The sequence below is a fragment of the Nicotiana tomentosiformis genome, chromosome 3 (genome assembly GCF_000390325.3).
Source record: "Nicotiana tomentosiformis chromosome 3, ASM39032v3, whole genome shotgun sequence".
Lineage (NCBI taxonomy): Eukaryota > Viridiplantae > Streptophyta > Magnoliopsida > Solanales > Solanaceae > Nicotiana > Nicotiana tomentosiformis.
In genome coordinates, this window is record NC_090814.1 from 33,972,335 (window position 1) to 34,044,423 (window position 72,089).

The window sequence follows — 72,089 nt, forward strand, 5'->3', positions numbered from 1 at the left end:
AATTGATATTATATTGAGGGATGGATCTTCCCTCGGTATGGATCTTGTCCGAATTATTTATATTTTTGGGATAGATTTTTTCTGGCATGGATCTTGCCTAATTTTTTATATTTTAGGGATGGATCTTCTCTGGGCATGGATTTTGCCCGAATTATTTACATTTTTGGGATGGATTTTCCCTGGGCTGGATTGGCCTTATACAATACTGTGTGACTGACTGTCAGTTGATATTATATTTGGGATAGATCTTCCCTGGGCTGGATTGGCCATATACAGTACTGCGTGATTGAGTATTTTGAGAGTGGGAGTATACGAGGTTTCCACTGAGGTGCATTACATACAGCATGTACGTTGGCATGTAGATATTGAGATGTCATACTCCTCATATCATTTAGAATTGATGTATTTTACTTGTACTAAGTTTAACTGTTGAGCTTGAAAGCATGTCTATATTTCTTTACTATTATTTCTATACTGGAATGTACCTGTTGAACTTGACACTACTTTTAGCCTAAAGGTTAGTCTTGTTACTTATTGAGTACATTGGGTCGGTTGTACTCATACTACACTCTGTACTTCGTGTGCAGACCCAGGTACCTCCGGATACGGCGGCTGTAAGATTTCGGGGATTTATCTGTTGGAGACTATCGAGGTAGCTGCTTTGGCTCCTGCAGACCTTGACTCTCTTTACTTTCAATTATTTGTATTGTTCTACATTTCCATACAGTGTTTGTATCAGTCGGACTATGTTATCATTTAGATGCTCATGTACTCAGTGACACCGAATTTTGGGAGTGTATTTGTATCAGTATTTGTGAGATTTTTCTATTAAATCCAAATATTATGTTTTCAAAGTTAGAAGATTATTGTGATTTATTAAGATTATCGGCTTGTATAGTATTGAGATAGGCACCATCACGACATGTGAATTTTGGGTCGTGACAATATATTACCTTATACAGAATGATTCTTAGAAATATGTGGAAAATAATTTAAAAGTATTCAATACGATGGGATTGAAGATTGTAAAATTAAGTAAAAATATCCACCGCGGTCATGTAGATAAAATGAAAAAAGAACGATTAAATAAGAGTTCAGTAATGAAACAATAAAAGAAGAAGAAGAGTATTGCAGAGAAAAGTAGGGAGGGAGAATTCTTATTAAATTTTGGGATGAATTACAATGGAATAGAACCCTCTATTTATAGGGAAAAAGTGACTTAGTCACCAAGTAACAAACCCTAAAATCTCTCTAAAATATAGGCATTCACCTTAAATACAATTCTATTTATAACACTCTCCTTTGAATGTCTATTCAACAAATAATGTACCTCATTAAAACCTTAACTAAAATAAAACCTAGTGGGAAAAAATTCTAGTGAAAGAAAAATAGTACACATATCTAACAATACGCCTTTTTGTTGCCTCGTTTAAAACCTTACAAGAAAAACTCAGTGGGACAAAACCTTGTAAGGGAAAAAGAGTACAACGTATATTAACTCCCCCTGATGAGAGCATCAATTCACATCCTTGAGCCTTCGCATTCCAATCTTGTGCACCATCTTCAAAAGATCGTTGGTAGAGATTTGATAAACAAATCAGCCATATTAACTTGAATGAATATACTACACCTTGAAATCATCATTATTGATTGATATATAATGTCTTCATCTAATGTCGTGGAATGGCTTTTCAATATCTCCATAAAGGTATTCTCGCTATCACATTATTATGCTTATAGTTATAGCAAGATACATATGTGCACAAATTGCTCTTAGGATATGGTACATCAAGACCAAGAATTGTATATGATTTATGTGATTTAAATCCTTCAGGGATTGTCATATAAGTTAAGTCATATAAGCCATATAAATGGACTTTAGATTTACATCAAGTTTTCGTGTCATACTAGACATAAGATAGATAAAGGTGATTGCTCATACTATTGACCTTATACTTTCAAGTGTTTGAACTGCATATCAAAAACTACATGTCTTCCATATGAAATCAATTCTACTTGAAATGTTTCTCCAACTTAAGATCCTCATATATATATATATATATATATTAAGCATTATCATAGATATAGTCGACGAACATTTTATATCGGTTCCAACCTCCATTTTTCATAAAAACATAATGATCTCTTCATTCACATTTTCAAGTACCTGAACCTCTCCCGAGATTTTATGAAGTATTATGTCATATGATCTGCTAGATCACTTGACTCCTTAATATGATCATTTTGATCATTTGCTCATCTTCTTTATCAAGAAATTTATTTGAAATTGATTTGTCTATTCGCTTTAAACGTACCATAGACTTTGTCCTTCTAGGACTTATTCTAATAGGAGCATTTGTAGTGAGAATATAGTTACTTTCTTTGGGTCATCAAATGTATCTTGCATGATTTGCAATATATTGAAGATGGATTATTTTTTATGAACTTCAAGTTCACATTGCTTTATTCGAGGATCTAGATGTAGAAATGATAATTCATTCCACGTAACATTTTCTCAAATGTTTATCATCTCTCCCCCTTATGTTAGAAAAACTAACTTGCTTCCTCAACTTTGGGAACTCATCTTTGTGCGTTATGGTGTTAATCAAAATATACACTGCACATCAATAATAATAAGATGGAATTATTTGGTTCCTGACCATGAACCGGTTGTGAGGGGAGAATGTAATATACTTTCGTGTGTAACGTATATCAAACTGATATAGATAACTTTATTCTCATAAACAATAATTTAGCTATTAAATGGAGGCACTCAATAAATTATTTTGCTAAACCAACTGTGATGTAAACCAACTTATCAAGATGAACTGTCTTGAATAGAAAATCTAAAAATTATGCTCTAAATTAAATTATTGAACAAGTTACCTCACAAATACTAGGTTACGGGTTAATAATAAACGCACATGTAATCATCTCATAGATGCATCTTTATAAGGTTTACATGGCAGGTGAATACGCCCATATTCACCTTTGATAAATTTCATAATTCAAGGGATTCAAAACCAATTTTAGTTGGTATAATAATCGCGAGAACAAGCAGCGTAAGAGAATTTGTAAAGAGCTTTCTAGTTCTTTAATATTTACCCATGTAAATTCTCTTTTATTTTTGCACATCATTCTTAAATTAATGGCTAAACCAATTATGCCAATTGGAGAAATTATCAATATTGATAAACTTTAGGTTTACACCATGACGTGTGCAATTATGAATAAACTCCAAGTTTATTATGATATGGGTTTTTATATCAATAAACTTCTACTTTATTGTGGTATTCTTTTGTTTGTGTAGTACAAACTGAAGAATAAAGCGGGTAACTTTTCACATACATATCACCCGCTATAAGTTGTAGTAATATAAGATATTAAATCTTTTCTTTATATATAGTCTCAATATAACCAATCTCTTTTGCGAATACTTTAGAAACTCAATAAGTTTCTTTGTGACTTACTACCACACCATACCTTATTGATAATTAATTTTATTTCTCCAAAGTAGTATAATTGGCTCTTCTAGAGCTTTCAATTAATTTTGTACTACCACATATTCATCAGCATCCATATAGTGAATATCTCTTTCAAGAAAAAAGTTATACAATTATGGTCATGGTCAAAATCATTATAGGCAAGATATGTTGCTTTTATTACTTTTGCCCTGTAATAATCACATTGCCATAATATTTTGGTATAATCATAATAGGTACGTGATCAATGACCATTCATGCCATAATAATGAAATTATTTTCTTGTTTTATCTCAAACCTCCTTTTAGAGGTGAGTGTGGTATATTCACTACCACTAGTACGTTCAAATTCTTCCAAGAATGAATATGTATTCATAAATCACATGTTGTCACATTCACATTATGAATGGACCATAATCATCTATGTGTTTTACAAAATCTCATGTCAAATTGATGACAAATATTATTTTCACATAGTGAAAGATTATTTTGAGAATTCTTATTGTTCTCATTACCACAATGATGACGATTATAATTTCATCTTTTACCACGTCCACATCCATTGATACCTTCACGGTAATAATTTTTTCTTTTTTCAGATTTATCACATACTGCTACCACATTCTCTTAAAGGAATGAGAATGAAGCAAAGTTAATGGGACGAGTTTCCACTTCTTTGCCCACAATCATATATGAATTTGATCATGGCAAGACATATAAATTTTACCACTTCGGGTGGTTATAATTTCTTACAAACTCCATTAGAGTTATAATCAAAATTTATTATCTTTACTTGTATTTAAAATCAAATTATAGAATTTCAAGAAGTCAAAAGAGAAAAATAAAGTAAAATACTTACTTTAAATCCAGAATTTAATCATGAAGGAAGTTCATGGAATAATTGGAAATCCTTATACTCAATCCCAAAGCTTCTACTCAATTGGTTAGAGTCTCGTGCTGATAACGTGTAATGAAATAATAAAAGAAGAAGAAGAGTATTGCAGAGAAAAGTAGGGAGAGAGAATTCTTATTAAATTTTGGGATGAATTACAATGGAATAGAACCCTCTATTTATATGGGAAAAGTGACTTAGTCACCAAGTAACAAACCCTAAAATCTCTATAAAATATAGACATTCACCTTAAATACAATTCTATTTAAAACAACTTCTTTGTATTTTGCATCCTAATGTTCAATATTTTTTTTTATTTACAATCTATTCGCATAATAAATGATGACTGATGCTTTGGAATTTTTACCTAATATATAGCCATTGATGCTTTTTGAATGGTAATTAAAAGAACCCAATAAGATTTCACTTTCGAACAATAACAACAACAACAATATACCCAGTATTATCCCACACTGTGGGGTCTGGAGAGGGTAGTGTGTACGCAGACCTTACCCCTACCTTGTGAGGATAGAGAGGTTGTTTCTAATAGATCCTCGGCTCAGGAAAGCATAAGCACCACATTAATAAAAATATAGACAAGAAGGGACAGTACCAAAAGGCCATATAAAAGAAGAATAAAAACAACAAGACAGTAAGGTGATCAACAATGAAAGAAAACAACGGTTAGGTATAAAAACCTACTACCAATAGAAAGCGAGGTTGTGTGCCAATATTACTTTTATGAACACTCTAGACTACCTACTCTACTACCCTAATACTCGACCTCCATACCTTCCTATCAAGGGTCATGTCCTCGGTCAGCTGAAGTTGTGCCATGTCTTGCCTAATCACCTCTCCCCACATCTTCTTTGGCCTACCTCTACCTCTCTGTAGGCCCTCCAATGCCAACCTCTCACACCTCCTCACCGGGGCGTTTGTGCTCCTCCTTCTTCTCCTCAGATGACCAAACCACCTAAGCCGTGCTTCCCACATCTTGTCCTCAATAGGGGCCACACCCACCTTGTTATGAATAACCTCATTTCTGATCCTATCTAACCTGGTGTGCCCACACATCCATCTCAACATCCTTATCTCTGCTACCTTCATCTTCTGGACATGAACGATCTTGACTAGCCAACACTCAGCCCCATACAACATCGTTGGTCTGACCATCACTCTATAGAACTTACCCTTAAGTTTCGGTGGCACCTTCTTATCATGCAAAACACCTGAAACGAGTCTCCATTTCATCCATCCCGCCCCAATACGATATGTGACATCTTCATCAATCTCCCCATCCCCCTGAATAATAGACCCAAGGTACTTAAAACTCCCTCTCCTCGGGATGACCTGCGAGTCCAGCCTCATCTCACCTTCCCCTCCTTGAGTCTCGCCACTGAACTTACACTCCGAGTATTCTGTTTTGGTCCTGCTCAACCTGAAACCTTTAGATTCCAGGGTCTACCTCCATACCTCTAATTGCGAGTTCACACAGTCTTGTGTCTCATCAATCAATACAATATCATCTACAAATAGCATTCACCACGACACCTCCCCTTGGATGTGGCGCATCAGTACGTCCATCACCAGAGCAAACAATAAAGGGCTGAGTACCGATCCCTGATGCAACCCCATCATAATCGAAAAATGGTCTGAGTCCCCACCCACCATCCTCACTCGGGTCTTTACTCCATCATACATGTCCTTAATCAACCTAACGTAGGCAACATGTACACCTCTAGCCTCCAAACATCTCTACAAAACCTCCCTCGGAACTTTATCGTACTCCTTCTCTAAGTCGATGAACACTATATGCAAGTCTTTCTTTCTCTCCCTATACTGCTCCATCAATCTCCTAACAAGGTGGATGGCTTCCGTAGTCGAACGCCCCGGCATAAACCCAAACTGGTTCTCGAAAATAGACACACTCCTCCTCACCCTTAGCTCTACCACTCTCTCCCAGACTTTCATAGTATGGCTAAGCAGCTTGATACCCCGATAGTTATTGCAATTTTTGATATCACCGTTGTTCCTGTATACAGGAACTATGGTGCTCCACCTCCACTCTTCAGGCATCTTTTTCGTTCTAAAAATAGCATTAAATAACCTAGTGAGCCACTCCAAGCCTGCCTTTCCCGCACTCTTCCAAAACTCCACCGGGATTTCATCCGGCCCGATCGCTTTGCCCCTGCTCATCTTACGCATAGCCTCCTCAACTTCATCAACTCTAATCCGCCTACAATACCCAAAGTCACAGCGACTCCCAGAGAGTTCCAAATCACCTAGTACAATGCTCTTGTCCCCCTCCTCATTCAAGAGACTATGGAAGTAGGTCTTCCATCTCCGACGTATAAGCCCCTCGTCCAACAAAACTCTACATTCTTAGTCCTTGATGCACTTCACTTGGTCCAAGTCACGTGCCTTCCTTTCTCGTGCCTTGGCTAACCTGAACAACCTCTTATCCCCACCTCGGCCCTCGAGTTCCTCATACAAATGACTAAAAGCTGCAGTCTTGGCCGCCATAATTGCTAGCTTTGCCTCTTTCTTAGCCAACTTATAATGCTCCCTATTCGCCCTCTTCTCCTCCTCGTATACACTTTCCACTAGCTTCAGATACACTGCTTTCTTGATTTTCACTTTTCCTTGTACCTCTCCATTCCACACCTGTCTCCCTTGTGACCACCAGAGTGACCCTTTGAGACCCCTAATACCTCTCTTGCGGCTTCCCTAATGCACTGCGCAGTCGTGGTCCACATAGCGCTTGCGTCCCCACTACTCCTCCAAGCCCCCATAGTCACCAACTTGACCCCCAACTCCTGCGCTTTAGCTTCCGTCAAGGCTCCCCACTTGATCCTATGTTGGCCATACATCGCCCTCTTCCTCCTCTTCCTCGTGATCTCAAGTTCCATGACCAGGAGCCTATGAAGGGTCGAGAGGTTCTCACTCGGGATGACCTTGTAATCCGTGCAAAGACCTCTATCGGACTTCCTGCAGAGTAAATAATCAATCTTAGTCTCGGCCACCGAGCTCCGGAAGGTGAGCAAGTGCTCCATCTTCTTCGAAAAACTCGAGTTTGTTATTACCAAATCAAATGCTCTAGCAAAGTCCAGCAGAGACGTTCCTCCTCCGTTTCTATCTCCAAAACCAAAGCCACCATGCACATCATCATACCCCCCAGACGTCGCTCCAATGTGGCAGTTGAAATCTCCTCCTATGAAAAACTTCTCGGTATGCGGGATACCACGCACCATCTCATCCAAATCCTCCCAGAAACTCCTCTTGACTTCCTCATCCAAGCCTGCTTGGGGTGCGTACGCACAGATTATGTTCAAAGTAAAACCTCCTACAACTAGCTTAATAGTCATCAGTCTTTTATTCATCCTCCTAACCTCCACCACTAGTTCACGGAGGTCCTTATCAACCAAGATACCTACCCCGTTCCTGCCCCCACCCTCCCAGAATACCAAAGTTTGAAACTACCCACATCTCGTGCCTTATCTCCTACCCACCTAGTCTCCTGTACGCAAGCTATATTAATCTTCCTTTTCTCGAGAATCTTCGCTAACTCTACAGATTTTCCAGTCAAAGTTCCTATGTTCCAAGACCCCACTCTTACCCTAGTAGTTCCCTTAGCGCTCTTACCCGCCTTACTCCCTGTGCCCCATCCCCGCGCTGACACCTCCGAGGACAAGACCTTACCCTACCATCGTTCACCAAAACCACTATAATCTAGGAGTCACTACGCAAGCTCTATCCCGAAAACAAGCGACAAAAATAAAATAAATTATTGAAATATAATCTACTACTAAAGGTCATAAAACAGGTAAAGAAATAGAATAAAGGAACTAACGGGAACTATAATCTACAACTAAAGGTTAGAGAAACAGGTGAAGAGATAAAACAAAGGAACTAGAGGAACTATAATCTACAACTAAAGGACAGAAAAATAGGTGAAGAAATACAATACAAGAGCTAAAGGGGGCTATAATCCATAACTAAAGGTCACAAAAAAAATGTGCAAAACTAAAATAGAACTACTAGGGGATATTTGAAATAAAGATTCAAAATATAAACAAGTAGGCAAAGCTATCACTAATGCGATAACTTTGACAATGCTAGGGCAGATACTAACTAAAGATTTAAGAACAAAATAGGCAGGCAAGGAGATACAATTACGCCAAAATATTAAACTATTAAAATATCAAGATAAGAGAGGAATAATGGAACCTGGATTACAACCCTTGAAATTAACGAAAATCTGGCCGGCGGTGACGGATTGCGACGAGCTGGAGCAATACTCTATGTATTTCTTGTTCAAATAGGAAGAAGAAACTTCGAATATTTTTGTGCTTTCTCTGGAATTAGACCAACCAAGAAATCGACGAGAATTGATCGGAATCTGAATCGGAATCGGCTAAGAAACTGAAGCGAAGTTGTAATACCCAGCAAGAATGTAAAGCCTCTCTTCTAAAGAATATATCCAGCAATCTTCAGAACGGCGAAAATAATCAACAAATGAATGTGATGTATTTGAAGCATCTCTTTTACAGAATATAACAAGTAATCGGCGGGAAGTAATCAACTAATAACTTTGAAGCTTTTCTCTTTACAGAATATCAAGAAATCAACAATCTTTATCTCTATACCAATGTATCAATGTACTGTATGTATTCTTGCCGGCGAATCTTTCTCGCAATATCGCCGGGGAGTTGACCAGTGATTTTGATCGGAGACCGCCAGAGATTTTTGGTTCGAGGTGAATAGAAGTGAATAAATAGATAAGAGAGAGAGAGAGAGAGGGAAATGTGGCTCTCGGCAGTGAAGAAACAGGATTGATCGGAGACGGCGACGCTTTCTGTGTAAAAAAACGGATTGATCGGAGAGAGAGAATTCACCTTTTAGCATTAATTAATAATAAAATTGACCATATTAACCTTTACACTTTCACCCCAAAAATGGGGGGGGGGGGGGGGGTGGGGGAGTTCAGAGGAATTGAAACATAATGGTAACTGGCGTGGTTTTAAAAGGTGATTAAACTATTTTTAGACACATAAAAATATGGATAAGCTAAGTTAGATGGATTTCTTTCTGTTCCTTGTCTTTCTTCTTTACAATTCAATGGATTTTTTTTAAAGATTTATTTCCATCATGTCCGTCGTACACTAAGCTATATTATTAAGATTATGCATAAAATTGAATAGATTTAGGAGTGAAATAATAAAAATTAAAATAATTGCTTGTAAATATATGCGAATACCTTAGCGGTACAAAAGTGCAAATAACTCAATAACTCGATATAGCGACAAAATTAAGTTTACTTACGTGATTTTCTTAGTCAAACTATGTCGGCGAAACAGATTTGTTCAGATTAATAATGTTTTTTTTAAGTTTATTTTGAAGACAATGATGGTTCATATGTAGGTCTTTGACACTGTAACGTATGGTCCAAATGTATTTACTCTTTTAAAAGTTTCAAAGAAATTTGTATGCTTGATCGCATGCATATAACAAATAAAGGTGTATTATCACTTTTAGCTCGCGCCAGAAATTATTTATATTCGATAGCCGAAAAAATATATAAATTTTTTATAATTTTTGTATATAATATACATAATGCATATATATATATACAAAAAATATACGTTTTTTCGGCTATTATTTCGAGAGCGACTATACAATGGCATTTTTCCATAAATCTATATTCTATATATCTATATAAAGCACGGACTTCACAAGGTTACATGGCATTTCCTAAGTCCAAGAAATTGATTTATCTTTCCTCTCATATTTTTGCTATTTTTCTTTCGCATCCTCTTTTTCTTTCTGACCAGTTAATATGTAAAAGGCCAAACATCATATTAATAAACGAACAGTCGTGTCTATTAGCAACCAAAAGTCTCTATGCTTAATTATCATTACTACTAAATCGAACAGTCATGTCTATTAACAACCGAAAGGCACTATGATTAATTCTCTAATACTACCACCATCTTAAAAGAAATTTTCATTCTGTCACGTACAAAACTCCAACATCGACGAAATCCGATTACATTCTCTTTCCCATTTTCCTTTTCCTTCCGGAAATGGTCATCCCAAGTAATTATAAATCACCGAAGAAATGCAGAGGTTTTCACCGATCCAACTATTTGCAAACAAAAAATTATGTAACTTCGAAAATTCGGTTTGTAGATCGTAGCCCAATTCTCCCGTTGGAAGATATCATATAAGTTGGTTCAAATCAGCAAACGAGATTCAAGCAAATCGCAGGATAAAGAAATATTAGAAAATTAGTTTGGTAGTCCTACTGGTATTTCCAAGTCCTTCCCGAATTTTCGAGAAGTGAGAACAATTAATGGTAGTGTTAGAGGTATTTGATCGCGGGGATATCAATAATTAATATGTGAAGAGCGTTTTCTTTGTTTTGTTATTTTATTTATATAATGTCATCTTTTAACCTGTGTAGAAATGTGCAAGGGAAACTATTTTCGAAAATTCGGCTACTCCAAGCAAGACAAAATTCATTTAATTTTTATTTTAAAAAAATTATAACAAAGACTTTAATTACCTCATAGATTCTTTAAATAATTTTACATAGCTTCCATGACTGCTAAAACGTGAACGAAAATTATGTAAATTTCAAAGAATGTTGTTTGGACCAGGATTTATTTATCTTTTCTCTGTTTTTGGATTTTTTTCTATTTATCTTAATTAAAAAAATCTCACCTACACAAATCACATGTCACATCACTACTCTTAAAAAATATCCTAACTACCACGCTTTTCATATCAATGTACCCCCAAATGTTTAATATGTTATTTTATGACACCTTGATGTCCCCATGTATTCTTCTAAAAGTTTTTTTTTTGTTTTGGCATATATTTGATTGTGTTCGTATTATAGTATTTGATGTGATTGGCAGTCTTGCACCTGTGACTATTGGAATGATCGATTTGTTAGGCGTTTTGACTGACATATTTCGCAAGAGCGAGAAATATGAAGGCATGCACGTTCAAAGTAGGGTGCTAAAATATATTTTTATGCTTTTGTACAAACGACTTTTACGGTTCCATCTAAAATTTAAATTTGATAATTGCTCTCCAAATTATATTTGCTCTTAGATGGAAACTTTACCAGATTGCGTTGCTCTTGGGGAGCAAAAACACAGGTTAGATTAAAAAGTTTACAATTTATGGACTAATTTTATTATTTTTAAGAAATTGTATAAAATATATCTGAATTTTTGGTAATGAATCCCTGGAGCTTAGATGATGCTCAGATTAGTTTGGAAGTCCTAAAACATTGCGCAACAGTTCTAATATTCTTGTATGTTCATAGCTTAATATTATCTTAGACAAAATTTTAGGAATTGGCAAGGCACTTGTAGCATTAATTACTATGAGATGTAAAAATTTATTTCATTGGCGGTAATTATTCAGTTGCAAAGTATTTAATGAAACGTCAAAGAGTGCGAGAATTACTTTTTTTTTTTGTGGAAAGGCATAAGGGACGCGTCAAATAAAGTTTGAAAGCAACAAATCGATTTGGGAGGGATGTATTACCATTTACCAACACCTATATATATGAGCACAAGATTTTTCATGTTGAAGAAATTAATTGAGACAAATCTATGTGATGTCAATCTTCATCGACATGATGACTGCCACTTTTATATTTCCTTTTTTCTGGTCCAACTATCAGATAATAATTATTATTTTTAGGATTTAAACGAAATCAGTTTTGGATTTGATACTATGGAGAATTTGAGAGCTAATTGGAGAAAATATTTATAAACATATGCATATACATGAAAAAAAAATCCATTCTATTTCAACTAAATTTACAGTCAGATCATATTGTAAATTCATTTTTTCATTTCAATTGCGCGAAGCGCGTGCAAGTTAGCTAGTAATAAATAATATAAAAGCACTTACATTGAACGTGTTCACCACTTTACGTTATCTAGAGTTCTTTCGGTTTATTTTATAAAATTAAAAAAAAAGAGTACTTTTCAGTTTCATGCCTTGTCATAAAAAGTAAAAACAAAACTAGATTTATATTGGTGAATGATTCAAACTATTTAAGTTAGTAATTAATTGGTCTTACCCTTTGGATTGAACTTCTTGCTTTGAGCTGTTGAATTATTTGGCTTAACAAAAGTGAGTTATAACTTTGAGGGATAATGTCAAACTTCGTGAATCTGCTCACTTCCATCGCCCGTGAGCGTCAAGGGCAAGAAAATTATATATATATATATATATATATATATATATATATATATATATATATATATATATATATATATATATTGTATAGGGGTGAAATATGATATGACACGTAGTTATTTAAAGGAAAGACACGTGGAACCCAAGACGGGGATGACCGAACACAGTCATTCCGCTTGTCACCGGAAGGGATAACGTTCATAAAGGTGTATTAAATGCTCTGCGCCCGGCAGCATTAAGAGCGGCGGCCCGTCACAGAGAATTTGACATTTATGTTCACCGTTACAGCTTCATCAATGACCCTCATAATTGACATTAAAGGAGGGTACGATCCTATGACCTCCTTCCCTAGACATAACTATAAATAGTGAGCTCAGTTATCATTGTAAAGGACACAGATTTTCTGGCTAAACTTACATTACATTCTATACAAAGCTTAATACAATCTTACTTTCTTGCTTTTTGATCTCATCATTGCTGTGCCCGGAAACCTTATTTCCGGAACTGTCATCTATTGTTTCACCTAAATTTTAAGGCTAAGTATTGTACATTTCTTCAATTATTGCATTATTTCAGGATCAAATTAGTTCACTTGTCTAGAACTGTCGTATAAATTCAACTGTACCATTTTACGGGTAAAATATTTAGCATCCACCGTGGGGCCTAGACAGTTGTGCAATTAAATTGATCCTTACCTTTTTTACTAACGTGATTTGATTATTTTGTCTTAGAAAAAATCACAAAAAATGACAGATAACACTATTAATAACACGCATAACCCTGAAATTCGAGGGGATCAGCCTCATTTCGAGGATTCAATCAGTGACACCCGCATTGAGGGGAATGACACCATGCCGGTGCATGACAGACAGTACCCTCGACAGGTTCAAGAGATAATTCCCGATGATGCTGATGAGGAGCATGTCGTGGATCGGTGAGGGTCCTGCAAGAGCAACATGCGATCATTCTAGGCCATCTCACGAAGAAGGATAAGGTGATGACAGAGTTGAAGCAGGCACTATCGGGGGCTTTGAATAATGCAAACAGACGAGATCCAATTCCTCCCGGTGTTCCCGCAAACTAAACAATGCAGAGAGTCGACAACAACACTCCCAGGGGTGAAGTTGGCTCCGACGGGGCAGGGGAAGCGAATCCGGTCTCAACAACGAGAATGACACATTCAAGAATGAACTTTTACTATTTATGAGGGAAGTAAAAGCCCGCATGGACCAAATCCCGGGCGCGCCACCAGTATTGAAAGGCCTGGACTCGAAGAAGTATACTCAATTACTGTACAAGCCGAGTGCGATACTAGAACTAATCCCGAAACGGTTCAAAATGCCTGAAGTGCCAAAGTATGACGGGACTTCAGACCCACAAGAGCATATTACCACCTACACAATGACGGTAAAATAAAATGATTTAGCTCCTCACGAAATTGAATCTGTGTTGCTAAAGAAATTTGGAGAAACTCTCATGGGGGGAGCTCTAACGTGGTATTCATTATTACCCGAGCATTCCATATATTCCTTTGAGATGCTCGCGGATTCTTTCATCAAGGCTTATGCCGGGGCCAGAAAAGTACAAGCCTGGAAGACCGACATATTTAGGATTGCACAGGGAGAATCCGAATTGTTACGAGAGTTCGTTACCCGATTCCAAAAAGAAAGAATGCTGCTCCCGGTTGTCCCAGATGAATGGGTAGCTGAAGCATTCACCAAAAGATTGAATCCGATAAACTCAGTTGCTTCCCGGAAGCTGCGGGAGAGCCTGCTTGAGTTTCAGAAAACAACTTGGGCAGATGTCCACAACCGGTACAAGTGAAAGACAAGGATTGAAGATGACCAGGTTGGTTCTTCATAATCGCTCAAAGGACGGGAGAAGAGCAGAGAAAAATCAAAGGATGACTACGATGCGGACATACGGACTTCGAGGGGTCGGTTTTTGCCTTACGAGCGGACCAAAGGCTGTGGCAGAAACTTCCAGGCAGCAAATCAGTTCACTGTTGACAGATGGACCGATTGTGGTCGAAACAATAGATCACTTCAAAATAAAGAGACGTCGGGGTCTCGGGATCCTTCTTACCCCAAGTTATCGGAATATAACTTCAACGTTAGTATAGTGGAGTTGGTATCAGCCATGAGAAATATTAAAGAGGCACGATTCCCGAGACCTATGAGATCCGATTCCAGGCAGAGGGCTCCCAACCTTTAGTGTGAATACCATGGGACGAACGGCTACCGAATAGGGGACTGCCGACACCTCCGAGAAGAGATGGAAACACTATTGAAGAATGGTCACCTCAGAGAATTCTTGAGTGACCGAGCTAAGAATAATTATGGTCGTAAGAGAGACAACGCGGAACCTTCGAAAGCAGGAGAAGAACCTCCACGCCAAATGATCAATATGATATTCGTAGGGAATGAGATTAATGGGGTCACCTTTTCGGCAGCGAAGAAGACGAAAGTATCAATAACTCATAGTAAAAGACTCCAGGCAGACGATATCACTTTCACGGAGGAGGACGCAGACGGATTGTTGTTACCACACAACGATGCACTAGTAATTTCTTTAAATGTGTTGGATTTTAATATTTAGCGTGTTCTAGTGGATCCAGGAAGTTCGGCTAATATCATACAATGGAGAGTATTGGAGCAATCTAAACTCACCAAAAGCATTATTCCGGCAACAAAGCTCCTCGCTGGATTCAACCTTGCAAGCGTGACGACTCGGATAGAGATTTTGCTGCTCACGAACACTGAAGGAGTAATGAAAACAACTCTCTTCGAAGTAGTAGATGGTGACATGGGATACAATATCATCCTGGGAAGGCTATGGTTACACGAGATGAAAGTTGTACCCTCAACATAACACCAATTGCTGAAGTTTCCAACGCCCGAAGGAATCAAGCAGATAAGAGGTGATCAACCGGCAGCAAGGGAGATGAATGTAATTTCGGTTTCCAGTAGAAAAGGTAAGGAGCACACGACATAGCAATTACAGGAACCGGCACCTACTCCCGAGCTAGAAGAAGTTAGCCCGGGAGCAGAGTCGTTGTTGTTACCCAATTTTGCCCTCATATTTTTCAAATAGTATATATAATTTCAAAATATCGTTTGAATCATTACTTAATTTACAAAGAGTTATACAAGTATTTTCTATAATGTTTCATAATTTGTAGAGCTTTAAAATCAATTTTTCTTGCATTTAAGTTACCTGAATATGTATTAATTACCCCTTAAATTATTTTGTGATGATTTAACCATCCAAATCTATTATTTGCATCCACATATATCCTTCACAATATTTTCATATAATTATATTGGCTATTCACATAATTTTGCAATAATAGCCTATATGCTATGCATAATTATATTTTTTACATTATTCGTGCCAAATAGAATTTTTATATTTTTATGATGTTAATTTATTGTTTTTGAAGCATCTCACTACTTAAATAATATTTTATTATCTATTAATTAATTTTTATAATTTTATTTTAATGAATTTCGTGTATTTTAGAAGCCCAAATCAAACCACCTCTTCATCTAACCTGGTCGCGACCCGTCTCACGACCCGCCCCGCTTCCTCTTTAATCCTAGCCGTTGATCTTAAATGATCAACAGCCCACAACAACCTTTGCTATTTCCTTATAACCCTCGCCCCAAACCCTAGAGACAAATCGCTCATTCCGCCGCCCCTTGAATCTCTCGAACCTTCCCCTCTTCTCTGAAACCCTAATAGCTGCCATCTTTAACTCTCTCCGATTCCTACCCCAAAATGGAATCAATCGATGATTCCCTTACCTTATATGTTCTGTCATCTGGTTACTTGCACAATTTTGGCAATACCTAGTCCTTTTCTATTTTTGGCAAATACCAGGCCTTGGGTTATGAACAACCGTCCTCAATCTTCGAGACTTAGCCGGTATTTCATCTATATACACTTACCACCGGGTTGTATGGGTCTGTTTTACCAAATTCCTTGGCTAATCTTTGATTTCCATCGAACTACGGTTTTAAATTTTAATTTTTTTTCTTTACTGGTTCTATTATCGACTGCATGTGATTTCCTTCCCTTATTTTGTGTGTGATTAATTGTTTTTCATGTTTACTCGCTTGATTCCACCACTATATAAATCTCTCCCCTAATCCCCTTTAAGGAACCAGAATCACTGTTATTCTCTCATACTCTCATTCACTCGATACTATTCTGAAACTATTGCTCTTGGCCGGCTGAAAGCCAAGGCCATCGAAATCTTCTCTATTAACCTTCCTAGTGCGAGCAATGCTCGGGGCTCACTGAAGCTCCTGTGAACTCTAACGCATTAGGATTTGGGTTTTTTTTTTGCTGTTCTGTTTCTGTCATTACTGAGATTCTGGGTACTCACCCTTTTTGTTCGTTTATCTTTGCAACTGGTCAGCATTCTTGACTCTCACAACCTTCATCGTTATTCCTTTACTTGCTTATGTGTGTACTCTGTATGCTAATGCTGGTTGAACTTTTAGACAAACATGCCTTAAGTTTCTCTATTATTTATGAACTTGCAGTATTATATTATTGTGTGCTTTTCTATAATTCTACTATCTCAATGATGTCCTGTAAGTTACATGACCTCTAGTATCGAACTTGAATGGTTTCAACATGCGTAGTAGACTTCCACCACTATATAAACCCCTCCCCTAATCCCCTTTAAGGAACCAGAATCACTATTATTTTCTCATACTTTCATTCACTCAATACTATTCTGAATCTATTACTCTTGGCCGGTTGAAGCCAAGGCTATCGAAATCTTCTCTATTAACCTTCCTAGTGCGAGAAATGCTCGGGGCTCACTAAAGCTCCTGTGAACTCTGACGCATTAGGATTTTGGGTTTTTTTTGCTGTTCTGTTGCTGTCACTACTGAGATTCTGGGTACTCACCCTTTTTGGTCGTTTATCTTCATAACTAGTCAGCATTCTTGACTCCAATAGCCTTCATCGTTATTCCTTTACTTGCTTATGTGTGTACTCTGTATGCCAATGCTAGTTGAACTTTTAGACAAACATGCCTTAAGTTTCTCTGTTATTTATGAACTTGCAGTATTATATTATTGTGTGCTTTTCTATAAATCTACTATCTCAATGATGTCCTATAAGTTACATGACCTCTAGTATCGAACTTGAATGGTTTCAACATGCGTAGTAGACTTTCACTCTGCATATTTGATTCGAATTGTTTCTGGCCCTCTTAAGTTTTACCTTACTGACCATTGTCATACTAGCCTAAATGTCATGTCATGTGCTCACACTTATACCTTAATGTCATGTTCTGTGATTGTTATAAGTTCATATTTGTGCCTTAATTTCATGTTTGCTCAGATTCTGCTTTAATGTATCTCTTCCTCTTGAACCCTTTAAGAATAATCTATTATAATTGACATGTTCTTTTACCTACATTGAGTTCTTTAGAGTCTTTGTGCTATAGTAATGCCCATCATGTTAGGTCTCATGTTCAACTAAGTGATATGCTGCCAACTATTCTTAACTATGTCCATTAGCTTGTTGCTATGTTGTTGATGACCATACTCTCATCAGGCTCTCATGTTAAAACATTCATGTGAAAACTGCCTCTCAGTTGTTCCAGTCTATGAATTTGCTAGATTCTCATGTTAATTGTGTGAAATCCTTTGGGATAATTCTGGACTATGCTTTGTTTTAAAATTCTATTTGAAGTAGTTTGTTAGCTTATGATATTCAATCTTGTCACTTTAAAACCTAGCATGAGCCCATTTTATGTATGTCTTCTGTATTTTCCAAAGTTTCATGTGATCCTGCTTATATGTTTTGGTTAGAACTGTTTGTTACTTACAACTTTCAGAATTAAGTGTGAAAAAGTGTTTAATGAATTCCCTGAGTGGTTGTCACTTGCATGGTTAAGTCTGGCATCAGTAGGTAAGTCATGCATCTTGGGCCTGCTGGTCATGTGAAGAGTGAGGATTATTGAAGGCCCAGGTAGTGTTGGGTTGTTTTGTTTGGGTCTATTTCTAGTCCTGTAGTTATTCTTTATGTAATGTTTGTATGTGTATTCATTATCCGGTTCTGTAATAATTTGTAAACTAAACAATTAGGGAATTAGTAAAAAGGGGAAATGGGTATGCTTTATTCTTGCATAAAAGGGTAGAGAACATGTCTATAGGGTCTATGTGCTCTATTTGTTGTTTTGTTTATAATGCTTTATTTATGCACACTGATAGACATCATGCCTATAGGAGTCACGCACACACTTTACTTAACTTGTCAAAATATATTAGTTCCAGTATTTGCCATACCTGTTCCCATGTCTACTATTCAACACTCTTAGATAACATGTCTATAGGGCGCAGCAATGCAATATTTTTACTTACCTAGATACCATGCCTATAGGACATTGACATCTGCCTAAGAAAGATGTTTATAAAATCAGCACTAGTAATCTGGTAATTCATATCACTTTACTGCCTCATCACATAAACAATTCAAAATCATGCCTATAGGACTTGCGATGCTTTAACTGGCCTATACGCTGCAATACTATATGGATAATATTAATCAAACTTATATAGGAACCGTACCTATAGGATTTAACAACCCAAAATATGTTTTAATTCTTAAATCGTCTACTGTATAACCAGAAATCTGCCTGCGTGCATTTGTTGGTATGTGTGGAGGCTAACTTAGGCCTTTAGTTGTCTTTACGTGAAGTCCTATCTATTTTGAATATCGCTTAGTTTTATTATTTTTTTAGCAACCTAAGTAAAGTCTAGAACCACCCAAATAGTAGGTCCAAAGCCTCCTGGACCATAGACATGGGACGAGTAGCGCACGCGTAGGGTACGGCTTAGAACTTAAGTAGAACGCTTTTAAGTAAACAACGTCAACATAGTAATTGGGTAACAGGACATGATAGTCTGTGCCCGCTGAATAATATGAGCAACCCCTACCTAAAGGGAGTTACGAAGTATTATTCATGTTGTACGGGGTGATCCTTTAGGCTAAAAAACTTAGGACCCTCCTTTCCTTCATATACTTGGCATTTACATTTAGTCATTTAACATAGACCAATGCATTTGTAATCATTTAGGATCTGTACCAATTCTTAATGTGTTATGATAAGACTCTTCGACTTCTATACCTCCCTTTATATATTTGATCACCTAGCCTAATCATGTAATCCACATAGTTTAAAGTTCGGCCGGGACCCATAGTTGTGGACCTCGAAGAGTGCCTAACACCTTCTCTTTGAGGTAATTTGAGCCCTTACCCGATCTTTGGTGACACAGACTAGTTAAAACAGAGTTATTTGCAAACAGGGACCCTAACGCACCTTAAAAATCGTTAGGTGGCGACTCTTCTCTTTTAGTACCTCATTTAAAAGAGTTGTCACATGTCGAGGCCCGCTTTCGCGAGAAAATGGGGCGCGACAGCATGGCGACTCTGCTGGGGACTACGCTTAGGCTCTTACCCCAATGAACTTGACTTATGTGGATTACTCTCTTGTTCTTTATTTGTTCTAAAACTGCTGCTACATGCACATCCCTTCCCTTCTTCACCTTTATTTGCTTGAATTTGCTATGACATGCACACCCCTTCCCCTATTAGCCTTTATCTGTTTAAATCTGCTATGACATGCACATCCCTTCCCCATTCACCATTATAACCACCCTTTATCTCTTTTCATCCTGTCTAAAACTGCTATATCATGTCTTTCATATCCCTACTTCCTGCTTTATTACATTCCCGCATATATTTTTATGAACTAAACTGACTTCTTCCTTTTGTCTTTCTTCTCTATTCTTTCCATGTTTACTTTTGCTATCCAATTTACTGCTTTATATCATGCAGATATTTGGCAACGTGTTATTATCTCTATATAAAGAATGATCAACATCATACTCAACTCGTGCCAATTATCAACATAGCGGCGCTTGATGAGCGTCCACAATCTTCCAAAAATTACCCTTTTTAAATTGGAAAGGCTTATTTGCGGTAGACTATTCGATCAGCGGTGCAATCGACGGTCTCATGCCTTTCCCTCTCAAGTTGTCCACTTGGGAGTACCAGTCTAGACCATTCTAAAAACCCAACTCCAGCTTGAGATGTACATGCATCATGCTAAACCTAGTATGGGCTGAAGCGTTATCAACGTAACAACTCGCTAAGATAAACCTTGTCCAAAGTCCGCCGGAATTTCCACAATCCCAATAGACACTATCATATTATGTGTATTACTTGTAGAAAATACGCCAACGTGTTGATCATTATTGCATAAGTAGTCAAATTTGGAGGGGGAAAGGGCTAAACTTTGTTGGCTTGAAGAAAATGAAGCATGAAGTCCCCAGGTTCGGTATGGTCCAAAACATCCCACCGTTGCTACTTGACTGGTGGAAAGACCTTGCACCTTGCGACAAGAATCATGTGAGAAGAGTTTTGGGTGACCTGCCATCCTTGCTAAACATTTGACCAAATAGGGCACTAATTAAGGCTGCTACCATGTTCTGGGACGAGAAAAGAGCCGTTTTTTGATTCGGCAATATAGAAAATGACTCCTCTCCTAGAAGAAATAGGAGGCTTCGCTAAGTTGCCATGGGATAGTCCGTAATTACTGGTACCAGAGAATCACACTCCTCACGGTTTTCTAAAGATGTTGAGTTTTAAGGAAAATGACGAGCTGCTCTGTTTTAAAAAGTCATACATCCCTTTTGAATTTCTTTATGAGCATTACGGGCATAGCAAGTCATATCGTCTTCATCATGAGGAACTTGCCATTACTTCATTGGATTGGACACGCTGTCGGGTTTATATGTTCATCGTCTGCTTCTTGGGGTTGTTGATATTTCCAATGAAATGGGGAAGGATTCATACTCGCTTATCCATGGTCGCCAGGACTTTGATGGAGGGCATCAAAGGACAAACTTATACTATCATCACTATGATATTAGCTGAGATGTACCGCGCTCTAGATCGGTGCAAGCAGGGATTTGGACACTTTAAGGGTTGTAATTTGTTACTACAAGTCTGGCTGCTGGAACACTTTCAGAGAGGAGAGTATCGTCAAGAGCTTCTGCGACGACCGTTGAATGACTACATAGCTTACTATAACCCAAAGAAAATGACGTTTATCCTAGACAGGTTTGCACAATCGGGAAATATTATAAGTTGGGTGCGTTTTTTCAGCAATCTGACGGACGAGCAGGTACATTGGATGTTCGAGTAGTTTCCTAGCAGTGAGTTCATCATCAATCAAGAGGGACTACTCATATGGTACTAATCAGGTTGCGAGGCATATATCCTTATGCTCCCATAAGGGTAATGAGGCAAGCGGGGAGAAAACAGGTCATACCTCAGGTTTCCAACATAGTCCAGTACAAGGAAGATTTCAAAAGAGACGTCATTCCATTCAAGTTCGAGGCACAACATATGTGGAACCAAAAGGTCATTGTGGAAAAAGAAATCATTGAGCCAGACAGGTATCATGCTAGACATATGTACTACTATCTATCATGGTTGGAGGATGACATAGCGGGAGACATCCATCCGGGAGTCAATTTGAAGGATAGGATCATAGATAAAGTAGCTGAAGAACATGTTAAGTATAGAAGGCTACGCAAAAGGGTGTTCGAGTCTGAAGCTAAACATCTGGAATAGCACAAAGTGAACATAGAAGCGATAAAAGAATGGAAGGATATTTCCACTAAGTCAACAGAAAGATTGGAATACTTGGAACAAGGATTGATGGAGCTCAGGGGAAAGATGAGAAAGAGACTCTCAAATTGTCAAGACACAGATGGCAGTGAAGGAGGACATCTAGCAAAAGCCTACTTACTGTTGGATATGTGCGATCTGGGAAACATGATTGATGGGGTCAAAAGAGCTAAGCACAGAGACTAGGAAATGATGTTCTTTACAGCTTTCTAGCTTAGCTTTAGATTTCGATTGTAATAAGGCTAAATGCCATTAGTAATTTTATTATTGTCGATTTAGTAATGGGTTGACTCATTTTGTCATTAATGAAATGATGCAAATATTGGAATCAATTTTCTCCAAGTCTACGTGTCACTTAGGCCTACCTCGGGCACAATGAGATCCCCAAATTAGGACGCGAATTATTGCATGACTTTGTGAAACATGTTTTAATATCCCAATCACTCTTTTAATATTCCTTACTGACTTGGTTACCTTTTGCCTTTTCTTTTCTTTTGATTATTCTCATTTCCAAAGGTTGGTTCGTGCATATTGGAATCATCAATATATCACACTAGATCCAGAGGTCCTCCACCACCTCCTCCACCAAGCGATCCTAAAGGCAAAAGTAAAGGGAAAGGGAAAATGGATGATTTGAGTGGTATCAGGAAAGACAATGCTACCATAGCGGAAAATGTTGAAACTTCAAATGGCCGAAATACTCCGGCACATAATGAATTGGTCTTTTGTCTGGAATAGAAAATCTTGAAAATACAAGGCGAGCTTGAGCGGGTCCGAAATTTGGCAAACCTCTCCCTCACTCTCAATGTCCCCGACATTAACCAACAAAACCTGACTACCCAGAACCAAACACCACAGCAAAACACAAACCCACCACCAAATCCACCCGCATCACACCAGTATCCCGCACCTCCCCAGAGCCCTAACCCACCACCAGTGCCGACTCCTCCACAACACCACCATCATTCAACTCAATACCCACAAACCACTACTTATCAAAATGCGCCACAACCTATTGCTGATCCCCAAAACTCAACCAATGACTACCATTATACCCAAGTACCAGGAATCCATCAAAGCAATCCGATATATGTGGAAACTTTACCTCACACCCCACAACAAATCCTATACATACCTGAATCAACTAAGAAGGACCTGCTCATTAAGAACATGGTGGAGTAACTCAAGAAGCTCACCGGTTGTGTTTAGAGTGTCGAGGGTAGTAAAGGTGTTGAAGGTCTAAACTATGAGGACCTGTGTATTCATCCGGATGTGGAATTGCCGGAGGGTTAAAAACCTCCCAAGTTCGAAATGTTCGATGGAACTGGTGATCCGAAAGTGCATCCGAGAATGTATTGTGACAAGCTCCTAGGAGTAGGAAATAATGAACAAATACGCATGAAACTATTCATGCGGAGCCTCACAGGAGAAACCTTGTCTTTGTATATCAGTCAAAATCCAAAGAAGTGGGTTAGTTGGGTGAGTATGGCATCAGACTTCATGGATAGATTCAGGTTCAACACAGAAAATGCGCCAGGCATTTTCTACATTCAAAACCTTAAGAAGAAGCCGATAGAAACCTTCTGCGAGTATGCTACTCGTTGGAGATCAGAAGCCACGAAAGTAAGGCCAGCACTTGAAGAAAAACAAATGAACGAGTTCTTTGTTAGGGCTCAACACCCGCAGTATTACGAAAGGTTAATGGTTATTGAAAATTACAAATTTTCCGACATCATCATGCTAGGAGAAAGAATAGAAGAAGGAATTAAGAATGGGATGGTGACCAATTTCGAGGCAGTGCAGGCCACAAACAAAGCCTTGCAATCAGGAGGCATTTCAAAGAAGAAAGAAATAGGTGCCTTGATGGTGGTACAGGGTCCTAAGTCTCCTCTCACATAACAAAACACCTCCACCCACATACCAACCTTCACCCCCCAGATACCAACAGCCCGCTACCACCTACCATGCCTATAATACTCAATCTACATATTACCATTCACCACCACCCACCCGCCAAAACTACCAGAAGCCACGACCAAATTTTGTTCGCAGACCACTAAAACAATACGCCCCAATTGATGAACCCATAGACTAACTGTACGAGAGACTAAAGGGCACTGGTTATGTTACTTCCATCCCTGCTGTTGTTATGGAGAATTCCTCCCAGTGGATCAACCCCAACAAAACATGTGCCTATCATTTAGGCATGAAGGGTCATACCATCGATGAATGCCGCACACTAAAAGATAAGATTCAGACGCTAATCGATACTAAGGTCATACAGGCAAAGGAGGCTACACCAAATGTTCGTAACAATCCTCTCCCGGATCATAGAGGTGAGGGAGTAAATGTGATAGAGACTGACGATGAATGGGATCATGAGGGGTCTATCGGACTCATTCGAGAGGGAGATGATCCTAAAACGTCTCCAGTCACCCTCACACCAGTTGTGGTACAAACCCAGGCGCCATTTGAAGTTGAGGTATATACACCCTTCACTGTGATGGTAGCTCCCACGCCAACCTACAAGTCTGATGCCATCCCATGGGATTATGTTGCGGAAGCAAGGAGAAAGGGAAAAGCAAAAATGGAGGAAACAACTGCGGCACAAGGTATGAGGGGGAATAAGCAAGGAGGTTGCATCTAAGCCACCTGTTGTCGAGACTGGCACTGATGATCTTTTGAGAAAGGTACAAGCGAGAGAGTACTCTGTTGTTGACCACTTGAACAAAACCACCGCTCAGATATCCATCTTGTCGCTGCTGCAAAACTCGGACGCACACAGGAATGCTTTAATGAGGGTGTTAAGTGAAGCTTATGTACCCACCAACATCGCTAGTGGGGAGATGGCTAACATGGTCGGACAGATATTGGAGAGCCACAAAATCACTTTTCATGAAGATGAATTACCACCAGAAGGGGTAAGTCACAACAGAGCGTTACACATCACGGTGCTGTTTGAGGATAAGTTCATCGCCAGGGTCCTGATAGATGGAGGCTCAAGTCTCAACATATGCCCACTGACTACCCTGAAGAGACTGGGTAAAGGCCTGCACGAGATACGGATGGGAAGCATGAATGTGAAGGCATTTGATGGATCTCAGAGAGCCACCATTGGAGAAATCAATCTTAGCCTACAGATGGGCCCGACTTGGTTTGATGTCGAGTTCCAAGTGCTAGACATATCTTCTACCTAAAATCTATTGTTGGGACGACCCTGGATACATGCCGCCGGGGTAGTGGCATCGACTCTGCATCAGGTTGTGAAGTTTGAGTGGAATCAGTAGGAGGTGGTCATCTACGGAGATGGAAGTAACCCAATCTACATCAATCAAACTGTGCCGATCATCGAAAATAGAAAAAAGCTGGGTTGAGAAACATACCATCGCATTGAACGAGTCAACGCAATTGAAAAGGACTGATGGTGGAGCAACAATATAAAAAGCATACTGCTATGGATGGGGTACGAACTCGGTAAGGGCCTCGGCAAAAATCTTCAAGGGATCACTAAACCCGTACAACCACAGCGTCATGGCATGACTTTTGGACTCGGATATGAATACATGTGGCAGGAATACCAGGATTGGTCACCACCATGGTGTGCTTCTTATTAACCACTGGAACAACCGGTACCATCTCTGCACCAAACATTCCATTAAGTTGACATGATGTGGGGTTCTGGGGAAGATGAAGTTTTAGCTGGCATGGGGAAGCTGTTTCTAAATGAAAAAGATATGGACTGCAGTGCAATAGTTGAGGAGGAGGAGGAATACCCTACTATTCAAACCATAGAGAAAGGAGTTGTTGTCAAGAACTGGACCGCTACACCATCCGGGGCCCGTCGAGTTCCTGGGTAGTCTGGCAAAATATGCATGAATTACTTTTAAAAAAATAGTTTTAAGCATTTGAGATATTTTTCAGTATTTGTTTTTGAAATAATTGCTCGAGCCATCGAGCTGCACTTGTTGACGTTTTAAAGATTTTATTAATGCATTACCGCTTTTCGTATTTATTATTATTTTATATTTTTCTTTTCAGTATTATTATTACCTATCCCGATGAACCTGCAACTGTGACATGTAATGAGATAAGCATAATGATTTAAAGGATCTGGAAGATGATATAAACCTGAGGAAATTGTCAGTGAAGTAGAAAACTTTGAATATAAACCAAAGTCTAATTTGGAGGAAACTGAGGCCAATAACTTAGGGGATTCTGAAACGGTCAAGGAAATACGTATAAGCATTCATCTATCACCGTTAGAGAAGGAGGAGTACATCAGATTCCTAAAAGAGTATAAAGATATCTTTGCGTGGTCCTACGACGATATGATTGGTTTAAGCACATCCATAGTGGCTCACAAGCTACCCACTAATCCCATGTGTTCATCGGTAAAGCAGAAGCTCAAAACGTTCAAGATGGATATGAGTTTGAAGATAAAAGAAGAGGTCACCAAGCAAATCAAAGCCAAGGTTCTCCGAGTGGTCGAATATCCGACTTGGTTGGCCAACATTGTGCCAGTTCCGAAGAAAGATGGGAAAGTTAGAGTATGTTTCAATTACCGAGATCTGAACAGAGCAAGTCCCAAAGATGATTTACTGTTGCCAAACATACACATACTGATTGACAATTGTGTCAAGTATGAGCTCCAAACCTTTGTGGATTGCTTCGCAGGATACCATCAGATTTGGATGGATGAAGAGGATGCCGAAAATACAGCCTTCATCACACCATGGGGGATATACTGTTACAAAATGATGCCATTTGGTCTGAAAAATGCTGGAGCCGCCTTCACGAGAGCCATGACAACCATCTTCCACGACATGATACATAAGAAAATAGAGGTGTACGTGGATGATGTTATCATCAAATCTAAAAGGAGTTCGGATCACATTGCAGATTTGAAGAAATTTTTTGACCGACTTCGAAAATACAATTTGAAGTTGAACCCTGCAAAATGTGCCTTCGGAGTCCCTGCTGGAAAGTTGTTAGGATTCATCGTCAGTCGCCGAGGGATTGAAAACCCATCAAAAGTCAAAGCTATCCAATACTTGCCACCTCCAAAGAATAAGAAAGATGTGATGAATTTTTTAGGGCGCCTCAATTACATCAGCCACTTCATAGCACAATCAACGGTGATATATGAGCCAATCTTTAAAATGCTAAGGAAAGATGCTGCAACAAGCTGTACTGAAGAATGCTAGAAAACCTTCGACAAAATCAAGGAGTATTTATCTAAACCGCCCGTTCTATTTCCACCAGAACCAGGAAGACCTCTGCTGCTTTATTTGTCCGTATTAGATGGGGCTTTTGGTTGTATTTTGGGACAACATGATGAAACTGGAAGAAAGGAGCAAGCAATATATTATCTGAGCAAGAAATTCACGCTTTATGAAGCCCGGTACTCTTTGCTGGAACGCACCTGCTGTGCTTTGACATGGATAGCTCAGAAGTTGAGGCATTATTTTTGTGCATACACTATAGATCTCATATCAAGGATGGATCCGCTAAAATACATCTTTCAGAAACCCATGCCTACGGGTAAGTTAGCATAATGGAAAATATTGCTAAGTGAGTTCGATATCGTCTATGTGACTCAAAACGCAGTCAAGGGGCAAGCATTGGCGGATCATCTTTCAGAAAATCTCGTAGACAGAGAATACGAACCATTGAAAACGTATTTCCCCGACGATGAGGTGTCATTTGTAGGAGAAGATATCACCGAGGCATATGATGGTTGGAGGATGTTTCTTCGACGAAGCAGCAAACTTCAAAGGAGTAGGTATCAGAGCTGTCTTAGTATCAGAAACCGACCAACACTATCTGGTATCCGCAAAACTCAGGTTTCCATGCACCAACAATATGGCGGAGTATGAGGCCTGCATCTTGGGACTCAGGTTGGCCATTGACATGAACGTTCAGGAGCTGCTGGCAATCAAAAATTCAGATCTTTTGGTACACCACTTTCTAGGGGAATGGGCTATGAAGAACACCAAAATATTGCCGTATTTGCACTGTGTACAAGAGCTGATCAAGAGGTTCACAAAGATAGAATTCAAACATATTCCGAGGATCCAGAATGAGATTGCAGATGCGTTAGCCACTTTGTCTTCCATGATACAACACCCAAACAAGAATTTCATTGATCCTATCCTAATAGGAATTTATAAGCAACCATCTTATTATGCGCTCATGTTGAAGAAGAGATTGACGGAAATCTGTGGTTCCACGATATCAAGAAGTACCTGGAAAAGGGAGAATACCTAGAGACTACTACCCGTACCCAGAAGCGCACGCTTCGAAGATTAGCCAACCATTTCTTTCAAAGCGGAGGAATTCTATATAGAAGGACTCCTGACCTGGGATTACTACAATGTGTCGATGCCAAAGAGGCAACCAGATTGCTCGAGGAAATACATGACGGAACCTGTGGACCACATATGAATGGTTTCATCTTAGCCAAGAAGTTACTGAGAGTAAGGTATTTCTGGATAACTATGGAAACAGACTGCATCAAATATGTTCAGAAGTGCCACCAATTCCAGATACATGCTGACATGATACGAGTACCACCCAATGAACTCAATACAACAAGTTCACCCTGGCCTTTCTCTGCTTGGGGTATGGATGTCATCGGCCCAATCGAACCCGCTGCTTCAAACAGGCACAGGTTCATTCTAGTGGCCATAGACTACTTCACAAAATGGGTTGAAGCTGCATCTTATAAAGCTGTAACTAAGAAGGTTGTATCGGATTTTGTTCGGGACCGCATTGTTTGTCGATTTGGAGTACCAGAGTCAATCATTACTGACAATGCCGCCAATATCAACAGCGATTTGATGAAAACCATGTGTGAAATATTCAAGATCAAGCATAGGAACTCCATAGCATACATGCCGCAAATGAACGGAGCCGTAGAAGCCGCCAACAAGAACATCAAGAAGATATTGAGGAAAATGGTGGACGATTACAAATAATGGCACGAGAAGCTGCCATTTGCTTTACTTGGATATCGTACCACAGTTCGCACATCAACTGAGGAAACTCCCTACTTACTGGTTTATGGTACTGAAGCCGTTATTCCAACCAAAGTGGAAATGTATTCTTTAAGAATCATACAAGAAGCTGAGCTCAGCGATGCAGAATGAGTACGGAGTCAGTATGAACAACTAACTCTCATTGATGGGAAAAGAATGAATTTGGTATGTCACGGTCAACTCCATCAGAGCAGAATTGCAAGAGCTTTCTAGAAAAAGGTCAGGTCAAGGCAATTCACACCGGGGCAATTGGTGCTAAAGCGAATATTCCCGCACCAGGATGAAGCCAAGGAGAAGTTCGCACCCAACTGGCAGGGCCCTTACATGGTTCACCGGGTGTTGACAAGATGGGCACTTATACTTGCAGAAATGGACGGATATATTTGGCCGAAACTTATCAATTCAGACGCAGTCAAGAGATACTATGTTTAAGATTGTTTGCATTTTCTCTATTTGATGTAACTGAACTACGCTTGACCTGATTCCTATTTAAGAGGGGATACGTAGGCAGCCATGTAGGTTCGGTCACATCATAATAAAATCTTCATTTCCCCCCATGATGCAAGATATCGAGTTCGTCCGATTTCATTACGTTTGGAATAGTCGAGGAACGTGTTGCTAGAAGTATGCATTTAAACTGGGGCAGAATTTTGATGAGGATCCTCAAAATCCTGAGTCAAGGAGGTTGCAATGTCTCAATAGCATGTCACAGTCATCAATTCAACAAATCATCTTCTCTCATGCATTATCACATATTTCAAACAACTGCATATTTATAAGTAATTCATCACAAATGCATGTTTTTCGAAAATTTTATAGCAGCCAGATGTTACCCAGGGTGACTCAAGAAAGACCTCAAGACAGGAGTAAAGGCGAAGCAAGGAATCAAGAGCACAAACCAACCCCCTCCCCCTCCCTCCCCCCCCCCACCGCAAAACTCATGATTTTTCTTTGGATGCAGGCACAATGAACACATTAGGAATATTCGCAAATACATACATACAGCAAAATCACTATCTTCATAACGACAAAGTTTGCAAACACAAACATATCAAGCTAAGAATTACTTTACTCTCTCGCAGCTATTCATTGCTCTTCTTGCATGAGACTAAGCACTGTCTCCATTTCGTGCATAAGGCTAAGCATTGCCTTTCTTTGCATGAGACTAAACACTGTCTCCATTCCTTGCATAAGGCTAAGCATTGCCTCCATTATTGCATAAGGCTAAGCATTACCTTTCCTTCGCATGAGACCAAACATTGTCTCCATTTCTTGCATGAGGCTAAGCATTGCCTCCATTATTGCATAAGGCTAAGCATTGCCTTTCCTTGACAGAGACTAAGCATTGTCTCCTTTCCTCGTATGAGGCTAAGCATCGCCTCCATTATTGCATAAGGCTAAGCGTTGCCTATCCTTTCTAGAGACTGAGCACTGTCTCCTTTCTTTGCACGAGACTAAGCATTATATCCACTCTTTGCATAAGGCTAAACACTTCCCTCACCATTGCATAAGGCTAAACATTGCCTCTCCTCACATGAGACTAAGCATTGTCTCCACTCCTTGCATAGGGCTAGGCACTGCCCTCACCTTGCATAAGGCTAAAACACTGCCTTTCTTTGAGACTAAGCACTGTCTCCAATCCTTGCATGAGGCTAAGCATTACCTCCATTATTGCATGAGGCTAAACATTGCCTCTCTTTACATGAGACTAAACACTGTCTCCGCTACACTGCATAAGGTTATGCACTATCTCCCTTCTTCGTATAGGGCTAAGCATTTCTCTCATCTCATACAAGACTAAGTCGTGTTTTGTCTCGTCCTCGCATATGACTAAGCATCACCTGTTTCCTCTATCAAATGATCGAAATCGCCATATCTTTGCATTTCATGGGCTGAAACATCGCCACATTGTCCGAAGGCACCATCCTTATTGCCTGAAGACACCATTCCATGGCCCGAGGATCTCTTGATACTGCACATCATTATTCAAAGGCGTCATAGTCCAGAGGCACCATCCTCATAGCCCGAGGACACCATTTCATGGCATGCGAATCCCCTATCACACGCTTCATGGCCCAGGACGTCATCGTCTAAGTACATCATCCTCATGGTCCGAAGACAACCTTCATGGTCCGAAGGGAATTTGCATCATGTTTAAATTTTCGCAATAACCCATATATATTCGAATGCGCCGTGTTTTGAGTGTTGCAGGTAACTCAGGAGGTAACCATTCTGCAAACAGGAGCAATCTTCACTCCGGTTTCCATTCACATACTTTGGCTACCTTAAACGTAACCGACTACCAGTAATCGACTACCTTTTTACTCTATGGCCCTTCAAATATCTGCCTTGTGATACGCTCGTAACGACCAAATTCGCATTCATGACTCCACCTAAAATTATCCATTACCTACGACACTATCCTACCCAAAAGAACCTTTTCGAAACATGCAACCACTCTTGTAACAACTTCGTCGTTTTCGTTCGCCGTTGGATCTAGAACTACACACGGCCTGATTCCCGTAACACCAGGGATATGTAGGCAACTCAAGAACCAGGGTTCGGCCCCTATCATTTTCCAAAACACAACACTCCTCACTCACTTCAGACAAAATTGCTCATCATTTTCTTTACCCGGCAACTCTTTCATCATTCCCAGGTAAAGAGGGGCAGCTGTTGATACCCAATTTTGCCCTCATATTTTTCAAATAGTATATATACTTTCAAAAGATTGTTTGCATCCTTACTTAATTTACAAAGAGTTATACAAGTATTTTTTATAATGTTTCATAATTTGTAGAGCTTTAAAATCAATGTTTCTTGCATTTTAATTACCTGAATATGTATTAATTACCCCTTAAATTATTTTGTGATGATTTAACCATCCAAATCTATTATTTGCATCCACATATATGCTTCACAATATTTTCATATAATTTATATTGGCTATTCACACAATTTTGCAATAATAGCCTATATGCTATGCATAATTATATTTTTTTACATTATTCATGCCAAAAAACATTTTTATATTTTTATAATGTTAAGTTATTGTTTTTGAAGCATCTCACTACTTAAATAATATTTTATTATTTGTTAATTACTTTTTATAATTTTATTTTAATGCATTTCGTGTATTTTAAATTATAACCCGATATAGGGCTAATTTTCGAACCAATTAAAGTCCAAAACACCTGGCCCATTCCGTTTAACCCTTCAGTAGCCCAAACCAAACCACCTCTTCATCTAACCCGGTCGTGATCCATCTCATGACCTGCACCGCTTCCCCTTTAATACTGGCCATTGATCTTAAATGATCAACGGCCCACAACAACCTTTGCCCTTTCCTTATAACCCTCGTCCCAAACCCTAAAGACAAATCGCTCATTCCGCCGCCCCTTGAATATCTCGAACTTCCCCTCTTCTCTGAAACCCTAATAGCCGCCTCCCTTAACTCTCTCCGATTCCTACCCCAAAATGGAATCAATCCATGATTCCCTTACCTTATACGTTCTGTCATCTGGTTACTTGCACGATTTTGGCATCACCTAGTGCTTGCCTATTTTTTGGCATATACCAGGCCTTGGGTTATGAACAACCGTCCTCAATCTTCGAGACTTAGGCGGTATTTCGTCTACATACACTCACCACCGAGTTGTATGGTTCCTATTTACCAAACTCTTTAGACAATCTTTGATTTTTGTTGAACTAGGGTTTGAAATTTCAATATCGTTTCCTTATTTTGTATGTGATTAATTGTTTTCCATGTTTACTCGCTTGATTCCACCACTATATAAACCCCTTCCCTAATCCCCTTTAAGGAACCAAAATCATTGTTATTCTCTCAAACTCTCATTCACTCGATACTATTCTGAATCTATTGCTCTTGGCCGGCTGAAAGCCAAGGCCATCGAAATCTTCTCTATTAACCTCCCTAGTGCGAGCACTGCTCGGGGCTCACCGAAGCTCCTGTGAACTCTGACGCATAAGGATTTTGAGTTTTGTTTTTGTTCTGTTGCTGTCACTACTGAAATTCTGGGTACTCACCCTTTTTGTTCGTTTATCTTCGCAACTGGTCAGCATTCTTAACTCTCTTAGCCTTCATCGTTATTCCTTTACTTGCTTATGTGTGTACTCTATATGCCAATATTGGTTTAACTTTTAGACAAACATACCTTAAGTTTCTCTGTTATTTATGAACTTGCAGGATTATATTATTGTGTGCTTTTCTATAAATCTACTATCTCAATGATGTCCTGTAAGTTACATGACCTCTAGTATCGAACTTGAATGATTTCAACATATGTAGTAGACTTTCACTCGGCATATTTGATTTGAATAGTTTCTGGCCCTCTTAAGTTTTACCTTACAGGCCATGTTCATACTAGCCTGATTGTCATGTCTTGTGCTCACACTTATGCCTTAATGTCATGTTCTGTGCTTGTTATAAGTTCATACTTGTCCCTTAATGTCATGTTTGCTCAGATTCTACTTTAATGAATCTCTTCCTCTTGAACCCTTTAAGAATAATCTATTATTTCCTGCAAACTGATTCCTGATTCTCCTATGTTATAGCACTATTTCACTATCTAACCAAACTTGTTTATCTGCAATTCGTAACTCTAGTAGTTATGTTCTTTGATCTGTCAATCCCGCACTCTTAGCATTGCTTCTAGGATAAATGTCAATGTATAGTTTTCTCTCATGTGGGATCGACTGATATGAATTCTAATGTTTGCTTGTCCTGTTGATCTATAATTGACATGTTCTTTTACCTACATTGAGTTCTTTAGAGTCTTTGTGCTATAGTAATGCCCATCATGTTAGGTCTCATGTTCAACTAAGTGATATGGTGCCAACTATTCTTAACTATGTCCATTAGCCTGTTGCTATGTTGTTGATGACCATACTTTCATCAGGCTCTCGTGTTAAAACCTTCATGTGAAAACTGCCTCTCACTTGTTCCTGTATATGAATTTGCTAGATTCTCATGTTAATTGTCTGAAATCCTTTGGGCTAATTCTGGACTATGCTTCGTTTTAAAATTCTATTTGAAGTAGTTTGTTAGCTTATGATGTTCAATCCTGTCACTTTAAAACCTAGAATGAGCCCATTTTATGTATGTCTTCTGTATTTTTCAAAGATTCATGTGATCCTACTTATATGTTTTGGGTAGAACTGTTTGTTACTTACAACTTTCAGAATTAAGTGTGAAAAGGTGTTTAATGAATTCCCTGAGTAGTTGTCACTTGCATGGTTAAGTCTGGCATCAGTAGGTAAGTCATGCGTCTTGGGCCTGCTGGTCATGTGAAGAGTGAGGATTGTTGAAGGCCCAACTAGTGTTGGGTTGTTTTGTTTGGGTCTATTTCTAGGCCTGTAGTTATTCTTTATGTAATGTTTGTAGGTGTATTCATTATCTGGTTCTGTAATAATTTGTAAACTAAACAATTAGGGAATTAGTAAAAAGGGAAAATGGGTATGCTTTATTCTTGCATAAAAGGGTAGAGTACATGTCTATAGGGTCTATGTGCTCTATTTGTTATTTTGTTTAGCATGCTTTATTACTGCACACTGATAGACATTATGCCTATAGGAGTCACGCACACACTTCACTTAACTTGTCAAAATATGTTAGTTCCAGTATTTGCCATACCTGTTCCCATGTCTACTATTCAACACTCTTAGATAACATGTCTATAGGGCGCAACAATGCAATATTTTTACTTACCTAGATACCATGCCTATAGGACATTAACGTCTGCCTAAGAAGCATGTTTATAAAATCAGCACTAGTAATCCGGTAATTCATATCGCCTCATTGCCTCATAGCATAAACAATTAGAAATCATGCCTATAGGACTTGCGATGCTTTAACTGGCCACTACGCTGCAGTACTATCTGGATAATATAAGATTTAACAACCCAAAATATGTTTTAATTCTGAAATCGTCTACTGCATAACCAGAAATCTCCCCGCGTGCATTTGTTGTTATTTTTGGAGGCTAACTTAGGCCTTTAATTGTCTTTACGTGAAGTCTTATCTGTTTTGAATGTCGCTTAGTTTTATCATTTTTTGAGCAACCTAAGTAAAGTTTAGAACAACCCAAATAGTAGGTCCAAAGCATCCTGGACCATAGGCATGGGATGGGTAGCGCACGCGTAGGGTACGAGTTAGAACTGAATTAGAACGCTTTTAAGTAAACAACTTCAGCATAGTAATCGGGTAGCAGGAGATGATAGTTTTTGCCCGCTGAATAATATGAGCAACTCCCTACTTAAATATGATAGCAGCATATTATTCATGTTGCACGGGATGATCCGTTAGGCTAAAAAACTTAGGATCCCCCCTTTCCTTCATATACTTGGCATTTACATTTAGTCATTTAACATAGACCAATGCATTTATAATCATTTAAGATTTGTAACAATTCCCAATGTGTTATGATAAGACTCTTCGACTTCTATACCTCCCTTTGTTTATTTGATCACCTAGCCTAATCACGTAATCCACATAGTTTAATGTTCGGCTGGGACACACAGTTGTGGACCTCGAAAAGTGTCTAACACCTTCTATTTGTGGTAATTTGAGGCATTACCCGATCTTTGGTGACACAGACTAGTTAAAACAGATTTATTTTCAAATAGGTGCCCTAACGCATCTTAAAAACTGTTAGGTGGCGACTCTTCTCTTTTAATACCTCATTTAAAAGAGTTGTCACACGTCGAGGCCCGCTTTTGCGAGAAAATGAGCCTTACATCCTCTCCTGCTTAGGATCATTCGTCTTCGAATGAGGGTCAAAATCTGCCATTAGCATCCAATGTGACCCAACTCTCACTTCACACACCAGCAGTTCCAAATTTTGACTAACTCCCAAAATTTCCAAAACTTTTTGCCAGAGTCTCCCCTGTAATTGGGCTTATCCACTGCCAGAGAATCCCAAAACCAATCCTAACAGCATAACCATAACACAACGATGTAAAACAACATGGAAATAACACCGACCACAATGCCATAAACATTATATTACCAAAAAGGAGTATCCTTAATATAAGCTCTACAACGGGAAACATAATTTGTAGAAAGATAGCTTTTAACCTTTTTCATGGACACAACTACATAGCTATTCAAACATATGAGGATACTTCTTCTTAATCTCTTCATCGGCTTCCAGGTGGCCTCTTCGACCTGTTAGTTTTGCCATGACACTTTCACGGAGGCAATCTCTTTATTTCTCAGCTTCCAGACTTGCTTATCAAGAATGGCAACTGGAATCTCTTCATAAGTCAATTCCTCATTAACCTCAATAGTATCAACCGAAAAAATAAGTGACGGATCTCCAACCACCTTTTTCAACATGGATACATGAAAGACCGGGTGGACTAAAGACATCTCTGGAGGTAGTTCAAGCCTGTAAACCACCTAACCTATCCTCTGAATGATTCTATACAGTCTGACACACCTCAGACTCAATTTTCCTTTCTTACCAAACCGCATTGTACCCTTCATGGGGGAAACCTTCAAGAATACCCAATCATCCTCTTGGAACTCCAAATCCCTACGACGTATATCCGAATAGGACTTCTGACGACTTTGGGCAGTTTTCAACCGTTCCTTATTTATCTTAACCTTCTCCATAGCATGATGCATGAGGTCTGGCCCTATCAACTCCACTTCCCCAATCTCGAACCACCCAATGGGAGATCTACATCTCCTACCATATAGAGCCTTGAACGGCGATATTTGAATGCTAGCATGATAACTGTTTTTGTAGGCAAATTCTATGAGTGGCAAATGATCATCCCAGCTACCCTTGAAGTCAATAACACAAGCGCGCAACATATCCTCAAGCTTCTGAATGCTCAGCTCTACTTGCCAGTTGATATGTGGATGGAAAGTTGTACTAAGATTCACCTGAGTACCCAAACCTAGCTGAAATGTCTTCCAAAATTTAGATGTGAACCGTGCCCCTCGATCTGAGATAATAGAAATCGAATTGCCAGGCAACCAGACTATTTCCTTGATATTCAACTGAGCATACTGTTCCGATGTGCTGGTAGCCTTTACCGGTAAGAGGTATGCTGAAACCCTCAAATACATTAGCCTACCTCGGCACCACGAAACCCCTAGTTTTAGGTAAAATTTTATGAGGCCTTACAAATTGATGTATTTTGGCAAAAATTGGAAAGTTGGATGGTTTGGAAGGTTGAGAGGTTTGATCGAGAGTTGACTTTGTTGATATTGGGTTCAGATTTCGAATATGAGAGTTGGAATAACTCTTTTATATCATTTGGGACTTGCATGCAAAATTTGATGTCATTCCGGGTTGATTTGATATTATTCGACCCGAGTTGTAGAAGTTGAAAGTTCATAAGTTCATCAAGTTTGATTTGATATGCGACTCATAGTTTTTATGTTTTTTGATGTGATTCGAAGCTCGAGCAGGTCCGCGTTATGTTATGGAACTTGTTGGAATATTCGGACGGGGTCTCGGGGGCCCCGGGTGTGTTTCAGACGGGTTTCGGATCATTTGGATTATGTTGAAGGAAGCTGGTTTGGGCAGCGGTCTTGTGTGGTCGCACTTGCGGACCATTGGGCGCGGGTGAAGAGGAGAAGGAGCGCAGAAGCGGAAGCATGGATGGATGAGGAATCCCTCAGAAGCGGAACATTGAGGGCAGAAGTGACATTGACTCAGGTAAGGTAATTCCACAGAAGCGGATTATTGGCCGCAGAAGCGATCTTCTTATTGCAAAAGTGGGATTTTCTGGGCAGCTGGTATTTATGTCGAGGGTTTGGTTATTTTCATCACTTTTTGAGTTAGAGACCTCGGCTTTGGGCGACTTTGGAGGACTTCTTCACGTTTGGATTGGGATAAGTGTTCTTTATCCGGAATTGATTATATTTCATGATTATGTAATTATTTTTATCATTAAATTAGTGAATTGAATGAGAGAAAATGGGAATTTTTGTAAAAGCTTTCAAAAATCTAAAATAAGGATTTGAAGGCCGATTTGATGTCGGAATTGGATAATATTGGTATGGTTGGACTCGAATCGGATTGGTGTTCAGATTTTGTTAATTTTGTCGGGTTCTGAAGTGCGGGCCCGAGGTTGACTTTTTAGTATTTATTTAAGATCGAAGCTTTATTATCTAGAAGTGTTTCCTATGGTTTTTATTTATGATATTAAGTTATTTTGGCTAGATTTGAGCCATCCAGAAGTTGTTTCACACGAGAAAGTCATTTTAGGGTATCGGTTTAGCTTCTTTGAGGTAAGTATCTTGCCTAACTTTATGTGGGGGAACTACTCATTAGAATTTTAGTCATTTGTGATAATTGTGTCATGTGAAGGTTGTGTACGCGCGGTGACGAGTATGCACTCGAGCTTATTTGTGAGAATTTAACCGTTTTAGGCTCTTAGGTTCTTATGTTCAATAAAAATGAAGTAGTATTATCATGTTAAACACTCCATTTACTAAATTCACCCTTACGTGTCTTATTTGGAGTTGATTGATTCATGTTCTACCCTTGTTGCCAAATAAACTTTTATGTGCCTTAATTGAAGTTGTTGCCTCTTTTATTGCCATGCTATCTCTTCTGTAATTGCTTAACCTTAATTGAAGTTATTGTTATGTCTTCCGTAATTACTTAACCTTAATTGAAGTTTTTTTCCCTTTCATTGTTGACTTATCCTTATTTGGAATCATCGCTACATGTTATCTCTCTTATCATCGAGTTGTACTTGTTTGGGAACATTGTTACATGTTACCCCTTCAATTTTTGAGCCACTCTTATTGGATATCGTTGTTACATATTATCTCTCCCCTTGTTGGGTTATTCTTGTTGAAACTATTACTACTCGTTATATCTTTCATTGTGAGCTTGTTCTTCTTCCTTGTGTTATGGAATTCCTGTGTTGATTTACTTGGCGTACTCCCATATTATTGTTTGTTGTTTTTATTGTACTCAGTGTTGTTGAGCCGAGGGTTATGTGTGGTTGTGATATTGGAATTATTTTGAGGAAATGTTGTGGCATATGAGCACATATGGTGAAAGTCATTATATTGTGTTGTTATTGTTTGGCACACATGGTATTGTTTAGAGGATTGTCGGGGTGTTTTCATGTGAGTTGTCTTTCCTATTGTTATTATTGATATTTTTACATGTGGTATGACAAGGCGGGCTATATATGTGGGTTTGCGCATGTGGCGAGACAAGGCAGGAATATTTTATGTGTGCGGTGAGACAAGGCGAGCATGTACTTTATTATTATGCACGCGGGGAGATAAGGTGGGCTATGTCGGGGATGATTTGTGATGACTTGTGATGGCCTGGGGGCATTGTTATTTATGATATTTGTGTAGTGGTGTACCTACCTTGTGTGAGTTATACATTTTACGGTTTGTTGTGTTGTTTCCTATGTGCCCTTCGTTGTCTCCACTCCTACTTGTTGACTTGAGTTGTGATAAACACTTGCCCAAGCATACACGTAATTAATCACCCATATCGGTTTAAGAAGATGAATCCTAATGTTATTGACCACTTACGTGTACTCTAGTTTACTTGACTACTGTGTGAGAGTTGTTCTACTGGCACGTGAGTTGTCTGTGCAGTCATGAGTCATTGTTATTGTTGGCACGTGAGTTGTCCGTGTGGATATGAGGTATTAATGGTATTGGTACGTGAGGTTTTCATGCAGCAGGTGAGTCGACTGTGCGGTTATGAATTGTAATGTGGGCACAAGATGCCAAGTGATTACGATTCATGAATTGGGACCCGTGAATTCTAAATATGAGTTGAAGTACCTCGGGGAAATTGTTGAACAAATCTTGTGTGAAGGCGGTTGATCTTATTGAGTTGTTACTTGTTTTCTTTATTTGGTTTCACCGAACTTAAACTGTGCTCAGCTTACTCTACGGCATTATTACCTGTTTGTTCCGTATTGCTAATTGTTGTTTCTAGTATTCTATTGTAAGTATTGTTTTGTTATCTTTAGCTTTATATTGACATTGTTTCCTTGTTAGTTTCACATTCATACTTTTACAGGTTATTAAGTCTAGTAGGTGTGTTGACTGTCCCTCATCACTACTCCACCGAGGTTAGTCTTGATACTTACTGGGTACCGCTGTGATGTACTCATGCTACGCTTTTTGCATAATTTTGTGTAGATCTAGGTACTTTGGAGTTGGTTGATCACTAGCTAGTTGTTCGAGCTTTGCTGTGGAGACTCAAGGTATACTTGTCATCACATTCGCAAGCCTCGGAGTCGCCTTCTGATAATGTACTTGTACTGTTTATTTCTATTCCGGAAAAATTGTATTTAGAGAATTACTTAATAAACTCAGTAGAGCTTATGACTTGTACTACTAGTTTTGGGATATTGTATTGCACTCGGGATTATTGGTTTACTATAGAAATTTCAGCTTCATGTTTAATAGTTGTTTTTAGTTAAATTATGTCATTTAATTCAGTAGATGTTAGGCTTACCTAGTCTTAGAGAATAGGTGCCGTCACAACATCCTACGAAGGGAAATTTGGGTCGTGACAAATTAGTATCAGAGCTCTAGGTTCATAGGTGCTACGAGTCATGAGCGAGTTTAGTCGAGTCTTGCGGATCGGTACAAAGATGTTTGTACTTATCTTTGAGAGGTGACAGAACTATTAGGAAGACTTCACTTCTTTTATTCCTATCGTGCGAGTTTATTGATCTCAGAGTTTGAACATTTATCATTCTATTCTCTCACAGATGGTGAGGACATGAGCTGCAGTTACTGATGACGCTGCCCCTAAAGCCGGTGTTGCTAGGGGTCGGGGCAGAAGCAGAGGTAGAGGCCGAGATGGAGCACGTGCTGCAGCTAAAACACCTGTCAGAGCAGCAGTTGAGGAACCTCCAGTAGCTCTGGTTGGGGAACAGGCACCGGAGGTACCTGTGGCTACCCCGGGACTTCAGGAGACTTTAGTACTGTTCCTGAGCATGTTTGGCACATTGGCTCAGGCGGGGTTGATTTCGGTTGCACCAACTACTTCACAGCCAGGGGGAGGAACTCAGACTCCCACCGCCCATACTCCAGATCAGCGAGTCTACGTTGGTCAGGTTCCAGGTGTCATGCCAACATAGCATGTTATTCCGGTTCAGCCAGTTGTTAGGGCAGCAGCATCTGAGGAGGAACAGCTTAGGCTTGCTGTAACACCCCCGAAAAAATAATTTCGAAGTGTTTTAAGACCATTAAGAAGATTGGCGGATGCTAATTATATTAATTCGAGTATGAACAAGACTGATAATTTGAGTGATATCAATTAATGATGATAATATATGTATGAGATGCATTAAGAATGGTTTATGGTCTAAGAAGAGCCCTAAGGCTAAGTCAAGTTGAAAATTATATGATGGGATAAACTTTCAAGTGAGTATGCACAAGATCTAACTTCAAATGAGCATAACTCTCACATTATGCAGATTTATATGGTGTATAACCTATCAAATTAAAGCCCTTTAAATCTAGTTTCCAACGCATCAAACCGTTTGTCATTTAGATATGTATACAGAATTTTACGGCCATTTTACTGGACATGTGTCATATGCGCGGCCAGATGTGCGGCCAATGCGCTACCGCGCATATTTGAGAGTTTCTGCCTCAGGTGCGCGGCCAAATCCGCGGCCGCGCATGTTGGAACTCATTAAATAACCCCAAGGCTGGGTATTGAGAGGGGTTACGTCATTTTGGCCTAAAATCTGATATTTTTAGAGTGAGAGAGAGTGTCCTAGAGTGAGAAGGTGTTCTTCAATAATTGTTCTTCAAATCTTGCTAAAGTTTTGGAAGTTTAAGAAGGGAAACTCACTAGGTCTTCATCCTAGAGGTAAGATTCTACACCCTAACCCTCAATTTTGAATTTTGTCTAAGAATGGGAAATTAGCAAGATAATTCTTGTGTATGAGAGTTGTTTATGTTCTTGCATGTGTTATCAAAGAGTGTAGGAAGATTGTTGAGGTAAAAATGGTAAATATTGGGTTGTGGGATGATGGAATCCTCCATTAAAGGACCTTGAAACCTTATGCAAACCTAGTATTTGATAAAATGCTCAAATGAGCTAGAACCATAATCATCCTCCTAACTTTGGTTCAATTTGTTATATTTCTACAATAGATTCAAGTTGCTAAGAATTCCGGAACATTTTAGAGTTTAAGGAAGCTCAATTGAGGTATGTATGGCTAAACCCCCTTCTTGTTAGAATCGAATTCCACGGTGTTCATGTAATTGAAGTAAGACCTTGATCATTATTGAATTGGCTATTCCTAATGTGGTTGTGTCGAAGGATATATGTTCAATATTTATTCTAAATGTTTTATCATGTCATCTTTCCATTTGAGGATATGTTCAAAATATGGAATATGTGTTAGAAATGTTATGATTTCATGTCAAGATCGAAATAAAGATTGTTGTGCCAAATTGTATGAAAAGCCTCTATGTGCCTAAGATTCTCTAACTTGCTCATATATGAATCTAATGTCTTGAATGGGAAGCCTTATTGTTGAGGATAATGATAATGATATTTGAATGTAGAAAAAGGCGACTGGAACTATGAAATATGGCCGAGTGCCAAGAATGACTTTGTAATTAAAATCACTAGTGCCAATGACTTGAAAGTATATGAAAGAAGTATGATGTGAAATGATTAACAGAAAATGGTTGATGTCTCTAGTGAGATGGCCTAGCCGATCGGGCCTTGATGGGACGCCATGCCGCACACATGGTGGTAACTGTGCTGGAAATGATAATTGAAATCGTGGATATGGTTGATGTCTCAAATGAGTTGACCTAGCAGATCGGGTCGAGATCGGACTCCGTGTTAAAGACGGTGGTATTGATATTGAGAATAATTGTGGTTGATGTCTCTAAAGAGATAGCCTAGCCGATCGGGTCGTGATCGGACTTCGTGCTGAGAGTACAGTGGTATTGGTCTTGTGAATAATGGTAATGTGAACAATGGAATATCGATACTAAAAATCTCCCAATGTGAGATGTGAAAATTTATTTGAACATTGTCTTGATCCTAAATTGAGGTTTGATGTTGATTAAGGCTTTCATTGATATTATGATAATCTTGTTTGTATTATTTTTCATTCTATTAAGATGGTGTTTTAGCTTTACATACTAGTACTATTCGACGGTACTAACGTCCCTTTTGCCGGGGGCACTACATCTTTAAATGGATGCAGGTGGTTACATCAGACAATGTTGATCGTAGTTAGTGGTACATAATCATCTTCTCAGCAGACTCGGTGAGCCCCATTTCATCCCGGGTCATGTATCTTTTGTACTTTGTGTATCCTGTTTGAGATATAGTCGGGGCCTTATTGCCTGCAGTATCATTGTACGCTTCTTTATCCATAGAGGCTCTGTAGACATACTGTGGGTTGTGTATTGGTGCTGGGAAAGTTAAACTATGCTATGTTGTGGTTGTACTACTTGTCCATTTGAGACTTTAAAAATGATGAAACTTATGGCAAGAAATTGGTAATTTCAGGCATGACCGTTTTATTTTGCAATTAATGAAAACATATATTCTCTTTATTCATGAATGAGTTGGGTAGAAGGAAATCTAATAGGCTTGCTCGGACGGGTTCACTCGGTTGAGCGCCGGTTGCGCTCTTCGGTTTTGGGGCATGACAAACTTGGTATCAGAGCCTAAGGTTTTAAAGTGTCCTAGGATGTCTCAGAGCCGTGTCTAGTAGAGTCCTTCTTATCGGTGTGTTGTCGACCACATCTATAATGAGGAGGCTACTTGGACATTTAGGAATAATACCCTTCTTTGATATTCTGAATCGTGCGATGAAACTAATTGGGAAATTGTTCTTCCTCTAACTCGTGCGTTGAAGTTCAAGGTAAGTTTAAATGCTCTTTTGGTTTATTCCAAGTAATTTTGTCATGTGACATGACGAATGGGTAAAGGCCTGAATATTAAATAGATGGCACATGTATCATGTGGAATGAATGGTATGGTCATATGAGACAAGTACATAGTACCATGAGCATACTTTATATGATAAGAGTACTAGAAGTGATTACCCACCTCCAAAGAGGCATTGACGTGATAAATGAGACCTAAGCTTAACTAGTACAAGTGGATAGGGTGGGAACCATGTGTATGATTAAAAGATGTAAATTTGTTACATAGGTGCATAATATATGAAAGGCATGGCCTGGAGAGTAATGATATATGTGTAGGACTCTCACGGGAGACAAAAAGTTATGAAAGGAGAGTCAATTGAACCCACAATGAGAAGACCCTAGCACTATGAATGTTATAAAAATCCCAGGAATGTGTGAAGGGGTGTTACACTCCAAAAAGGATATTGACATGAGGGATTTGGATCCCAAGCCTATGTGGCTGAATAAGAGTAGAGGACTTATGAGGTTAATACCATGGGGACTTAAATCTCCCTAATAGTCAATCATATACAGGAGGAATAGAGATGTAGAACTTGTGTTCCTCAAATTGCTAAATTCAAAAGTTGGGTCGAAATGTGAAACAAGAGGTAACTATGATGTTTGGATATTTTGTTGAAGACATATGTAGTCTATAAAAGTGGCAAGAGGTAATGTGATTCTCTGAGAGGATATGCAAATGATAAACCACTAGTACGAAAATAATGTGGAAGGTTAAGAAATGTAAATTCTTCGTACGTGACAATAGACATGACATGATCAACAATACTAAAAACTAAGAGTAAGGTTTGCAAAAACTTTTTTATACTTGTTAGAAAGTCAAGGACAATGGAACCCAAGGAAGTACTACAGGTCAAATGTGAAAGGCTTGCGAGTTCTTAGAATGAGTTAATCACAGATTTGCGATTTAGCTAAAGTTCCAAGGCTTTAAGAAAGACAGAACGAGTGGGGGGATAAATTTGATGTTATAATAACCCAAGAGTGCATCGGGACTTGATGGAGAGTCTCTTAAGAATCTTACAAGCAAAGAAGTGTTAAGTGATACACGGATGAATACACTTTCCTACGGATATCCCCACAAGTGTCAAGAGGCGAGAAGAATTGGAAGAAAATCTATAAATTGAGATGGTCATGGTTATCGCAAAATAGTTCATATCAGAAAGGTGGACTCGCCTATAGCGCAAGTGTCAATAGAAAATATAAAGGATCAACTATAATGTAGCCGACTTGAGTGACACTGAATATCGACTAAAAGATTTAGAGGAAGTTCATGTCTAAATATTACATTGGAAAGTGAGACTACTGGTGATGAAGTGGTGGTGTGATAAACTCACCAAACCAGGCACAATGATACTACGAGTTCATGGGAGGAAGACAAGTGTGTGGCACAATGAGGTTGTCAACTATGAATTAAGGGAAAATGGGGTGGGAGTGAATGCTCCAGTCACAAAGGAAGTATAGTACCAACATATTGTCTAGACCAAAGGGGAAATGTTTGAAACAGATTGAGAGAGGATGAACACTTGTTACAAACCAAACATGTTTAACATGATAGCTCTTAGGCTGCAATACCAGGAAACAATATTGGTGACTATAATACTGGGAATAAGGTGAGTTACTCATCGAGGATGGAATCAGGTGGACTAAGTCCTACACTTATAAGGAAAAATAAGAAGTCATCGTTGAAGAATGTAGGAGAATCTCAAGTTTCAGAAAAGGCCCTGTTCGGGCTAAATATATATATGAAAGGTGTCGATATGTGTTTTGGGAAGTGTTTAGCAGTAAAGAGGAATCATGAGAATGTTCACAAGGGAAGTAGAGAGGTTTCTTAAAATCCTACAACACTTAGAATGAGGAAAGAGGGTGACTAAGAAAGGTTTGAGTACGATGTTACTTCACATATTAAGGCAATACCATGCAGGTTGATGTTATCAGGGTGTGCGCGCAAGCTAGTAGATGTTATTCATTTGAAACAGATGGCCCCATAAGAAAACTAACCTAGTAATGTCTTTTGTTAAGAAATTTGAGAAAACAAGTTGCAAGTACTAATAAGATTGTAACCGTATCAAGGAAATATTTGTAGAACTCAATTCCTAGGAGGTCATATGAAAGAGAAATCTGATATAGATGTTCCACTAATGATGAAATATGGCAAGATAAGATGATCATTTATGCCTCTAGGCAACTCAAGAATCATGAGAAAAACAATCCAACACATGACTTAGGACTTGCAGTTGTGATTTATTTTACATTAAAGATTTGGCGTCATTAATTGTATGGGGTCCAGGTGGACATATTCACGGACCAAAATATCCTTCGATATATTTTCAAATAGAAGAAATTGAATCTAAGGTAGAGAATATGGCTTGAGTTACGTAAGGATTACGACATCAATATTCTATATCATCCGGGGAAGCCAATGTTGTGGCAGATACTCTTAGCCAGAAATCTATGGGTAGTTTGGCTCACTTGGAGGCATGTCAAAGGCCCTTGGCCAAGAAAATTCACCGATTTGACTAGTTTGGGAGTTCGTCTTGCGGACTCTAGTGAAGGAGGGATAATTGTGCAAAATAGGGCTGAATCATCGCTTGTTGTGGAAGTCAAAGAAAAGCAATACAACGATCCATTGTTGGTGCAGTTGAAAGAGGGGATTCATAAACATAAGACCATGGCCTTTTCTCTTGGCATGGATGATGGTACACTAAGGTACCAAGTGTGACTATGTGTTCCAAATGTAGATGGTCTCTGGGAAAGAATTATGGCTGAAGCTCACACTTCTAGGTATTTCGTGTAGCCAGGATCTACCAAAATGTATCATGATCTTAAGGAAGTTTATCGGTGGAATAATATGAAGAGGAATATGGCGGACTTTGTGGCAAGATGTCCGAATTGTCAGCAAGTGAAGGCCGAACACCAAAGGCCCGATGGGTTGGCACAGAACATAGAAATTCCAATGTGGAAGTGGGAAATGATTAATATGGACTTTGTGGTAGGATTACCTCATACTCCTCGTAAGTTTGACTCGAATTGGGTGATTGTGGATAAACTCACGAAGTCAACACACTTTTTGCCGGTTGAGTCTACCGACACAGCGGAGCAGTATGCTCAGTTATATATCAAAGAAATAGTCAGGTTGTATGGCACCCCAGTTTCCATCATTTCTGATCCGGGGGTACAATTCACTACTAAATTTTGGAAGAAATTTCAGCAAAGCTTGGGTACTCAGGTGAATCTTAGTACAGCCTTTCACCCACAGACTGACTGGCAGGCAAAGCGGACTATTCAGATGCTTGAGGATATGTTGCGTGCTTGTGTTCTAGACTTCAAAGTTAGTTGGGATGATCATTTACCACTCATAGAATTTTCCTACAACAATAATTATCATGCTAGCATTCAAATGGCACCGTTCGAGGCTTTATATGGAAGGAGATGTAGAACTCCCATTGGGTGGTTCGAAATTGGGGAAGCAGAGTTGATAGGGCTAGACCTCGTACATCATGCTATGGAAAAAGTTAAAATGATTAAGTAGCGGTTGAAGACTGCTCAGAGTCGTCAGAAGCCCTATTCGGATGTTCGTCGTAGGTATTTGGGGTTCAAAGAAGATGATTGGGTATTCTTGAAAGTTTCCCCCATGAAAGGTGTAATTCGATTTGGTAAGAAAGGGAAATTGAGTCTGAGGTATGTCGGACCATACAGAATCATTCAGAGGATTGGTCAGGTGGCGTATAAGCTTGAGCTACTGCCTGAAATGTCATTAGTGCACCCAGTGTTTCATCTGTCTATGTTGAAGAAATTAGTTGGAGACCCGACATTCATTGTTCCGGTTGAGACTATTGAGGTTAATAAAGAATTGACTTATGAAGAGATTCCAGTTTCTATTATTGATCGGCAAGTTCGGAAGTTGAGAAATAAAGAAATTGCCTCCGTAAAAGTGCTCTGGCGAAACCAACGGGTTGAAGAGGCTACTTGGGAGACCAAGGAAGATATGAAGAAAAAGTACCCTTATTTGTTTGAATATCTATGTAATCATTCTATGAAATTGTTCCCTATAATTACGTATCATTTGTAAAACTTATGTTAAAGTTATTCCTTTTTGGTAGTATACTGCTCGTGAGGCCACAGTTGGCATTATTTTAATGTTATGTTGCGTCATTGGTTCATGTATATGTTGTTAGGACTGGTTTTAAAGATTCTCTGGCAGGTGGTTAGGCCCAATTGCAGAGGATACTCTGCCGAAATTTCTGAAAAATATGGGAGTTAGCCAAATTTTGGGGCCTTAAGGAAGCTGAAATGTTGGAAGAATATCTAAGATCTATATGAAGTCAAGAACGATTAAAGATAATGGTTAAGGTGAAAGGAGGATAATACTGAGCCTAATAATGACTTATAAAACATTCGAGGATGAATGTTCTTAAGTGGGGGAGAATGTAACACCCCGGAAAAAAAAATTCGAAGTGTTTTAAGACCATTAAGAAGATTGGCGGGTGCTAATTATATTAATTCGGGTATGAACAAGACTGATAATTTGAGTAATAGCAATTGATGATGATAATATATGTATGAGGTGCATTAAGAATGGTTTATTGTCTAAGAAGAGCCCTAAAGCTAAGTCAAGTTGAAAATTATATGATGGGATAAATTTTCAAGTGAGTATGCACAAGATCTAACTTCAAACGAGCATAACTCTCACGTTATGCAGATTTATATGGTGCATAACCTATCAAATTAAAGCCCTTTGAATCTAGTTTCCAACGCATCAAACCGTTTGTTATTCGGATATGTATACAGAACGTTATGGCCATTGTACTGGTCGTGTCATATGCGCGGCCAGATGCGCGGCCAATGCGTGGCCGCACATATTTGAGGGTTTCTGCCTCAGGTGCGGGGCCAAATCCGCGGCCGCACATGTGGGAACTCATTAAATAACCCCAATGCCGGGTATTGAGAGGGGTTAAGTCATTTTGGCTTAAAATCTGATATTTTTAGAGTGAGAGAGAGTGTCCTAGAGTGAGAAGGTGTTCTTCAATAATTGTTCTTCAATTCTTGCTCAAGTTTTGGAAGATTAAGAAGGGAAACTCACTAGGTCTTTATCCTAGAGGTAAGATTCTACACCCTAACCCTCAATTTCAAATTTTGTCTAACAATGGGAAATTAGCAAGACAATTCTTGGGTATGAGAGTTGTTTATTTTCTTGCAAGTGTTAACAAAGAGTGTAGGAAGATTGTTGAGCTAAAAATGATAAAGATTGGGTTGTGGGATGATGGAATCCTCCATTAAAGGACCTTGAAACCATATGCACGCCTAGTGTTTGATAAAATGCTCAAATGAGCTAGAACCATAATCATCCTCTTAATTTTGGTTCAATTTGTTATATTTCTACAATAGATTCAAGTTGCTAAGAATTCCGGAATATTTTAGAGTTTAAGGAAGCTCAATTGAGATATGTATGGCTAAACCCCCTTATTCTTAGAATCGAATTCCACGGTGTTCATGTAATTGAAGTAAGACCTTGATCATTATTGAATTGTCTATTCCTAATGTGGTTGTGTCGAAGGATATATGTTCAATATTTATTCTAAATATTTTATCATGTCATCTTGCCCATTGAGGATATGTTCAAAATGTTGAATATGTGTTAGAAATGTTAAGATCTCATGTCAAGATCGAAATAAAGGTTGTTGTGCCAAATTGTATGAAAAGCCTCTATGTGCCTAAGATTATCAAACTTGCTCATATGTGAATCTAATGTCTTGAATGGAAAGCGTTATTGTTGAGGATAATGATAATGATATTTGAATGTAGAAAAAAGCGACTGGAACTATGAAATACGGCCAAGTGACAAGAATGACTTTGTAATTGAAATCACTAGTGCCAATGAATTGAAAGTATATGAAAGAAGTACGATGTGAAATGATTGGCAGAAAATAGTTGATGTCTCTAGTGAGATGGCCTAGCCGATCGGATGCCATGCCACACACATGGTGGTAACTATGCTGGTAATGATAATTGAAATTGTGGATTTGGTTGATGTCTTAAATGAGATGACCTAGCCGATCGGGTCAAGATCGGACTCCATGTTAAAGACGGTGGTATTGATATTGAGAATAATTGTGGTTGATGTCTCTAAAGAGATAGCCTAGCCGATCGGGTTGTGATCGGACTCCGTACTGAAAGTACGGTGGTATTGGTATTGTGAATAATGGTAATGTGAACAATGGAATATCGATACTAAAAATCTCCCAATGTGAGATATGGAAATTTATTTGAACACTATCTTGATCCTAAATTGAGGTTTGATGTTGATTAAGGCTTTCATTGATATTATGATAATCTTGTTTGTATTATTTTTCATTCTATTGAGATTGTGTTTTAGCTTTACATACTAGTACTATTCGACGGTACTAATGTACCTTTTGCCGGGGGCGCTGCATCTTTAAATGGATGCAGGTGGTTACATCAGACAATATTGATCACAGTTAGTGGTACATCATCATCTTCTCAGCAGACTCGGTGAGCCCCATTTCATCCTGGGGTCATGCATCTTTTGTACTTTGTGTATCATGTTTGAGGTATAGCCGGGACCTTGTTGCCGGTAGTATCATTGTACTCCTCTTTATCCATAGAGGCTTCATAGACATAGTGTGGGTTGTGTATTGGTGCTGGGAAAGTTAAACAATGCTATGTTGTGGTTGTACTACTTGTCCATTTAAGACTTTAAAAATGATGAAACTTATGGCAAGAAATTGGTAATTTCAGGCATGACCGCTTTATTTTGCAATTAATGAAAACATATATTCTCTTTATTCGTGAATGAGTTGGGTAGAAGAAAATCTAATAGGCTTGCTCGGCCGGGTTCACTCGGTTGAGCACCGGTCGCGCTCCTCGGTTTTGGGGCGTGACACTTGTGAGGTTCAAGAAGTATCACCCTCCTACTTTCAGTGGTTTGGCTTCAGAGGATGCACATGGTTTTCTAGAGGAGTGCGATTGTATTCTACGCACTATGGGTATTTTGGAGGCGAGTGGGGTTGTTTGTACTGCGTTCCAGCTTAAGGGAGCGGCATATCAGTGTACCGTATGATTTGGATAGCCTTGCTGATGCAACTTCACTTTCATGGACTCAATTTTCAGAGATGTTCTTGAGAGAGTTTGTTCCCCTAACCCATCGGGATGCATGGCGCGTGGAGTTTGAGCAACTGCGCCAGGGCACTATGTCAGTGCTAGAGTATGTTGTTAGATTAAATGATTTGTCCAGACATGCACCTGCTTTGGTTTCTACGGTTAGAGAGCGAGTCCGGAGTTTCATTGAGGGACTTAGTGATGATATTCGATTCAGCATGGCTCGGGAGTTAGAGATGGATGCTCCGTTTCAGTAGGTGGTAGAGATCACTCGTCTATTAGAGGGCATGCGGGACCAGGAGAGAGAGGACAGGGAGGCTAAGAGGCCTCGTAGACCGGGAGGATCTACTGGTCCCTATTTTGGAGGCAGGGTACGACATGGCAGGTGTTTTGTGGGTCGGCTAGTTCAGTTTGCACTTCATGCTTCGTGTTGTATTTCAGTTACCCGTAGGTCTCAGAGTACCCGCACCAGAGAACTTCCACAGCTACGTCAGCGGAGGGGTTGCTTTGAGTGTGGAGGTACCAGCCACATGGTGAGAGATTATACCAGACTCCAGACATATGTGTCACATCGGGGTATTCAGGCTATTAGTTCTGCTCTAGGTGTTACTATCCCTGCACTGCCAACTAGGGGTGTAGGTCAGGCGGGTAGAGAGCGCCCTAGAGGGGGAGGCTCGGCCTGTTGATATGCTTTCTATGGTAGGGCTGAGGCCGATGTACCAGATGATGTCGTTACATGTATGGTTTCGATTTGTTATAGAGGAGCATCGTTCCTATTTTGATTCGGTTCATCTTATCGAGGTGAGTCCTCCTATCTTGCTTAATATATGGGTGCGTTTCATGACTTTGTACTCTACTTATGTGTTTGTACCTGTTGGGGGATTTTATAATGGTATCCCATGTCTATAATTTTGTTTTGTTCACTATGAGATTAGAATTGACTTTTTGTTACTCATTACAGTAGGTTTTGATGTGATTTCTGGGTGGTAAGGTCACGATTTGTGATTTAGATGCTCTATCGGTATGGGGACTCTTTTACGTGTTGTGATTTTGTTTTGCGGAATTGAGTTAGTGAAATTTTTTGGTTGGCGTGATGTGTATTCTACTTGTGATTAAGAGCTGAGGATGGGCTCCTCGCATTTTCATATGGTTTGATATGTTTGAGCCAGGCTACGCGTCGTGGTTTGATATGTGAAGGTGGTTGCTCTTATTGAGTTGTTACTTGTTTTCTTTATTTGGTTTCACCAGACTTAAATTGTGCTCAACTTACTCTACATCATTATTACCTGTTCGTTCCCTATTGCTAATTGTTGTTTCTAGTGTTCTATTGTGACTATTATTTTGTTATCTTTACCGTGCTTAGCTTTATATTGACATTGTTTCCCTGTTAGTTTCACATTCATACTTGAACGGGTTGTTAAGTTTAGTAGGTGTCTTGACTGTCCCTCGTCACAACTCCACCAAGGTTAGTCTTGATACTTACTGGGTACCGCTGTGGTGTACTCATGCTATGCTTTCTGCACATTTTTGTGCAGATCCAGGTACTTCAGAGTTGGTTGATCACTAGCTTGTTATTCGGGCTTTGCTGTGGTGACTCAAGGTATACTTGTCGTCTTGTTCGCAGGCCTCAGAGTCACCTTCTGATATTGTACTTATACTGTTTATTTCTATTCTGGAACAGTTGTATTTAGAGAGTTTCCTTATAAACTCAGTAGAGCTTATGACGAATACTAACAGTTTTGGGATATTGTATTGCACTCGGGATTATTGGTTTTCTATAGAAATTTCATCTTGATGCTTAATAGTTGTTTCTGATTAAATTCTTTCATTTAATTCAGTAGACGTTAGGCTTACCTAGCCTACGGAGAGAAATTTGGGTTGTGACAATATCAATATCAAGAATCACATATAAAATCTGTTGCGGCGCACAACCCCACCCCACCATACACTCACAATCCTCCATTATTTCACCCTATCAATATCAAGAATCACATATCAAATTTGTTGCGACACGCAACCTGATCCATAAACAAATTCAATAAATGAAATCAACCCAACAACTCAATTCACAAGAATCTCTACGATTAACGAATATGAAAGCAAAACAATAAAGGAACCACGTACTAATCAAAGGAAGGCTACAAATAATACAAGAGCAACAAAACAAGCCAGGTATGTGACAGTTAAAGTGTACAAATAAGATAATTAAGGCAAGTAGAAATTAATCATGGAGTCATGAAAGGAACAAACATTTCAGTACAATAACAATTAATGACAAGTAACAACTTACGACATAGAACGCAATTAAAGCAGGTACCAGTTAAGACAAGGAATAAGATAATTCATGAAATATGAGAAAGCATGGAAACAATTATTTTGACGGCGTATATACACTTGTCACCTCGCATATAATCCGTTACATATATAATTCACATAACATATAATTCAAGGGTTCCTAACTCCCTCAAATCAAGGGTAGACCCAACACTTACCCCACTCCGCAATCAACTCAAAGCTCAACCAGGCCTTTTCTCTAAAATCGCCTCCAAACCAATCGAATCTAACCAAAACTGACTTAATATCATCAAACAATGCTATGGAAATCAATTACAATAGATAAAGGAAAGATCTTTACTCTTTTCCCAAAAAGTCAACAAACGTCAACCCCGGGCCCGCTTGGTTAAAACCGGAGATTTAGAAGAAAACCCAATTACCCATTCACCCCTAGCCCGATTATGTGATTAGTTTTGAAATACGACCACAATTTGAGGTCTAAATCTTAATTTTACAAAACCCCACAATTATACACAAATCACTAATTGTTTTCCATGAAAGAGCATAAATTAAGGTTATAAATCAATTGGCATGGATGGAAATGGAAGAAAACGAGTTAAAGTATACTAACCTACGAAGTGGGGATGAAATTTCTCTTCGAAATCGCCTCTAGGCCGAGCTCTAATGTGAAGATGGTGAAAAATAAAGAAAATCCTGTCTTTGGGACATTGAAGTCACTGGGCATCAAGCCTTCTTCGCATTCGTGAAAGGCCTGACGCGATCGCGAAGTGTAGCGGCCCATGTTTCCTTCGCATTCGCGAGCTATTCTTCGCGTTCGCGATAGCTCTTCCCCCTTGGCCATCGCATTCGTGACCCTCTGATTGTGTTCGTGTAGAACAAACAAACTGATCCCCATTCCGGACCCATACCCATTGCGTTCGCGAAGGTTGATCCCACCATTGCTTCACGTTCACGACCCAAACCTCGCGTTCACATAGAGGAAATTCCACCCCAACTTAGGTTACTCTTCGCGATCGCAAAGAAAGATGCAACAGACATCAGAAAACTCATAAACCAGCAATTGCCTAAGTCCAAAAATCACTTCATAGCCTATCCAAAATTCACCCGAGCCCCTCGGGCTCCAAACCAAATATGCACACAAGTGTAATAACATCATTCAAACTTGCTCGCGTGATCAAAACACTAAAATAACACCTAGAACTAGGAATCAGACATCAAAATGTATAAAATTTTCAAAGAAACTCAAGTCAAATCAACTTTGTTTTGCACTAAATTTTGCAGACAAGTCATAAATAGTGAAATGAACCTATACCAAGTTCCGGAACTAAAATTCGAAACTGGTACCAACAAAGTCAACATACGGTCAAACATAGGAATTTTTTAAACCTTCAAATTACTAGTTTTCAAAAAACCACATTAAATCAAGTTAGAGACTTCTGAATTCGATTCCGGGCATGCGCCCAAATCCCAAATCACGATACCGACCCCCCGGGACCATCAAAATTCTGATTCGGGTCCGTTTACAAAAACTGTTGACCGTAGTCAACTCAAATTATTTTTAAGGCTGAATTTCCCATTTTCTTCAATTTTTTCACATAACAAATTTTCGGAAAAAGACATAGACTGGGCACGCAAATCGAGGAAGGATAAACTAAGATATTCAAGGTCTCGAAACACATAAAGGAAGGCTAAAACACAAAGTGACCTATCGGGTCATCACATTCTCCACCTCTAAAAAGAATATTCGTCCTCGAATGGGCATAGAAAGGTACCTGGACTGGTGAAAAGGTGTGGATATCTACTCTGCATGTCCGACTCGGACTCCCACGAGGATGCCTCAATCAGCTGACCTCTCCATTGTACACTAAATGAAGGGTAACTCCTAGACCTCAACTCCCGGACCTGCCGGGATAGAATGGCCACCAACTCCTCCTCATAAGTCAAATCCTTGTCCAACTGGACTGAGCTAAAATCTAACACATGAGACGAATCATCGTGATACTTCCGGACCATGGACACATGGAACACCGGATAGAATGCTGATAAACTAGGTGGTAATGCCAGTATATAGGCCACTTCACTGTAAGGCCCCGTAAGATTTCGCAAAGGAAAAATAATGTTTCGTGGTGCCGAACTGGGCTTACGTGTTTGAGGATTGTATAAATTCTTCGCGGCTCGGACTCTTTGGGTTGAGCAATGCACTGAAAAGTAAAGAAAAAATTTGGACAGAAGAAATGCACTTCTGCGGCCCACTATGCGGCCGTAGAATCACTCTGCGGACCGCATAACAGTCGTAAAGTGAGACAGTCTTTTGGGCCATTTTCGTTGTCATTTTCGCGGCCCATTATGCGACCGCAAAACCATTTCGCGGGCCGCACTCTAGTCGTGTATCCATCTTTGAGATTTTTCGGAGGGAGGTTCTGCAGCGCATTATGCGATCGCAGAACAGGTCTGCGGGCCGTATAATGACCGCACACCGAGTTAGATTTGCCCAGTTCTGGAGGGAAATTAGGCGGGCTATTCTGCGGACCGCATACCCTGTTCTAGAGCTTCATTTTTGGGATTTTTGAACCCGACCCTATTTCGTTAAAACATATGCTATCCATTTTTGAGCATATTTCTGATATTTTTAGAGTGAGAAAGAGTTCTTAGAGTGGGGAAGTAACCTTCAACCTAATATCTAACAATTCTTGCTCAATCCTTGAAGATTATCAAGAAAGTCTTCATCCTAAAGGTAAGAATCTATGCCCTAGCTCTTAATTTTGAAAATCTACTAAAAAGGGGATAATTAGAAAGATAATTATTGGGTGTGGGGGTTGTTATCTTGCATGCATGTGTTATCAAAGAATGTAGGAAGGTTGTGAGCTAAAAATGGCAAAGAGTGGGTTGTGGGATGATGGAATTCTCCTTAAAAGGACCTTGAAACCTTAATGCACACCTAGTGTTTGATAAAATGCTCAAATGAGCTAGAACTATGATCATCCTCCTAATGTTTGGTTCAATTTGTTATATTTCTAAAATAGATTGAAGTTGCTAAGAATTCCGGATTATTTTAGAGTTAAGGAAGCTCAATTGAGGTATGTTGGCTAAACCCCCTTCGTCTTAGAATCGAATCCCACAGTGTTCATGTAATTGGTGTAAGTCCCAAATTGATCATTATAGAATTGGCTATTCCTAATGTGTTTGTGTTGAAGGATGTATGTTCAATATTTATTCTAAATGCTTCATCATTTCATCTTGCCATTTGAGGATGTGTTCAAAATATGGAATATGTGTTAGAAATGTTAAGACTTCATGTCAAGATCGAATAAAGGTTGTTATGCCAAATTGTATGAAAAGCCTCTATATGCCTAAGATTCCCAAATTGCTCATATGTGAATTTAATGTCTTGAATAGGAAGCATTATTGTTGTTGTTAATGATAATGATGTTTGAATGTGGAATGGGGAACAGGAATTCTGAAATACGACCAAGTGCCAAGAATGAATTTATAATTGTGGCCACTAGTGCCAATGAATCGAAGGGATATGAAAGAAGTATGATGTGAGATGATTGACTAAAAAAGGTAATGTCTCGGGTGATATGGCCTAGCCGATCGGGCCGTGATCGGATGCCATGCCACACACATGGTGGTGACTGTGCTGGAAATTATAATAAAATTGTGGTTATGGTTGATGTCTCAAATTAGACGACCCAGCCGATCGGGTCGTGATCGGACTCCGCGTAAGAATACGGTGGTATTATGAATTATGGTATATCGGCACTAAAGATCACCCAACCTGATAACATGGAAATTGACTTGAAAACTTATGTGATCCTTAACTTGATGTTTTAGCATTATTTGAAGCTCTTATTGAATTCTTAATTGTTCCCCCTTATACTATTATTCATTCTATGGAGATGGTATTTAGTTTTACATACTAGTACTATTCGACAGTACCAACGTCCCTTTTGCCTGGGGCGCTGCATCTTTAAATGGATGCAGGTGGTTCTATAGCAGGCAGTGTTGATCAGTGATACATCCTCTTCCCAGCAGACTTGGTGAGCCTCACTTTATCCCAGGGTCACGTATTGTATCATTTCTTCATATTATTATCATGGCTCGAGGTATAGTCGGGGCCTTGTTGCCGGCACTATCATAACACTCTTTTGTATCCTTTAGAGGCTCCGTAAATACTATGTGGGTTGTACATGGGTGCTAGAAAAGTCAAACAGATTATGTTGTGTTTTGATCTCTTGTTCCACTCGAATCATAAGAATGTGTGTATCTTGAAACTTAAAAATGATGTAATCAATGAGACGATTTAGTATGGTATATATGATCTTCCTACTGTCTAATTAATGAAATTATGTCTTCTCTTGATCATGGGTGAGTTCGGTAGAAAGTATCTAACAGGCTTGCTTGCCCGGGTTCACTTGGTTGTGCGCCGATCGCGTTTTTCGAGGTTGGGGCGTGACATTCACCCACTCTCTCAAGGATCTCAAAGGGTCTGATATACCTAGGGCTCAACTTGCCCTTCTTCCCGAACCTTATCACACCCTTCATGGGTATAACCCGTAGCAATACCCTATCCCCAACCATGAATGAAATATCACGAACTCTACGATCAGCATAACTCTTCTGTCTAGACTGAGCTGTGCGAAGTTGATCCTAAATTATCTTGACCTTTTCCAAGGCATCCTGAACCAAATCGGTACCCAATAACCGAGCCTCTCCCGGTTCAAACCAACTAACCGACGAACAACACCGCCTCCCATAAAATGCCTCATAGGAGCCATATGAATACTACTAGAACTGATCCCAAGAACCCCCGAAATCCATAACGCAAGCGCCAAGCTTATCCTCCAATATCTGAATGGTGCTCTCGGATTGCCCGTCTGTCTGGGGGTGAAATGTTGTACTCAACTCAACCCGTGTGCCTAACTCACGTTGTATGGACCTCTAGAAATGCGAGGTGAACTTCATACCACGATATGAAATGATGGACACCGTCACACCGTGAAGACGGACGATCTCGCGGATATAGATCTCAGCTAACTATTCTGAAGAATAGGTAACTTCCACAAGAATGAAATGAGCCAACTTGGTCAACCTGTCCACAATGACCCATACTGCGTCGAACTTCTTTTGAGTCTGTTTGGAGCCCAACAACGAAATCCATGGTAATACACTCCCACTTCCACTCAGAAATTTCTAGCCTCTGAAGCAAACCACCAGGCCTCTGATGCTCGTACTTTACTTGCTGAAAATTCAGACACCAAGCTACATATGTAACTATATCCTTCTTCATTCTCCTCCACCAATAATGTTTCTTCAATTCCTAATATATCTTGGCGGCACCCGGATAAATGGAGTACCAGGAACTGTGGGCCTCCTCAAGAATTAACTTACGAAGCCCGTCAACATTAGGCACACAAATCTGACCCTGCATCTGCAACACCCCATCATCTCCAATAGTAACTTGCTTGGCACCACCGTACCACATCGTGTCCTTAAGCACAAGCAAATGGGGGTCATCATACTAACACTATCTGATGCGCTCATACAAAGAAGACCGAGAGACTGTGCAAGCTAGAACACAACTGGGCTCCGAAACATCTAACCTCATGAACTTATTGGCCAAAGACTGAACATATGATGCAAGAGGCCTCTCCCCAACTAGAATATACACAAGAGGTTGCCCATACTCACAATCTTTCTACTCAAGGCATCGGCCACCACATTGGCCCTCCCGTGATGGTTCGAAATGATGATATCATAGTCTTTTAATAGCTCCAACCACCTCCTCTGCCTCAAGTTTAGATCCTTTTGCTTGAACAAATAATGTAGACTTTGATGATCTGTGAAAACCTCACACGACACACCGTAGAGGTAATGCCTCCAAATCTTCAGCGCATGAACAATGGCTGCCAACTCTGGATCATGAACAGGGTACTTCTTCTCATGAACCTTCAACTACCGTGATGCGTATGCAATCATCCTGCCATCCTACATCAATACATCACCGAGCCCAATACGAGATGCATCACAATTCACCGTGTAAGATCCTGAACCTGTGGGCAACACCAATACTGGCGTCATAGTCAAAGCAGTCTTGAGCTTCTGAAAGCTCAACTCACACTCATCGGGCCACCTGAATGGAGCACCCTTCTGGGTCAATCTAGTCAATGAGGCTACTATGGATGAAAACCCTTCCACGAATCGGCGATAATAACCCGCCAAACCCATAAAACTCTAAATCTCTGTAGCTGAAGTAGGTCTAGGCCAATTCTGTACTGCCTCATTCTTCTTGGGATCTACTTTAATGCCCTCTGCCGATACAACTGGATATCTATCAGAATTTGAAGTACAATCCGAAGATGCTGCTCATGATCCTCTCAACTGCGGGAGTAGATCAAGATATCATCAAAGAATACGATCGCAAAAGAATCCAAATAGGGCTTGAATACCCAGTTCATCAAATCCATGAATGTTGTTGGGGCATTTGTCAACCCAAATGACATCAGTAGGAACTCATAATGCCCATACCGAGTCCGAAAAGTTGTCTTAGGGACATCAAATGCCCTAATTTTCAACTGATGGTAGCCAGACCTCAAATCAATCTTCGAAAATGCCTTGGTACCCTGAAGCTGATCAAATAAGTCATCAATCCTCGGCAATGGATATTTGTTCTTGATAGTGACTCTGTTCAACTGCCGATAATCTATACACATCCTCATCGACCTATCTTTCTTCTTCACGAACAACACGGGCGCACCCTAGGGCGAGACACTAGGTCTAAAGAATCCCTTATCAAGCAAATCTTGCAACTGCTCCTTCAATTCTATCAACTCTGGCGGGGCCATAAGGTATGGTGGAATGGAAATGGGCTAAGTGCTCGGAGCCAAATCAATACAGAAGTCAATATCTTTGTCGGGTGGCAGACCCGACAGATTTGAAGGAAACACCTTTGGAAACTCATGCACAACTGGTACTGAATCCATGGAAGGAACCTCCGCACCCAAATCACGAACATAGGCCAAATATGCTAGGCATCCTTTCTCGATCATATGTCGAGCCTTCATATAAGAAATAACCCTACTAGTAGAATGGCCAGGAGTCACTCTCCAGTCTAATCGAGGCAACCCCGACATGGATAAGGTCACCATCTTGGCGTGACAATCCAATATAGCATGATAAGGTGACAACCAATCCATGCCTAAAATAACATCAAAGTCTACCATATCAAGAAGCAAGAGATATACACTAGTCACAAGACTCCCAATAGTAATCACACACTAGCGATAGACATGATCTATAACAATAGAATCTCCCACAGGCGTGGACACATACACAGGAGCACTCAAAGAATCACGAGGTATGACCTAGGATGACACGTATGAATAAGTAGAGCCCAGATCAAATAGAACTGAAGCATCTCTATGGCAAACTGGAATAATACTTGTGATAACGGCGTCAGATGACTCGGCCTCAGGTCTAGTTGGGAATGCATAAAATGAGGGTTGGGCCCCACCACTCTAACCTACGTCTCTAGGACGGACTCTAACTGGCTGTCCTCCACCTCTAACGGCCTGGCCTCCACCTCTAACGACCTGACCTCCACCTCTGGTTGCCTGTCCCTTGCCTCTAGTTGGCTGAGCGGTGGTGGAGCAACCGGTGTCGGGACCATGGCACGAGAACTATGCTGTGGCATGCCGCTCAACAATCTTGGACAGAACCTCCTGATGCAACCAGTACCTCCACACTCAAAACACCCAACCTGTTATTGTGGCTGCTAAAGCTGAAGTTGACCCGAACGGGCCGGATAACCACGGTGATAGCTCTAGATCGGAGGTGCACTAATAAGAGTTGATGGTACACTGTAGGCTGGCTGTCCAGAAAGAGAGATATAAAAGGACCATGACTCCCCGAAGCACTGTGAGATGCCTGAAGCACTGACTGAAATGGCCTGGGAGGATAGCCTCTACCAAAAGTACCCCGGCCTCGAGATGAGGCACCACTGATACTACTCAAATGACGAGGCCTCATATCAGACACCGGCCCCCCTCCTGACTACGAACCATCTTGATCTGTCTAGCAATATCTACGGCCCTCTGGAAAGAAATATCATCTCCAATCTCCTTGGCCATCTGTAGCCTGATAGTGAAAGTGAGACCATCAATGAATATCCTCACTCTCTCCCTCTCAGTCTGGAGTAGGATAATGGCGTGGCGAGCTAGGTCCACAAATTGAGTCTCGTACTAAGTAACAATCATACCACCCTGCTGAAGACGCTCAAACTGCCTGCGGTAATCCTCTCTCAGAGTGATAGGAATGAATTTATCAAGAAATAGCTATGAAAACTGATCCCAAGTAAGTGCAGGAATCCTAAACCCCAAAAACCCATCCATGCTCTCTACAAGGTGACTCGGGTGAATAGTAACACTGCAGCGGCGAAAAGGCCCACATCTCCGTCCGGCGGTGGAAAATCACAAGATTAGTCTCAAATGAAACTCCTAGTCATTGTGCACAATCCCCAGTTGGCTTCATCATCGGATACATACCAAGATGTTACAGATCTAGAAATTTATTCGGCAATCACTGTAGCGCAATAGTGCCAGCGTTCTTCTCCCATTCTTGTTATGTTTTAGCTTGCGTTTGTTAGAAGCATAGTGTCGTCTAATCTTGGCGACAAGAATGTTAAACTAAGGCAGCCATGACTTTAACTATGGGAGAGCCACCTCCAGTTGTTGTAGAGAACAACCAAAATAGTAACATACAAAATACGTATGCTGCTCAATTGTCTCAAGCAAAAGCAGCTGCTAATTTGAATAAACAATTGTTGAAAATTATTGACGTTATTCATGGAATTCCAACAATTCAATTTTCAATGGGTGAATGGATGGAATTCGAAAAAGAGAAGGAATTGCATCAAGTTGTTGTGGTGAAGCTTTCTTCAAATGCACCAGATGTATCCATATTGAGAAACTTACTACGGAAATTTTTCGATATCAAAGAACAAGCTTTAATCGGCCAACTTGCACCTACACAATCTTATTAGGATTGATCAACATGACGATTTCGTTAATTCACTTGTGAGGTCAGTTAACTACTTTAAATACAATGGTAGGGAGCACAAAATCAGAGTATTTCCATGGTCTACTGGATTTAATGTAAAGGAGGAAACGACTAAGGTAGTGGATTGGATTTCCTTACCTAATCTGCCAACGAAGTTCTTTGCAATGAAGGCTTTGTTATCTATAGCTTCAGCTGTTGGCAAGCCTATAGCAATTGGCAAATCTACTCAGACTAAGTCGCATCCTCGTACTGTAAGCGTTAAGGTTATCCTTAATTTAATGGACAAACTACCACATAAATTGAGGCTGCAATTTCTGGACAAACAAACGGGCAGAATGGTTGAAGTTTTTCAAGATTTTGTGTATGATAATTTGCCGTTATATTGCAACCACTGTAAAAACCAAGATCATGATGAAAAAACATGTCGTCGTTTGAATGAAAATGCAGTAGGGAGAAGGCCAGATAAGGAACATGCTGTCGTGCAAAGTGATGAAGAGATACTGGTTAAGGAAGGTAATTTAGTTGAGAAGTATCAAGGGGATTTGAGGCAATTGCTTAATGAAAAAGGCGAGTGCCAAGTTTGATTGAGGCAGCAGGTGTCGAGAGTATACACCATATATCTGATGGTGCACAAGTTCTTTCTAAATATGGGAATCAGTCAGCTATTGGAGAGGAGATGAGGTTGAAGGATATACCTGTTGCTACAATTATTTCAAGGATGCTCACAACTACATCTGGTGCATTGAAGAATGCACAAATACAAAATGTTACTGCTGGGACATTGAATGCTAGTGGTGATGTGAGTTCAGGTGATTTGAATGGGAAATCAGCTGGTGTTGTTCAAAGACAAGAGGATCGAGCTACAACTTTTCGAGATGCTGGGCAAAATAAAAAGTTTGGTGCTGCGAATAGTGTGCTTGTTCCAGGTGTTAGTGAATTACATGGAAATCATTCAGATATTAAAGCTTCAGATTTGGAAGCTATTATTCCATTGAATACTACAGGGGATCAAACACTAGCTGGGATTGCAACTAGTTGTTCTGGGACTGCTAGCATCCCAAATTTTACTACTGAAGATAGGCAGGCTGGTAAGGATATTGATCACTATATGTAATATCATCATATAGTGTGTTATAAACTCTATGATGATCATAGAATATCTAGTTCTTGCTACTTCTTTTTTTACGTTCTGGTTAGCAAGTGAGGCTATTACTGCCTCAATAGGAATTGTGAGGTAAGGTTTAGCGCAGTATGTGCTTGCTTGGCTTACATCTTTGGAATAAATCCATACAACTATGAGATCATTCGCCCTCGTGAGACTAGGCCAGCAGCCTATTGAGGCTGCGTCAAAGGGCATTGGCGGCGCAGATGGATGATTATATAGCAAAGGCATAGCGGCAAGACAACTGTTGCTTTTGTCCCTCTTATTTTTACTCTTCCTTTGTGATTTGTTTTTCTTTTTATTATTAATATAAAAAACTACTAGGCAGCATGCCTGGTGGTCAATTTGCTATTAAAAAAAAAGTAAGTGCAGGCGAACCAGCTGGTCTAGTCAACATATAATCTCTCCATCATCTTTTGGCGGAACGAGTCATCTGAAATACTACAAAATCGACCCCATTGATCTCAACTATACCCATGTTGCGCAACACCTCATGGCAACGGTCCAAGTAATCCTGGGGGTCCTCAGAAGGTGCACAGCTGAAATAAATATGGAAGAGCTTGGTAAACGTATCCAATCTCGACAAAGCCTCAGAAGACATAGCATGCCAATCACCGGCCTGTGCCACAACAACCGGCCGAACCATCCCAATAGGCGTGGCTGCTGGAGTCTAATATAGGGGAGCCACCTGCTCCGGGGTGTGAGTAGCGGGAGTCTATGCCTCCCCCCCAGCCCGAGAGACGGCTGGTGCCACCGGGAATGCACCGGTCTGGGCCATACTCTCCATAAGGATCACCAAGCGGACTAGACAGTACTGAAGCACTAGAGTGGCTATGAACCCCTTAGGGACCTGAGCTGATCCGACGGGCACGGTCTGAGCTGGGACATTCTCCTCATGATCAATCTGAGGCTAAACTGCGGGTGCTGCTACTCGAGATCTAGGCTTAGCTCTGCCTCTGCCTCGGACTCTGCCCCTGGTAGTAGCTGTCACAAGGGGCTCCGGCTCCTTCCCGGTTGTATATGTTGTGCGTGTTCTCTCCATCTGCGAGAAAACAAGAATATAATGGTTCAATCATCAATGATAGCCTCTAAAAGATAAGTACAGACGTCTCTGTATTGATCCACCAGACTCTACTAAGCTTGCTCGTGACTCGTGAGACCTAGGAAACCTAATGCTCTCATACCAACTTGTCACGACCCAGAATTCCCACCCTCATGATCGTGATGGTGCCTAACATTTCATTTGCTAGGCAAGCCAATGTTAGATGTAGTTATTAACCATTTTTTAATAATTCAAGTCAAATGAAAATCAATAAGCTAAATAAACTAAAATAAAATAGATAGATCTGATAAACGGCAATAATCCAAATACACATCCCAAATCTGGTGTCACGAATACACGAGCGAATAGAGTACTACAAATAATAGTCTGAATGAAAGCATAACTATCTGAAATGAAATAAACAGTTAAAGTAATGTACAAGGGGACTTCAGAGCTGCGAACGTTGTGTAGCTGTACCTCAAGTCTCCGTCAATCACCGGATCCGAGTAATCTACTGACCGCCGCTAGGACTGACTCAAAAACCAGCACAAGAAGTGCAGAGTGTAGTATGAGAACAACCAACCCCATGTACTTTGTAAGTGCCGAGCCTAACCTCGATGAAGTAGTGATGAGGCTAAGGCGCGTCACTTACAATAACTTATATGCAGTATAATAATCATAATGGGAAAGAAAAATAGGAAATGATGGCAAAGCAGTTAATTAATGAAAACAAACTCAATCCACGAATTAGTGAGTCCAGAAATATCAGTCCTCAGAAGAGCATATGAAAATACTGAAGTCTAACACAATACAACAATGAGTACAACACACACAATCCGTTGCGGCGCGTAACCTGATCCCATCATACACACACAATTCTCCCTTATTTCACCATATCAATATCAAGAACCACATATAAAATTTGTTGCGGTGCGCAACCCGATCCATAAAAAAATTCAATAATTGAAATCAACCCAACAACTAAATTCACAAGAATCTCTACGATTAAAGAATATGAAATCAAAACAATAAAGGAACCACATACTAATATAAAGAAGGCTACAAATAATACAAGAGCAACAAAACAAGCCAAGTATGTGACAGTTAAAGTGTACAAATAAGACAATTAAGGCAAGTAGCAATTAATCATGGGGTCATGAAAGGAACGAACATTTCGATACAAGAATAATTAATGATAAGTAACAAGTTACGACATAGAAAGCAATTAAAACAGGTAACAGTTAAGACATGGAATAAAATAATTCATGAAATACGAGAAAGCATGGAAATAATTAATTTGACGGCGTATATACACTCGTCACCTCGCATATACACCATTACACATGTAATTCACATAACATATAGTTCAAGGGTTTCTAATTTCCTCAAATCAAGGTTAGACCCAACACTTACCTCGCTCCGCTATCAACTCAAAGCTCAACCTGAGCCTTTCCTCTAAAATCCACCTCTAAACCAATCGAATCTAACCAAAATCGATTTAATATCATCAAACAATGCTAGGAAAATCAATTACAATGGATAAAGCAAAGATCTTTACACTTTTCCTAAAAAGTCAACGCCGAGGTTCGGACCTAAACCCAATTATCCGTTCACCTCCGAGTCCGATTATGTGATTTATTTTAAAATCCTACCTCAATTTGAGGTCTAAATCTCAATTTTAAAAAAATCCCCAATTCTACACAAATCCCTAATTTTCTACCATGAAAGAGCTTAAATTAAGGTTAGAAATCAATGGGTGTTGATGGAAATGGAAGAAAATGAGTTAAAGTATACTAACCTACAAAGTGAAGATGAAATTTCTCTTCAAAATCACCTCTAGGCCGAGCTCTAATGTGAAGATGGTGAAAAATGAAGAAAATCCCGTATTTCGGACATTTAAGTCATTGGGCGTCAGGCCTTCTTCGCATTCGTGAAGGGCCTGACACGATCGCGAATTGCAGCGGCCCAAGTGGCCTTTGCGTTCGCGAGCCATTCTTCACGTTCACGATAGCTCTTCCCCCCTGGCCATCGCGTTCGCGACCCTCTGATCGCGTTCACGTAGAACAAACTGTAGATCCCCCTTCCAGGCCTATACCCATCGCGTTCGCGTAGCTTTGGTCGCGCTCGCGTAGGGTGATCCCACCATTGCTTCTCATTCGCGACCCAAACCTCGCTTTCTCATAGAGGAAATTCCACCCCATCCCAGGTTACTCTTCGCGATCGCGAAGAAAGATGCACTAGACATCAGAAAACTCAAAAACCAGCAATTGCTTAAGTCCAAAAATCACTCCGTAGCCTATCCAAAACTCACCCGGGCCCCTCCTGCTCCAAACCTAACATGCACACAAGTGTAATAATATCATACGAACTTGCTCGCGCAATTAAAATACCAAAATAATACCTGGGACTAGGAATCAGACATCAAAATGTATAAAATTTTCAAAGAAACTCAAGAACATGCAAATTTATAACCGGACATCCGAATCACGTCAAATCAACTCCGTTTTGCTCCAAATTTTGCAGACAAGTCATAAATAGTGAAATAAACATATACCAAATTCCGGAACCGAAATTCGAACCTGGTAGCAATAAAGTCAACCTACAGTCAAACTTAAGAATTTTTTAAACCTTCAAATTACTAGTTTTCAACAAATCGCGTTAAATTAAGTTAGGGACTTTTGAATTCGATTCAGGACATACGCCCAAATCACAAATCACGATACGGATCTACCGAGACCGTCAAAATAGTGATACGGGTCCGTTTACACTAAATGTTGATCGTAGTCAACTCAAATCGTTTTTAAGGCTAAATTTCACATTTCCTTAAATTTTTCACATAAAAATTTTCGGAAAAAGACACAATTTGTGCTTGCAAATCGAGGAAGTTTAAACGGAACTATTCAAGGTCTCGAAACACATAAATGTAGTCTAAAACACAAAGTGATCTATCGGGTCATCACACCCTTTTTACCCTGCAATGAAGGGCGGATGGCTTAGCCTTGCTTTTAGAAAGAAAAAATAGAAAAAATTCCTTTGAAGGGCTTAATCAATAGGAGAAGATAGTTGCAGTGAGAAGTAGAGGCTATTGTTATTTCATTCTCTCCTAGTCTTTTAGCTCTGATCGTAAACGCTCTTCTTCCGAGAGAAGTTATTCTTTGCCTTGACGCTGTGAGAGCTTCCGGTCCTTGAGTATGAGTACTCCTATCCGCTCTTGGGTTCATAACCGATCCTATTGAATTAGTAACACATGTAATTGTATTCAGTGATGGAGAAAGATTACTTTTTAACCCGTGGCCAAACTATTTATATCTGGTAACCGTAAAAGTGTATAGATTTTTTATAAAATTTGTATATAACATACAGAAATGTATATATGTACAAAAAAAATATTTTTTGGACTATTATTTTGAAAGCGACCGTACAATGTAATTTTCCTTTATGTGAATGGCATAAACATTAGTTGTGCATTAGGACTTTCCATCAGCTTCCATATAACATCTGGTCCGTTTTTTAGAAGATATGAGCAGCCTTTTATTTCTCAAGACGCACAAAACCAAGAATTTTCATTTCCTAGAAAAGAAAGAACACAAAGAGGTTAACTCTGTGTATGTGCCGTCCGTCATTCTTTTAGAGCCATAGGTCCCACTTCATATGACAAACTGACATGCAAATGTAGTCCTGTTATGACATTTCAGATGCAGTAACCAAATTTTTTGGCGAAATCTGCCTATTCATCTCTATCTATCCTTCTCCTCCTACTCCTATATATAGCAGACAACTATTTCTCATCCCTAAACATATCCACACTCCATACCTTTTAAAGCCTTCTTTTGAGATAAGAAATATATTTTATAAAAAGAGCAAACCACAGCAATAGAGCTTGTGCATTTGGATGGAGACTGCTTTTCCCATGATTTATTTCCTTCTCTTTCTCTCAACTCTTCTCTTGTATCATGTACCAAAGAAACAAAAAGGAAAAGACATACAAAAAGCAAAGTTGCCTCCTGGTACAATGGGGTGGCCTTACATAGGGGAAACTCTCCAAATGTACTCGGAAGACCCAAATGTCTTCTTTGCTAATAAACAAAAAAGGTTCGACTACAACATTAATTTTACTAATTTGCTAATTTACATGAAAGAAACAGATCAGTCATGTGTTTGAGATTATTTGCAGATATGGGGATATATTCAAAACACACATTCTTGGATGCCCTTGTGTTATGCTAGCTAGCCCCGAAGCTGCACGATTCGTGCTGGTTACTAATGCTCACTTATTCAAACCGACGTACCCAAAGAGCAAAGAGAGAATGATTGGCCCTTGGGCTTTGTTCTTTCACCAAGGGAACTACCATTCTCGACTAAGGAAGCTGGTTCACAACTTGTTATCTCCTGAGGCTCTTCGAAAGCTAGTTCAAGACATCGAGGCCCTAGCTATTTGTTCACTGGAATCATGGGCAACAAAAGAGCAAGTAGTCTACACATTCCACGAGATGAAGAAGGTTATCTAGCTAGCTAGTTCCATATAGGGGTGAATGCTGTTTTATAGTGTTGTTTTATTTCAAATGCTCATCACCATAACTTTATGCTCGTTGGGTCCCTAATGCATGTGATTTTCATGGGTATATATGTTACAGTTGTCATTTGAAGTTGGCATTCTTGCTATCTTTGGTCAATTGGACACAAAGCGCAAAGAGGAGCTCATTGAGAACTATTGCACAGTAAATAAGGGATACAATTATTTCCCTACAAACTTACCAGGAACCGCATATTACAAAGCTACAAAGGTAATACGTAAGCTTCCGCCGCTAGCTGTTGATTTCACTCCCTCAACATGACCACCAATTACAACTTAATATATAATGGACTTACTTTTTGTTGTTAAAGACAAGGAGAAAGCTTTATCAGATAATTAGTGAAATAATTTGTGAAAGGAAGGAGAAGAAAACAGTTGAGAAGGATCTCTTGGGTCGTCTATTAAATTTCAAAGATGAAAAGGGACATACTTTAACGGAAGATCAAATTGCCGACAATATCATTGGTGTACTCTTTGCTGCGCAAGATACAACAGCTAGTGCTCTAACTTGGATTCTCAAATACCTTCATGACGAACAGAAAAATTTTACAAGCAGTTAAGGTATTATATGTTGTTTCATACTCCTACTGTTCCCTAACTATAGTTTTGTTTCTTTTATCCCCTTTATATATATAATTAATGACTCATAAATCCAGAAATTATACTTATAATCCTTTTCCTTTTAAGTGCAGGTGGAACAGATAGCAATTTATGAGTATAATTAATGAAGAAGGAAAAAAGCCCTTGACATGGATTCAAACTAGAAATATGCCATTTACACACCGGGTAATTACTATTTACAACTTGGGAATATGCATGTATTCCACACCTTCAAGAAAAGAAAATCCCTCTCATTAGCTGGACAACTTGGAAGCTGCAGGTCATTTTAGAGAGTTTAAGAATGTCAAGCATTATATCTTTCACCTTTAGAGAAGCCGTGACAGACGTATTTTACGACGGTAAGGTCTCGAAGATTCATTCATGCACATATATATGATTCCTGACTATATAGAAGGTATATTCCTCATCGCTACTGCCCTAAACATGAGGTTAATTCCGAACTTTTAACTGCAGGATACTTAATTCCAAAAGGCTGGAAGGTCATGCCATTATTCTGAAACATCCATCATAATCCAGACTTTTTTGCTGACCCTTGGGATTTTGATCCTTCCAGATTTGACGTAAGTTAATTATCACTGATTAGCAAAGTGCTTTTCTAATTCTCTACTTCTCTTAGAATAATGTTTACCTGCTCCTTTTTCTTACTCTTTAACTCTTTTTCGTGGTGGTGGATGCATGTGCACAGGCTGCTCCAAAACCCAATACCTATATGCCATTTGGCAATGGAGCCCATGCTTGTCCAGGGAATGAACTTGCAAAACTGCACATGCTGATTTTAATCCATCATCTAGTCACCAACTATAGGTATGATAATGATATCATATTCCTCCGGGCATTTTCATATATACCCATTTTTAGAGTCACCACTAAAGTTATATCCGCATTGCACAAAAATTTACAAAGTATATCCCTCCGATTTAAAACAGTTCAATCTCTTGAATGCAATTTCAGAAATCAAATCTGAAGTTCTTCTATCTTTCAAATGCAACTTTAGAAATTCGAATCTGAAGTGGTTCAATCTCCAACTTCAGAAATCAAACCTGAAGTTTCTTCTATCTTTAAATGCAAATTCTGAAATTCGAATCTTAAATAGTTCAATCTATTGAATGCAACTTCAGATTTTGAATTTTAAGTTTTGAAATATAAACTTGTTTTTCGAATTTCAACAATCCAATACACGATTCAATGCCCAATTCTACTCCAAATGAACTCAAATTTAAACACAACTTTCAAATATCATAAAGAATAAATTTCAATCATCAAATTTTCAAAACAACAACAAATTTAACAAACCTATTTTGCAATTAAGAAGAAGAAGAAGAAGAAAACATCAGTCAAGAAGAAGAAAAAAGTGTATGTAATTGAAGTTATCCAAAATTTGGGTATCACTTAAACTTTTTTTTTAATGTGGATACAAATTCAATGAGTGACCCAAAATTGGGCGCCACATGAAAATTTTCTTATTCCTCAGGAGTGCAAGCTATATGCTTAATTTTTAATTTTTTCCATAATGTTATATGTTTAATTTGACACTTCCAAAATTCATATAGCACCCTTAAAATTCTTGAACACTTGGGTGCCACAAAATCCCTCAGGACTTGTCAAACATAAAAAAGAACCTTCTTTTCTATTCCAGTTCTCACTAAGATTTTAATGTGATAATACCGAAATTTCTTTAAAAGACTCATAATACCTTGCATATGCAGCTCATGAAAGTGTGTTAAAAGCTGTATTCTAATGTCATTTGTGTTCTTTTATTCTCATGCTTTAACAATGGCAGGTGGGAAGTCATAGGTTCTCAGGGCGTGATACAGTATAGCCCATTTCCGGTACCTCAACATCGACTCCCAGCCAGGTTCTGGAAGGAAAGCAAAAACACAAAGTATCACGGGGAAACGAGATGCCCACTAATATAAATTAATA

At 39.4% G+C, this 72,089-nt stretch overlaps 2 protein-coding genes, 1 long non-coding RNA gene and 1 pseudogene across 4 annotated transcripts in view; 2 read left to right on the top strand and 2 right to left on the bottom strand.

Moving 5' to 3' along the window:
* Window positions 1-6,755: 6,755 nt before the first annotated feature.
* Window positions 6,756-7,738, bottom strand: LOC138907598 (uncharacterized). Its single transcript, XM_070198200.1, has 2 exons — window positions 7,085-7,738; window positions 6,756-7,037 (listed from the first exon to the last, which is right to left on the bottom strand). The coding sequence occupies exons 1-2, from the start codon at window positions 7,736-7,738 to the stop codon at window positions 6,756-6,758; spliced, it is 936 nt and encodes a 311-aa protein (XP_070054301.1).
* Window positions 7,739-23,630: 15,892 nt separating this feature from the next.
* LOC138907599 (uncharacterized) lies at window positions 23,631-24,218 on the top strand. The gene has a single exon (XM_070198201.1). It carries the CDS (start codon window positions 23,631-23,633, stop codon window positions 24,216-24,218), a length of 588 nt encoding a protein of 195 aa, XP_070054302.1.
* Window positions 24,219-68,685: 44,467 nt separating this feature from the next.
* Window positions 68,686-72,089, top strand: part of LOC104106147 (abscisic acid 8'-hydroxylase 4-like) — a 3,654-nt pseudogene continuing 250 nt past the window's right edge.
* The window catches only part of LOC117279218 (uncharacterized), a 2,856-nt gene continuing 1,039 nt past the window's right edge, over window positions 70,273-72,089 (bottom strand). For both annotated transcript variants that reach the window (XR_011414672.1, XR_004509628.2), the window contains one exon: window positions 70,273-72,089. This exon is cut by the window's right edge and continues 471 nt beyond it. This is a non-coding gene — a long non-coding RNA (uncharacterized lncRNA).

Excerpts from the sequence above, each read along its gene's own strand:
- LOC138907598 (XM_070198200.1), bottom strand. The coding sequence starts at position 7,738 with ATGACTATTAAGCTAGTTGTAGGAGGTTTTACTTTGAACATAATCTGT. Across the intron at positions 7,038-7,084 it reads TTAGGGAAGCCGCAAGAGAG|GTGTGGAATGGAGAGGTACA; the intron begins GTATTAGGGGTC and ends CAAGGGAGACAG.
- LOC138907599 (XM_070198201.1), top strand. The coding sequence starts at position 23,631 with ATGTTCGATGGAACTGGTGATCCGAAAGTGCATCCGAGAATGTATTGT.